Below are 72,089 nucleotides of genomic sequence, written 5' to 3'. Positions count from 1 at the left end.
CCTTCTGGTTATATGGAGATTTTTTTACTCAGTTTTATAGTCATGACACAAATGATTTCTTTAAAAAAATTTTTTTTTTAACATTTTTACTTATTTTTGAGAGACAGAACGCAAGTCGGGCAGGGGCAGAGAGAGAGGAAGACACAGAATCTGAAGCAGGCTCCAGGCTCTGAGCTGTCAGCACAGAGCCAGGAGCAGGTCTTGAACCCATGAACAGTGAGATCGCCACCTGAGCTGAAGTCGGACGCTTAACCGACTGAGCCACCCAGGCGCCCCCCCGCCTTCACCTTCTAAGCGAGGAGATCTCCACCTGCACAGCTGGGATAGATGCAGCACAGACCGACCACGGGAAGGGGAGTTGTTCCTCAGCTTTCAGGGTAGCAGTCATGCCACAGTCCTCATACCACATTTGCACCCAACACACGTTTTGGCTTTTAAAAAGCAGCTTCTGCATCCAAGATCGTCTTCAAATGGAGGGGCTTGTACGTTACAGTAAAGGCAATTCCATATCAACGGCTACAAGATCCAAAATGGTCACTGCTATTCTTCTTTGTGCCTATAATAAAGCTTCATTAGGAGCCTAATGAGAATTTAAGGACTTTTTTTCTTACGCTATTCTGAAGATCTAGAACTAATTAGACACCCAGAGTGCTTTTCCACAGAGCCTGGGGCAGAAGGGAGGGGTACAGGGAAGTTATCCATTCTTTCAATAAATGCTTACAAGGACCTGTTACAGGTTCTGCACTGAATGTTTAGAGGGTGGGGGCGAAAAACAGCAGAGTATGATCATGACCCTGCAGGACTTTATAATTTACTACACAATAAAAGACGGAGCTAGGATTCTAGGCTGGTCAGGGTGCTGGAATTCATATCCTGGTTAATACATTAATACATGCCATGTGACTCTGGGTGAGCGACTTGGCCTCTGCAAGCTTCCATTTCCTCATTGGTAAAATGGAATAATAACAGGACTGCCATCATAGTGTTGCTGCAAGAATTAAATGAGATAATGTATTTAAGAAATTGTATAGAATGTCTACCGTAGAGTGAGAGCTCGTTGCACGCTAGTTACTATTGTTGTAAGTAACCAGAAGCAGGTAAGAATCACATTAATCATGAGAACCATGAAGATAAAGTTCCTGAAGACAAAAGTATTTCGAATAGGAATATACTTTGAAGAAATCTGGCCCCCTAGAACTGGAAGTGTCATGAACCATTTGACAAGAATGAGCGCTGTAAGTCCTCCCCAGATAAGGATTCCTCTTCTCTTCAAGGGATCCAAACTCCGGCCCCACCTCTAGACCGGTACATGCTCTAACCCCACTGTGTCTTTGTGCCAGCCACTCCCTGAGCTCTGGAGCTGACTTCGTGGCACTGTTTCCTAGGGCCCTGTCCCTCCAAATGTAAAACCAATCTTCCTAAATCCTAATCTTCTCGACTCCAACTTCCCTGCTCCCCTGACCACAGGGCAGACAACGCCAGTTCTCCGCCATTCGCCCTGGATCCTCAGTTAGCCTTAACATTTTTCCTTAAAACTTGGGTTTTTCAGGGTCACCTGTGTGGCTCAGTCGGTTAAGTGTCCAGCTCTCGATTTTGGCTCGGGTCATGATCTTGCCATTCGTGGGATTGAACCCCGAGTTGGGCTCCCTGCTGAGCGTGGGGCCTGCGTGGGATTCTCTTCTCCCTCCCTCTCTGCCCCTCCCCTCCCCTGCTCTCTCTCTGTTTCCCTCTCTCCAAATACATAAATAAACATCAAAGAAAAAACGTTGTTTCTTTCACACAGATGTCTTTCCTGCCCTCTAGAAACAAGATCACACATGCGACCAAAAGTCTGGGCAACTAGTTTTCTCTCTTAGGCATATTTCCATGTCTCCTTTGCTGGCCTGGCAAGATCTGTGAGTGGGGGAAGGGCATTAAGAGTTTCTTGTAGGTGGGTTGGCCCTGCAGTCACGTACTCCACACCCCTATGCTTGCCCTTTAGAGCAAACGCAATCATTATTAGTCGGATGTCACTTTTTTGGAATGGAGGGGCCCATGAACTTTTCCCCTGGACCCGGATGTCAAGGACAGGCAGTGATGGTGCAGAGGAAATGACAGGCACTGCCAGAGGAGCCTGCCTCCAGCGGGGGCAGCAGCACGTCAGCCCTGGGCTCTCCCTGTACCGCTCCGGCCCCGGGATACACCTGGATATTGTAGAACAGCTCATCAGGCGAGGCAGAGCGTTAATGAAAACAGAGTGCATGGGAATGGCATCAAATCACTTGGTGCTTTGGGGTCTATTCTGGGGCTCGAGCAGATCTGATTGCGTAATAGACCCATTTGACATAATTGGCAGTGGGAGCTGGCAGTTTCTTTGCTTGTTTGAGACCTGCAGCAGCTGGCACGAGAGACAAAGGGGGCCGGCATCATCTGGAATGAATCTAGGCAAATGCACGGAAGGAGGAGCCGTTCCTCCCCCTTGGCCAGCGTTCTAGGCTCTGTGGTAACGTCCCCTGTCCTGACCCCCTAGGCGTACAACCTCTGTGGCCCCAAGGGCCTGACTGATATCTTCACGTGGAACCTGCAAAGATAAGGTTATAAAGCCTGTGTATCATGGCCAGATCTAGGGAAATGCAAAGGACGACATCCCACTTCTTCTCCATTTATTTTTTTAAAGAAGCCCTGAGACTCCTGTCAGAACAAGCTCAGCCCCTTGGTAGAAGTCAGATTTGTCATGGTCCACACTAATTTGAAACTTTGAGATTGAAATAGTTCCGTTGCATTAGAGTTAGGAGCACAGGCTTTGAAAGTATCACCCTACCCTTTACTCACTGCTGGTACGGGGGCGGGGGGGGACAGAGCAGGATGGCAATGGATGGCTCGATCGTCACCTCGCAAACCCACGGAGCAGCCTTAGCATCCAGCCTCCCCAGTGGACACAGTCTGCCGCATACAGGACCAGCTGGAGTCAGTGTTGCTAACTGATTGAACCTGCATCTAACAAGGCTTTAGACCTAAGCCCCAATTTATGGACAACTGAGGGGCTGGAGAAACAAGTTAAATGTCACCAAGAGGAAACAGATCCAGAATAAGGGATAGTCCACAGTCTCTTCAGCAAGAGACTGTGTGTCAGTGGCATGCAAAGGTGGGAGGGTTGCTTTAAATGAAAAGATTTGACATTTTAGACATAGAACAACCAAAAATACAAAACAAAACAAAAGGCTGTGGCCTCAGACATGTTACTGAACTTCCCCGAGCCTTACATCCTTGCCTGCAAGAAGAGAATAATGAGTTCTACTTCACAGGGCTGTTGGGCACCGACCTAGAGGGGAGAGCCCGAAACCAGCCGCCATACTGGGGCGCCTGGGTGGCTCAGTCGGTTAAGCGTCTGACTCTTGACTTTGGCTCAGGTCATGATCTCCTCGTTCGTGGGTTCGAGCCCCGCCTTGGGCTCTACGCTGATGATGCAGAGCCTGCTTAGGATTCTCTCTCTTCCTCTCCCTCTGCCCCTCCCCTGTTCATGCGATCAGATCACTCTCTCACTTTCTCCTCTCTCTCAAAATAAATAAATAAATGTTAAAAAAAAAAAAACCAAAAAACTAGCGTCAGTGGGTATCAACTTCAGATCCAGGTACACACTACATCCTCCCTATGGATGTCTACAAGTCTGATCATGGCAGGCCTTCCTGCTTACCACTGGTCAGCTCCTTTACGTAACACCACCTAACCTACCCTGTTGGAAATACCATCTCCCCAAATTCAAAGCCCCTCATATACTTGGTCTTCCTGAATTAAGGCCAGAAAAGTGGCTGGAGGCCTGCCAGCTTGGGAATATAGTAAGACATGCTTAGCAGAGACTGGTGGTGCCCAGCCCCATCCCCTAGGCCTTTGCCATTTTGGGCACGCTGCCAGCACTAATCACCCTGGGTCTTGGGGGCTTTCTCCGATGGGTAGAGCCTGCTCTGCCCTCAAGAGTGTGGCCAGCTGGAAGTGCCAGGAAATCGACATCTCTCTACCGTCTACCTGACAGTTCTCGGCCAGTGACAGGAGTGAACATATACATAGCCCCTCTGGTGGGTGTCTCTGAAGTATGTTCATTTCCCATGAACCCAGAGCACTAAGTTCTTCTCACTCACAGTAGAACAAGCTAGGGAACACCCCCCTTATTAGCTTTATTATTTTTTTAAATATAATTTATGGTCCAGTTGGCTAACAGACAGTGCATACAGTGTGCTCTTGGTTTGGGGGGTAGATTCCCATGATTCACCGCTTACATACAACACCCAGGGCTCATCCCAACAAGTGCCCTCCTCAATGCCCGTCACCCATTCTCCCCTCTCCCCTGCCCCCCCCCATCAACCCTCAGTTTGTTCTCTGTATATAAGAGGCTCTTATGGTTTGCCTCCCTCTCTCTGTTCGAAAGACCCCATGGTCTTCTGTTAAGTTTCTCAGGTTCCACATATGAGTGAAAGCATATGCTATCTGTCTTTCTCTGCCTGACTTATTTCACTCAGCATAATACCCTCCAGTTCCATCCACGTTGCTGCAAATGGAAGGATTCCATTCTTTCTTGTTGCCAAGTAGTATTCCATTATATATACAAACCACATCTTCTTTATCCATTCATCAGTTGATGGACATTTGGGCTCTTTCCATAATTTGGCTATTGTTGAAAGCGCTGCTATAAACATTGAGGTACATGTGCCCCTATGAATTAGCGCTCCTGTATCCTTTGGATAAATTCCTAGTAGTGGTTTTTTTCCTTTTCTGAATTACTTCCCCCACCCCCCACCCCGACACATACCCCCTGTTTTCTAGGAGCACATCCCAAAGAAACCACTTGTACTGGAAGCCTTGTCTAACACCACATAAATGTGTTTGGCTTTTACCCTACGGGCAGTGGGAAGCTGTTGAGTTACTCACCAAACTGCAGCTATTAGTAGTGTTCTAGAGATCCAAGTTCTGCCCCCCCTCCTTCCCTTTCATTCATCACTCCTGGATTTTGAATCCAGTAGGGGTCTTAAGTGCTGTGTCTCATTCATGTCAGATTCTTGCCATGTAGTGCCTGGTGCAGTCAGTGGGCTGCCTCCAGCTTCTCAGCAACAGCAGCCTCCCGGCCTTGCTTCCCCAGGAGCAACAGGCAAGGAAGTTGGAGATACCCCTAGAGACTTCGGTCACACAGAGGTTATGCATTGTAGCCACCGTGGCTGTGAACTGTTACGTAGTAATTAACTAGTGCTTTTTGCTTGGAGTCATCTGAGGTCTAAGTGTAAAATCCTACAGAGGGCGTCATGCTAGTTGTAGCAAGAAACATCTAGAAGGGACAAAGGTCTGAGGGAGCACCTGGCTGCCTATGAATCCAGTACCAGCGACATAACCTTCCACAGGAAAAATGAGAGAGCCCTGGAAAAGACCCGTGGGAAACTGTATATGCTAATAACGAGAATCCTAAGCCCCTGCCTTGCTTGGGCATGCTTGAGCTTTGCTGCCAAGATCCAGAACAAGCCCTAAGCCCTAAGATCAGGCAGCTTGCCAAAACTGTTAGCAAGGCTTTGCATACTGCTCTTAGAACTACTTTAGAAGGAGTATGGGTCCAAGTGGGTATTGGGATGGGAGATTCTTGGTAAATTTCTTCTCAGAAGAACCCTGTCAACTTCTGGGTTACATTTTTTCCTTCCCGAGAGAAGCAGATGGAGTAAACTAAGATTGAGCCTGTCGTTCTATTATTCTATTGTTCTAAGCAAGATACACCAAGATTTGTGTCCTTTACTAGGATACAAATTGGAGCAAGGAAGCGAATTTAAGGTTAGCAACTTCTTTGCCTATATCCGTTTGTTTAGTAACCACGCTGATTTGCTTTCTGTTTGCATTTTAGAAAGAAAGAAAGGAAAGAAAGGAAAAGGAAAGAAAAGCAGAAACTGCTCTATACGTTAAGACTGGATGTCATCACAGACACATAATTTCTGCCCTGAGGAAAGTAATACATGTCTGAGTGGCCAGGAGCTCAGCCACAGGTAACAGGAAGCTTGCTGTCCTCACCACACTTCCAAGTGACCTGAGCCAGATCAGGTTTCCTGGGCCACCTGGACAAATGAAGACTATCAGACAGAAGGCCAGAGCAGTGAGGGTGGTATTTCTCCTTTGGGTGGCATTGCATTTAATGGGAAAGAAATATAATATAGGAGGGTATGAAGGGAAAGGAAAATCTTTTGGGAAGGTCTCTTTATTTGGTTTCCTCTACATTTCCTCCCGAAGCAATTAAAAATAAATAAAATACAGACTTTGCCTGAACAAGGAGACATCCTTGACCTGTGCAGAACCCAGAGAAAATGCATTTTACAGCACATCAGTGACAATGGAGGTTTATGAACTTGGACGCTAGCAATGGTCTGACTAGCATTTAGTTCAGTTGATACCTGCCACTAGCTAATGCTTCACTCTGGACCACTTTGGCCGACCCTGAGCTTTGGGACGTCTGGCTTACCGTGCACACCTCTACCTTGTTTTTACGCCTTCTTGAAAGCTAAAAGCTCTCATTTTCACTTCTGGGCCCACAATTTAAATTTCTAAAGGGAAAAAAAAGACTCTAAAATGTTTTGGTTTTAGTAGACATTAGTAAGAAGAAGCCTTTTGCCTTAGGGGGTAAAAATGCAGGATCTGCAATTTAGACCCATAGCCTCAGTGACTGTTTAGACCAGAGAAGGTAGATTAAAGGTTAAACTTCAGTGTAAATTCTTGAGACAAACTGTGGACAATAGTTAAAATGTAACCTTATTTTAGCAAAAGAAGGGAGGGAGGGAAGGAAGAAAGAAGGAAGGTTTCCTAAAGACGTCTTTAAAAAGATCATTATAACCAAAGGCTGATGTTCTCCCAATGAGAGATAAAATATAGAAAAACTCCTTGACCTGAGTGAAATCCATTAGCAATCCATTTTAAGAAACTCATGTAGGCACTGGCTGTCTTCAGAGTAGCGGGTTTGTGATGTTAGGTTTTAGCATTTAGCATTCAATAATGCCCTTGCAGATTTAGGTAACGATATAAATTTGATCCAACTGATCTCATGTAATGGTTTATTTTTTTAAAAAGCTTCAAGTCACCCTTTTCCCATTTGTTTCACTTCAGCAACTTCCACCAAGTAATTCTGGCTGTACTGTCACCCTCATGCTCAATGTATGGATAAATAGAGAGGGAAATAATCACTAGGAGGAAAATTAAGGTTTGGGTCATACATCAACTCTGCTTAGTTGGCATCCAAACACATAATTCACATTGCTGAAAAGACTCCAGTGATTGCTTAGCCATTACAGATCAATTGCAGAAAAGCCTGTAACATTATTAGAAGCATAATTTAGGAATCCTATAAACATTTAGGATTTAAAACCCCACTTACTGAACAGCCAATGCATAGTAATTAACCCAGGTGTGAAATTAAATTCAACCCTAAGGAATAGTTATATATATGTGGTTTTAAATCCTGTTTGAAGCCTTTCTAAGGAAATTGCATGTGAAAGGATCAAAAGGCAGGGGAACCAAAGTGACTCCAAACCACCACCATCCTCTACCCTAAGGAAAATCACCTCACCATACATCATCTGCATAATATAAAACATCCAATGTATATATCCATAGCCCATTAAGAAACTCATTTGTCCAATATTAGGCTGTTTGAATTTTATAATGCACTACCCGGTAATATACACAGCCATTGAGCATTTGTATACTTTTCTATTTGTCTGTAGCTACTCAGAACCTACCACGACTGCACTCACCATTTCCTGTTTGATCACATAGCACCTGCTGAGCTCCCTGCAGAAACTATGCCTTTCTTTGGCCCAGTCTCCTTATCTCCAAGAGCCATCTAATCAAGGTGGAGGGTCAAGAGAGTGGGAATGACCCTTGGGAAGTCCATCAAAACTAAGACAAGAGTTATCAAATCACAATCCTATAAATCCAGCTAGGAAAAGTCTTCACACAAGAAAAAAAAATAGCTGTGGTCTTGCCAGCTCTGATTAGATATTATAGAGTAGATCTAGCTGTAAGGAAATGTAGAGATCACCTCACCCACTCTCTGATCCCAAGCTTCTACATAAAGCCCTCTGTCATTCAAATGTAAAACTTTCTACTATTAGAGAGCAGGAAAATCCACATATCTCCAATGAGTGTATATTGAGTTTCTGTAGAATTTAAATTCACTGCACAAGATCCCTTAAGCTTTGCACAAGAACAGTTAGGTGTAAAGCAAGAACAAAAGCAGAGATTTCTGGCCGTGAAAAGTAGCTTTGTAGCTTTATCTCCTTCCTTTGGATGTAAAGGCTGAGGAGGAAGGTTAAGAATAGGGCTAATGGGTGCTTGGCTCATGACTTGTCTTGAAGAAGGGAGTGTCTTGATAGAAGGCATTCAAAGAAAGGTCCAAGCACTCTGAGCTTCTGCGGCACGGGTATCACTTGGGAGCTCCGTGTACTGGTTGCCTACGGTGCTGCTCCAAGTTGGGGGCTTCAATCCCTCACTTGCAAGTGTAGCACACGTGGTGGGGCACCTGGGTGGCTCAGTCTGTTAAGCATCCGACTCTTGGTTTCAGCTCAGGTGATGATCTCACTGTCTCCTGAGTTCGAGCCCTGCAACAGTCTCCACGCTGACAGTGCGGAGCCTGCTTGGGATTCTCTCTCTCCCTCTCTCTCGCTGCCTCTCCCCAGCTTGCTCTCTCTGTCTCTCTCAAAATGAATAAACTTGAACAAAATTTTTTTAAGAGACTGATAAACTTACATTCTCATTTCATATTCACCATTCTATTACAAATAGCATCATGTTATCACCTTTACACACAGTAATACATATTCATAACCAGGCTAGAACTGGGGAGGGATCATTCTACACATCATTGATAGTCTGGGAGTCCACGTTTTGGTGGGTGAGAACCTTTCAGTGTTTTCCAGTCTTATGGTTAAGAAATTACATCTTACATATAACCCCATAGGTGAGATTAAATTCTGGTTTTCCTCTTTTAGTGAAATTATTTTTCACCATCATCCTTATCAAACTCCTTTCAGCCTATGAACATTTTTTTAATGATAGTCCTTAAGCACCACTGTTTTCCCAGGGGCCCAAGTAATGTATACTTTCCTCATTAGTCTCTTTTATACTTAGGTGTAAACTCCTTTAGACAGGAATATGTCTATTTTAATGGATGCCAATGGTAGTAAGGACTCTCCTATCACATGTAGATGTGTTGCAATACTTTCTCATGAGGAGGAGAATACTGGCTAATGTTAATTGAGAGCTTAATGTTATGTCAGATATTATTCTTAGGGCTCCACATGGAATCAATTGATAAATTCTTCATAAAGTATTATTAACCCCATCTTACAAATGAGGAAATTGAGGCACAGAATGGGTAAGTAATCCATGCAAGTTACAAAGCTTGAGAGCGGCCAGTAATAAAAAGAGAAACAAACACGGTATAAATCCACTTCTTCGACCTCATTTCCTCAACAAATATCCAACTTCCTTCACAAAGTCTCATATTCTCCACAGATACAGCCTCCTGAAATTAAATAATAATGAGGCTAAAGTTGAGGACAGCACCCTTCTCACTGGTCCATATTCATAAAGTCCACCATTTCCAGCATGATTTCTCGTTATCCATTCATTTGCCGTCCTTCTCCTTCCCTTAAAAATACTTAAACTGACTGTATCCAGAGATAAAGCTGATTCAAGTATTTCAATATTTGTAATTAAACTAGTCTCCAGTTGCCAGAGGTAAATTTGCTTGCAGGTACTGTTAATACATGATTCTTTCTTAGAGGTCTTTCTGCCACAGAGAAAATTGTGTGTAAAAAGCAAAGGGAGTAAGTAGGAAAAAATTAAGCTTGATTATCTTTTTAAATGAACTCTCTTGGCTAGTGAGATCCTCTAAATCCAAGGGAGCCCCTTAGCAAATAGATTTTGCAAAAGTAAAAAAATAAAAAATATATTTCTCTAAACTTCTCAATAGGGAAATAATGAAAACCTAAGAAATCTGTGATCATGAGCAATTAAACCTTGAAATTCAGTTTTGTTTCTAAATTGGAAAAATAAAATAAAAATCACCCACATAATTCCACCATTCAAAAATTACTACTTGACCTTTCAGCACATTTTCTTCCAGTCTTTTTTGCCCATTTTTAAAACATTGTCAACAAGCTATCTTTGAGGGGTGCCTGGGTGGTTCAGTCGGTTAACCACCAGACTCTTATTCTCAGCTCAGGTCATGATCTCACGGTTCATGGGATTGAGCCCCACGTCCATCTCTGTGCTGACACTGCAGAGCCTGCTTGGGATTCTCTCTCTCTCCCTCTTTCTCTGCCCCTCCCCCACTTTCAAAATAAATAAACAAACATAAAAAAAATTAAAATAAGCTGTCTTTGAGAACTTAAGGTTTATTTGAACCATTTATTCAAGAAGTTTATCCCTGGGTATTTACTCAAAGAAAGAGAAAACACTAATTTGGAAAGATACCTGCACCCTATGCGTATTGCAGCATTATTTACAAGCCAAGATATAGGAGCAGCCCAAGTGTCCATCAATAGATGAATGGATAAAGAAGATGCAGGGCACGCGCACACGCGCGCACACACACACACACACACACACACACACACTGGAATATTACTTAGGCATAAAAAAGAATAAGATTTAAGATCTTGGGGCACCTTGGTGACTCAGTTAAGCGTCCAACTTCGGCTCAGGTCATGATCTCACGGTTCATGAGTTCGAGCCCGCATCGGGCTCAGTGCTGACAGCTCAGAGCCTGGAGTCTGCTTCGGATTCTTTGTCTCCCTCTCTCTCTGCCCCTCCCACTCACACTCTCTCTCAAAAATAAATAAACATTAAAAAAAAGATCTTTCCATTTGCAACAACATGGATGGGGCTAGAGTTATTACGCTAAGTGAGATAAGTCAGAGAGAAAGACAAATGCCATATGATTTCACTTATATGTGGGACCTAAAAAACAGAACAAATTAACAAACAAACAAACAAAAATAGAACATAAATGCAGAGAACAAACTGGTGTTTGCTGGAGGAATGAGAGAAATAGGTGAAGGGGATTAAGAGGTACAAACTTCCAGATATAAAGTAAGTCATGGACAGATACCATATGTTTTCACTCTTATGTGGATCCTGAGAAACTTAACAGCAGACCAGGGGGCAGGGGAAGGGGGAAAAAGAAGTTACAGAGAGGGAAGGAGGCAAGCCATAAGAGACTCTTAAATATTGAGAACAAACTGAGGGTTGAAGGGGGGTGGGGGAGAGGGGAAAGTGGATGATGGGCATTGAGGAGGGCACCTGTTCGGATGAGCACTGGGTGTTGTATGGAAACCAATTTGACAATAAATTGTATAAAAAAATTTTTAAAAAAAGTAAGTCACAGAGATGAAAAGTACAGCATAGTGTGTATAGTCAATAATATTGTAATAACCTTGTATAGTGACAGATGGTAACTATTCTTATCATGATGAGCATAGTGTAATGTACAGAATTGTGAAGTCACTGTGTTGTCCACCTGAAACTAATATAAAATTGTATCTCAACTATATACTTCAAAAAAAGAAGAAGAAAAAGTTTGTCCCCTTGTCCCCAGGAAAGAAATTCTACTGTCTACCTGCCCTCCTGCAATATATTAATCAAAGGCAATTAATCAAAGGCAGTTCAAGTCATTGAAAGAAAAATAAAATTATTTTAGCCACTCTACTGTTACCTTTCCTATTTGGAAAACAAATTCTTCAGTTAAAACTAAAGGTTACCAAATAACGCTTAGCATGCATCCCCTCGTTTCTGAAGACGATTTAGCTATTCTCAGTTGGTAGCTCTTGACGGTATTGAAAGGTATGTGCAATGAAAGGGTCAAGTTTAATGGGGCGCCTGGGTGGCGCAGTCGGTTAAGCGTCCGACTTCAGCCAGGTCACGATCTCGCGGTCCGTGAGTTCGAGCCCCGCGTCGGGCTCTGGGCTGATGGCTCAGAGCGTGGAGCCTGTTTCCGATTCTGTGTCTCCCTCTCTCTCTGCCCCTCCCCCATTCATGCTCTGTCTCTCTCTGTCCCAAAAATAAATAAACGTTGAAAAAAAAAATTAAAAAAAAAAAAGAAAGGGGCAAGTTTAAGACTTCTTTAAACCTCTGCTCTCCACCCCTGTGAATGGCTTCCTGATGTTAGAGATTTGTGTAATGATCAACAGTGGTTTCATTTCTACTACTGAGTCTTTCAGAAAGTAGCAGACCCAAGTCAATGTTTAACTGGATTCTTTGGGTCTGAAATGGCAGAGTGGGAGTTGAAGGGACATCTCCGTGGAAACCAGGCTCCCAGGAAGTGGCCAGAGGGGTTACTGTGGGGTGAAATAAAGCTTAGAAATATGTCATGAAGTGCTTTGCGCAGCTGGGGTAAAATTCTGAAGTACCTTAATTAAAACAAGCCAAGTTAAAGGCCCCACACCACTTCCCTCGGGGTTGTTCTTTGAGTATCTTTACCGTGAAATGGGCCTGAGCCACTCTAAGCCTCACCCTAGAGTGACCAAAGTAGCACCTTTGCAAAACAAAGAGGAAGAACTCCCCTCTGCCAGCCCCGTGGACTTTGCATTCAGTCAGAATCTGGAAGAAAAGAGTTCGTATTTGTTCACAGGACTGCAGGACCAGAACAAAGCTCTGGAAGGTCAGCTGCCGCCTCTACGAGAGACCTGGTATGGAAGATACTCTGCAGGTAAACATAAGACCCATCATGAAATCTGTGTATTTGGGCCAAGGAGAGCTATTGACAGATGTACCTGGCTGTCTGTTTCTATAACAATATCAGAAAGTTTCTAAATTGCTGAAATGTAAGGGAACATCTTTCAACTCGAGGCTGAGTGTTTGTCAATTGTAAGTATTCTGGGTACATTAGAACGGGTGTGTAAACTGCACAGAGGGCTTCTTACCATTCTGCACTGGAAGGGAAAAAATCATTCTGTTTCAGCTTAGTTTATAGTGCTTTCGATGTTTATACCTAGCTTTGCCAGATGATTAAAATTATATAGATAAGATGTGATAAATTATGACAATCATATGTTTCAGTTAGATTCTAAATTCAAATCATTCTCTCCAGCCCCATTTAGTGCATCAGGCTTTGTTGTTTTGAAAGCAACCCTTTCGGAGTGAATTCATTCTAATGTGAAGTTGGAAACCACCCCAAACACAATTGATTTATTGCAATACAGATGAGAGGATGAGTCATCCCCTCCCAAGCCCACATTCTTCACGCAGAATATGCACTAAGTTCCGTCATTTGCAGAACTAAGAGAATTTTTCCCATTATGATTGGAAGCTCTGAGCCTGAAGTGGCTATAAATTATCCTGGGATATTTTAGAAGACACATAACATTTTTATGAAAATCGCAATGATAATTGAACAGAGATTCTCACTTGGGAAGAGAAATATAAATATATAATGTGTACATATGTGTATATCTATGTAATTTTTTTCTGTATTTATATTCTGGATCGATAACACAAATAAGTTCCCATTATTGGTCACCTTGGCCAGAAAGCCTGATATTCTCGTTCCGTATCTGGTACATCTCAACTGGACTGATTGTCACGGCTATTTTCTGTAGAACTGACAACTCTTGACTGGTTGCGTATGGCCTATTTTTATGTTCTCCAACTTCCTAAGCATGGGAGTGGGAATTTTCCTCTAGTTTCATTGAAGAATTCCTTTTTATCCAAACCTTGTACCCAGAGTTTTAAGATTCTGTTAACTGAATAGTGAAAACTAAGTCTAATGCATTAGAGTCCCACCTGGAAAATATTCTTATTTTTGAAATGACAAAATCACATTAAAAATAAATAACAAAGGGATGGTAAGCATCCTGATTGCCAATTTCAAAAGATCCATAGTCTAACCCCAGCTCCACTAAATACCAAATTGTATGACTTTGAGCAAATTACTGCATCAATTTCCTTCACCTATAAACCAAGGGTAAAAATAACTGCCTGACATAGCCTATGCCATTTGGGATGAATTGAATTAAATAATGAGGTGTTATCACTGAAATCATAGTATAAAAATAAGGAGTAGTCAGGCTGCTGAAAAAAAAAAAAAACTGTTGCCAGAAATACATCTTTTAATCAAAAATGCTATTTCTTGTCATTACTGTTGTTTCTGTCTTGTTCCATATGCTGGCATCTCTTGAAAGAGAATAAGGACGTGGAGAAGTTTTTAACATGGTCATTCAAATGTTGTAAGGATAGAAACACATAATTATGCAAGGATTTTTCTGTTTAGAATGCAAAGTGAAATTGTAGGATAGTCCACACAACAATCTAGAAATTAGAATGCTTCCAGATTTCTAAGAGGAAAAGACAAAACTTCATTCATGCAGCATTGGCCATGGTAGCAGTCCTAACACCCCAGGATAATTAAGCTAAAAAATAAAACCCATAATGGACCTCTTGAGTCCTAGCTCTGTTTCTAACAAGGCTTAACTCTGTAGCCTGTTTTGTGTCATCAGGAAAGACTATTTGTATATTGTATTATAGGGCAACTTGTGGGAATTTCTTTCCCTAGTTGGAGAGACTATTTAATTGGGAACATACAACACTAAACGTTGCATACTCCTATTATACACTCATAGTCCATTTTTATTACCCCTCTAATACCTATCCATCCACAATTCATCTCTTTCATCTGAAAGGAGAATTTATTTTCATTTCTTAAGGATATATTTTTTCTGATTTCCCAAATTTATTTTGTAGAGATTTCATGAAATGAAAACAAGTGAAAAAGTTTCTATTTTCCAGCCCAAATTCTATGGTTGAACAATATTTGTGGTCAACACATTGTTGATTTTTCAGATTTTCCTCTAAATATCAATCCAGGGAAGAAATGAGTAAAGCAGAAATTAAATCCTGGATATGGGCTAATATTTTATCACTTGCATCCATGTATGACCCTTGCTTTATGTGTTTCACCTCCACATTCAACATGTAGGTTGGACACATATAACTAAAAAGGTGCCAAAATGTATTAACAAAGTCTAATGATTAGCCCAATTTAATAGTAAATTTTTAAATGTTTTTTTTTTTTTCATTTCTCTCCTAATCTTTCAAGGGCCCAGGGCCATGTATTTTGATATCCCACTGGAACACGGAGAAACAAGTATTATTAAAAGGCATCCACCCCGAAGACTTCAAGTAAGATGAATTTAAAAGACCTCATAAGGAATTTCTTGGATTTAATGGTAACATCCCTTTTTAACTATAACCATAAAGAAGGGATATTGAAAATGACTAAGCTAATGAGAATGTTGTTAAAGAGAATGTCATCAACTGCAAAGACCATATTTCTTTAGGATTTCCTTTTGTAATGATTTCACTTTTAAGACCACCACCAAAAGAAGGAAATACAGTATCAAAGGCACAGGCATGATGGGATTCAAAAGACCTTTGCACTTTGCATTTGATGAGTTATAACAAACAATAGTAACAATAATAACAGCTAGTACTATTCTAATTACCACCTACTTCAAGTCAGATACACTCTGGGCAACTTGATCAATGTCCATCATTTAATCTTCACACCCTCTCTATGAGAAAGGAACTAGTACCTTTGCTTTGTAGGTGTGGTTTAGAGAATTAAGTAACTTGTCCAAGGACAGTGGAGCTCAGACATCAAACAGGTCTTCAAAGCCCATGCTCTTAACCAGCAGCATAGTTGATCTCTACAGACCTTCTATCCCTAATCTTTTATCGTTGTAAATGTTAACTGGTTGCTGAAATTGAGGACATTGGATTCCAAGGCAGCAAAGCAAGAGATTTAAATGCATTCACCTTAATAAAAATTTAATGAATTCTCTCTAGAGAAATAGAAATTCTAAGGACTCTCATCCTAGACGGGGAAAGAGATCTGAGTGGGTACCTGAAAATGAGCATCAGCTAAGAGAAGGGTTTGGGCTCTCCTGTGAGCAGGATCTATCACTGACATTTGGAAAAAAAGGAATTGGAACCAAATCCCACCTGATACACAATTCACCCAGACATCTGGACAAATCCCAGAGGTATTTGAGCTCATTTGCTGGGGATTATTTCTGTTTCAATTGGTTTTTATTTACCTGTCTTCTCCAGAAGCTCACAATCATTATTTGAAATGATTATACCTTTTGTTCACCAAAAGAGCATCTTTTCCTAAAATATTAGAAACCTCAAAACTTTTTAAAAGATAAATAAAATATAATTATATCAAATTGATATATAATTTTAAAACTTTTGGGCATATCTTTAACTAAACTGGACAATTTAAAAACTTTACCTTTTATTCCTAAATCAAATGTAACTTTTCAAAGAGGTGTGTTTAATATAATGTTCCTATGGAGCCAGTGAGCTGAATAACTCAAGTAGAAGATATTACCATAACCAGTGAAAAGTATATGTAGCCATTTGTAGTTCACAAAGTACTTTTTAGATCTATCAACCCTAAATCAGCTAAAGTTAGGCTTTGATTCTCAAGTCAGTCAAGCGCAAAAAGGAGAACTTTGGTGTTTCAGAACAAAAGAGGGTATCCCCACATCCTAACCAACCCCCTTAAAAATGAAAAAATCAAGAAAAATGAATTATTTTAGTGCAAAGACTATATCATGTTCAGTCTTATATCTTTAGTCTCTAACACTTAATATGTACTCCCAAAAAGCTTATGAATGAATGGATGAATGAATGAATGAATGGTGAATGAATAGATGAATGAATGACAATCTGACCCATTATCCCTGGTAGGAACAAAAATCAAAATGCCTTCTCCCTGCTATTGAAGACCCGCAACATCCTGTATTGTAAGTCTAATTGACTAGTTGCCAACGTGATGAATTATGAAGATATAGGAGTGTTTGTTGAACCCAAGAACTGGGAGGCACTTGGGCTTCAGGGAACAGCTTTGCCTTGGAACCTGAATGGCACAACTCTCTCTGTGTCTCCCCTGAGCTTTCCTTCATGCATTCTTTATTCTTCCTGCAGATCAACTTTCTTTGCTCCTCAAGATCACTTGGTGAAATATGGACAAACTTCAATTCCTGAATTTATATTTTTATAGTTCCAGTCAAATAGATTCGCCTGGCTCTTTAGGCTCCAATTTGAAATTCCTAGGAGAAAAATATCTTATTGATTCAGCTTTGTTCATGATTCTAGTTCTGTTCCAATAAGCTATGACCAGAGGATATGCTTATGCAGTAGAAATGTAGGCAGAGAAGCCCCACCCCCCCCCCCACCACCATAAATTCTGGAAGCAGCTCCCAGAGAAGAGGGAAATCACTGGGAACTTGGCAGACATTCCCAAAGATATCAACTATAATTATCTTCACAAATGAGGCTCAGCACATTCTCCACCACAAATGGGTTTTTGAGAGAATAATAAATGCTGGGTTCCCATGACATGCTAATTAATAGCCTAATGTCTGCCAAAGAAAATTCTAAAAGTATTTTTAATTATTAAACCAAATCTAATTGCATCCTAAATAATTTGAGTTGCACATTTGGCACTCTCCACTTCCTAGACATCTACTCCTCAAGTAAAGAGCAGGTCATGAACTAAAGTTCTCCAACTTGGAGCTGCTAAGTTCTGGGAGCCTCTGCCAGGGAACTCTGAATCCAACGTGCTCATCTTGTGTTGGAAGTTGATCACCACTGTCCCTCCTGGCCTGATTCACTTTCTCCTCTAACCATCTCTAGTCCAACCTAAGGTGGAGATGGTCAACTGCCCCCACCCCCAGGGCCCCAGGTAATGTGATTTCCTCAGATGACTCCCTCCCTCATCTCTCAAGATTTGCTTAAATCTTACCTTCCTAGAGGCTTATCATGATAACCTCTTGACAGTTGCAATCTTTACCCTGGCGATCCTGGGTCCCCTGATCCTCCGTGATCTTTTCTTTTCCCCAGAGTACCATCTAACACGCCAAGAAATTTACTTCTCTAATGTTCATTGTGTATTTTCTTCATCACCTCCCTGACAGTGCTAGAATATAGTCTTTCAGAGAGGCAGGGATTTTTGTCTGTTGTCTTCACTAATATATCTAAGTGTCTAGAACAGTACCTGGAACATAATAGGGCTCAATAAATATGAGTTGCATAAATGTTGAATGAATGAGGGCAAAGGGGAAAAGATGAGTATTAAGACTGCCGGGAAGAGACAAGGAAGCTGGTTCTGACCCAGACGGTTTCATTGTTTGTTATCAGTATTATATGATTTGCCACCAGTTTATTCCCTTTCCTTGTCTTTTCTCTTTGCCCATTTTCTATTATATGTTTCTTTGTGATATGTGTGTGTGTGTGTGTGTGTGTGTGTGTGTGTGTGTGTGTGTATATATATATATATATGCGCAGGTAATTGGCTGATATTACCTTATATGATTGTGGAGGCTGGCAAGGCAAGTCCAAAATCCACAGGGCAGGCCATCAGGGAGGTCAGGCTGCAAATGCAGGACATGAGCTTAAGCTGCTGTCCAAAAGTAGAATTTTCTCTTCTTCAGGGGAGCCTCAGCTTTACTTTTAAGACATTTCAACTGTCTGAATCAGGCCCACCCAGATTATCTAAAATAATCTTCCTTACTTAAAGTCAAATGATTATTGATCTTAATCACATCTCGAAAATAATTTCACAGCAACACCTAGATTAGTGTTTGAATAACTGGAGGCTGTAGCCGAGGCAAGTCCATGCTGACCATCAAAATACACTATGGGGGTTTTACCCTCCTATTATGAATAAGGTCTTCCCCCCACCCCATTTTCTTTTTTCTTTTCTTTTCCTTTCTTCTTCTTTTCTTTTCTTCTTTCTTTTCTTTTTTAGAGATGGGGGAGGGACTGAGAGAGAGGGAGAAAGAGAATCTCAAGCCAGCTACATGCTCACATGGAGCCCAACACAGGGCTCAATCTCATGACCTGAGATCATGACCTGAGCTGAAATCAAGAGTCAGATGCCCAACTGACTAAGCCACCCAGGCGCCCCTCTCCATTTAATTTTCTAAATGATTATTACTTGTGAATAAGAAAGCTTTTGAATTTTGCAGATTGAATTTTGTGTTCCACAACTTTATTGAAATGAATTCTAATTATCTATAGATTCTTTTAGATTTGCTATGTAGATGACATCTTCCATAAATAAGAATAGTTTTTTCTCTTTCCTCCCAATTCTTATTCCTTCTTTTGTTTTCTTGACTTTTGCTTTGGCTAGAGTTTTCCTCCGATATTGAATACCAGCAGTGACAATGGGCATCCTTCTCTTATCTATGACATTAATACATATGGTTCGAAAACTAAGTACATTTGCAATAGGGTTTTGATAGATGCTGGTCAGAGTCCCAAAAGGAATCAGATGCCATACTCAAATTAGAATAATTCAAGGAAATTTTCTTTATAAGTAACTGTTTATGAGGTTTGGATTAAGGGGACCACAAAGGATATTGCAATAACCACTAGTGGCCGCTGACGGATAACCATCTCTGAGCAAAGGGACTCAGAGTGAGACTCTTCTAGAACCTGGAAGGAGATAGTCAGGTAGAGGCAGGTGCTTTGAGAGAAACAGGAGGACACAACCAGCCCAACACGCCCTTGCAGGAAGGAAGCCAGGGGGAGAAATACACTGTTCTCTCTTCTCTCAGATCTCCTGCCAGGATGTCTCAGTGGCTAAACCCAGTGGGAAGCCTGAAGGCAGAAGAAACTGGTTACTCACAGGCAGAGAACAGGGGAGAGAAATGTGGCAAGTGGACCTAGAGAACCAAGTGGGAGCTATCTGGCACAACGCCATTTATTAAATTGTTGACATTCCCTTTATTCCTAGTGTGGTAAGAGTTTTTCTTCGGGCTCGGTGTGAAATTTTATTGATATTTCCCCCTTTATCTATTAAAATAATCATACGAATTTCCTTTTTAAACCAGCTGATACAATGTAGTACACTAACAAACTTTATGATGTTGAACCATGCTTATATTCCTGGCATAAATCCTGCTTGGCCACAAGATACATATACAAATACATGGCAGGATTGTCTATGCTTGAGCTTTTCACGTCTATTTTCATAAGAAAAAATTGTCCTATAATTTCCTATACTGTCTTTTATTAGTTTTGCTTCCAGGGTTGTAGTAGTTTTGTAAAATTCACTGATTATCTTTTTCTTTCTTCAGTTGTCTATAATATTTGATGTAACACAGTTATTATCTTAAAAGTTTGATGAAACAGGCCTGTGAAACCACCTTTAGCCGCCTGGACTTTTGGGGGAATGAGAAATTTTCCAACTAACTTAATTTCTTAGTTGTTTCAATTATCTTATTTCTTCCTGATTCAGTTTTGCTAATTTATATTTTTCCAGAGTATCATTAATTTATCCATTGAAGCTTTCAAATTTATTGTTATAAAGTCTTAGCTTCTTCATCTTCAACTTTTTTATGTTTATTTATTTATTTTTTTAATATATGAAATTTATTGTCAAATTGGTTTCCATACAACACCCAGTGCTCATCCCAAAAGGTGCCCTCCTCAATACCCATCACCCACCCTCCCCTCCCTCCCACCCCCCATCAACCCTCAGTTTGTTCTCAGTTTTTAAGAGTCTCTTATGCTTTGGCTCTCTCCCACTCTAACCTTTTTTTTTTTCCCTTCCCCTCCCCCATGGGTTTCTGTTGAGTTTCTCAGGATCCACATAAGAGTGAAAACATATGGTATCTGTCTTTCTCTGTATGGCTTACTTCACTTAGCATCACACTCTCCAGTTCCATCCACGTTGCTACAAAGGGCCATATTTCATTCTTTCTCATTGCCACGTAGTATTCCATTGTGTATATAAACCATAATTTCTTCAACGTTTATTTATTTTTGGGACAGAGAGAGGCAGAGCATGAACGGGGGAGGGGCAGAGAGAGAGGGAGACACAGAATCGGAAACAGGCTCCAGGCTCTGAGCCATCAGCCCAGAGCCCGACGCGGGGCTCGAACTCACGGACCGCGAGATCGTGACCTGGCTGAAGTCGGACGCTTAACCGACTGCGCCACCCAGGCGCCCCTAAACCATAATTTCTTTATCCATTCATCAGTTGATGGACATTTAGGCTCTTTCCACAATTTGGCTATTGTTGAGAGTGCTGCTATAAACATTAGGGTACAAGTGCCCCTGTGCATCAGTACTCCTGTATCCCTTGGATAAATTCCTAGCAGTGCTATTGCTGGGTCATAGGGTAGGTCTATTTTTAATTTTCTGAGGAACCTCCACACTGCTTTCCAGAGCGGCTGCACCAATTTGCATTCCCACCAACAGTGCAAGAGGGTTCCCGTTTCTCCACATCCTCTCCAGCATCTATAGTCTCCTGATTTGTTCATTTTGGCCACTCTGACTGGCGTGAGGTGATACCTGAGTGTGGTTTTGATTTGTATTTCCCTGATAAGGAGCGACGCTGAACATCTTTTCATGTGCCTGTTGGCCATCCGGATGTCTTCTTTAGATAAGTGTCTATTCATGTTTTCTGCCCATTTCTTCACTGGGTTATTTGTTTTTCGGGTGTGGAGTTTGGTGAGCTCTTTATAGATTTTGGATACTAGCCCTTTGTCCGATATGTCATTTGCAAATATCTTTTCCCATTCCGTTGGTTGCCTTTTAGTTTTGTTGGTTGTTTCCTTTGCTGTGCAGAAGCTTTTTATCTTCATAAGGTCCCAGTAATTCACTTTTGCTTTTAATTCCCTTGCCTTTGGGGATGTGTCGAGTAAGAGATTGCTACGGCTGAGGTCAGAGAGGTCTTTTCCTGCTTTCTCCTCTAGGGTTTTGATGGTTTCCTGTCTCACATTCAGGTCCTTTATCCATTTTGAGTTTATTTTTTTGAATGGTGTGAGAAAGTGGTCTTGTTTCAACCTTCTGCATGTTGCTATCCAGTTCTCCCAGCACCATTTGTTAAAGAGGCTGTCTTTTTTCCATTGGATGTTCTTTCCTGCTTTGTCAAAGATGAGTTGGCCATACGTTTGTGGGTCTAGTTCTGGGATTTCTATTCTATTCCATTGGTCTATGTGTCTGTTTTTGTGCCACTTCATCTTCAACTTCTAACAAACTTTTTCTGAGTATAGTTGACGCACAATGTAACATGAGTTTCATGGTGATTCCCCATCTCTACACTTAAGCTGTGTTCGCCCCAAGTGTAGCTACCATCAGTATAACTATACAATGTTATTATAACACTATTGACGATGTTCCCTAAGCTGTGCCTTTCATTCCTGTGACTTATTCGTTCCATAACTGGGAGCCTGTATCTCCCACTTCCCTTCACCCATTTCGCCCATTCCCTCCCCCTTTTTCCTCTGGCAACCACCAGTTTGTTCTCTGTACTTATAAGTCTATTTCTGCTTTTTGTTGATACACTTGTTTTGTTTTTTAGACTCCACATCTGAGTGAAATCATATGGTATTGTCTTTCTCAGTCTAATGTTATTTCACTTAACATTATACTCCCTAGGTCCATCCATGTTGTAGCAAATGGCAAGATTTCATCCTTTTTATGAATACGAAGATAATATTCTTCGTATTCAACTTTTTGGTAACGCTTGTAAAACTAATCTTCCAACTTACATTTTGATGCAGCTCTCTTAAACCAGGTAGAAAAGTAGAGAATAACTCAGCCTCTGATTTCAAGCTGTGATCTTTGCTCTAGTTTACCATCTTACATGGAGCATTTTTAGGTCCCCTTTAATTTGTAGAAATAACTCACAGCCATCAGGAGGCCTGAATGCCATATGGATCAGCTTCCTCTAAGTATGTATCTTTTTTTCTGGCCCATGGAGATATATATCTTGTATAAGGGCCAACCACATTTTTTTTTGTTTTTGGTTTTATGTTTTAATTTTCATTGCTAGATGTTTGGGACAAAGAAAGTTATTGAAATGTGGATTCGTTGCAATGCCTTGACCAGAAACTCTTCCTTGGGCTTATAATCTCTTACTCCAAGACTGTTCTGGACACCTTTACCTTCTTCCCAGAACCTTAAAGGGTATACATTCTTGAGTCATTGTGCCAAACAAATTTTGCAATTTCTTTGAGCTCCTGCCCATCTTTATCTTCCTGTTAGGACACAGAAGCAACCATCTCAGGTCAGTGCGTCACCAAGCTCAGTGACTTCTGCTTGATTTTTAATCTCCATTTCTGAATCTTTCAGCTGACATTTCACTTGATTTTCCTGACCATTTGTTTAATTTGAGAAGCCAAATAACCCAGAAACCTTTAGATAGATGACACATTTTTTTTATACCATAAGACTTAAAAAAAAAAAAAAGTGTCATTCTACCCTTCCAATTCTCCAGTAAGTCCTTCCCTTGTATTCTCTCAGATGATGAAGTGAGGCATCTTGCTTCCTAATCAGGGAAAAGGAACATTGATATGAACCCCAGAATTCTAGGGCAATTTCACTTGACTGGTTTCTTTAGAGAAGCCAATTTTCCAACAATATTTTCTGCATAGCTTCTCAGGCCAAGTGCAAATACTTAACGGAGGGATCCTACTTGTAATGTTCATTGCTGCCATCTAGTGCCCTTTGTGGAGGAATAGAGTGATTCTTAGTTTCTTTCCAAAGGTCAGGAAGAAAGCAATTGCCTAGAGAGGGTTCTTAAAGACACCTACTATTTAACCCTTATCGGAATTATGGGTTTAAATAAAATGAGTCTGAAAATAGAAGAATATAAATTTACACTTCCAAAGAAAAACCTGGCCCTAAGTATTTATGGATAAGTTATTTTAAATAGGTGAAAATATTTAAATAGCTGGTTTCTTCAGACTCACATTTTCAATAATGCTCCACACACAAATCCTTTGTGATCTACTCTGATGTAGCCCCTTTATTCACTTGAGGCAGTATGGAAGCCACTAGACCCCAACCTGGAAAATCATCAGAATCCCTTGGAGATACATTCCAAAGAAACAGTTGAGAAGCTGGACTTCATTGAAATTAAAACCTGCTCTGGGACACCTGGGTGGCTCAGTTTGTTGAGCATCTGACGTCAGCTCAGGTCATGATCTCTCAGTTTGTGAGTTCAAGCCCCACATTGGGCTCACTGCTGTCAGCATGGAACCCACTTTGGATCCTCTGTCCCCATCTCTGGGATCCTCCCCCACTTGTTCTCTCTCAAAAATAAATAAACATTAAAAAAAAATGTTCTGCTCTACAAAAGACAGTGTCAAGTGAATAAGAAGACAAGTGAGCATATGAAAATATGTTCAACGTCATGCGTCATCAGGAAAATACAAATTGAAACAACCATGAGATATCACCATACAGATATTAGAATCACAAAATCCAAACCACTGACGACACCAAAAGTTGGCAAGGATGTGGAGCAGCAGGAACTCTCACACACTGCTGGTGGAACGCAAAATGGCAGAGCCACTTTGGAAGTCAGTTTGGTGCTTTCTTATAAAACTAAACATACTCTTTCCATACAGTCTAGCAATCATGAGCTTTGGTATTTACCCAAATGAACTGAAAATTTATATCCACACAAAAGCCTGCACGTGGAGGTTTATGGTAGCTTTATTCATAATTTCCAAAATTTGGATATAACCAAGATGTCCTTCAGTAGATGAATGAATGAAGAAACCACGGCACATCCGTATGATGGAATATTATTCAGCACTAAAAAGAAATCAGCTCTCAAGCTATGAAAATACATGGACAAAACTTGAATGTGTGTTGCTAAGTGAAAAAGCCAATCTGAAAAGGCTGCATACTGTATGAGTCCAAGGATATTGACATTTCAGAAAAGGCAAAACAACAGAGGCTATAAAAAGATCAGTGGTTGCCAGGGGATAGGGAGAGGGAGGGAGGCATGAATGGGCAAAACGGGGATTTTTAGGGCGGTGAAACTATTCCGTAAGATACTACATTGGTAGATACACATGCCATTATACATTTGTGCAAACCCATAAAATGTACAACACCAGAGTGAACCCCCAAGTTAAACTATGGACTTTTAATGATAATGACATGTGAATGTAGGCTCATTAGTCATAACAGATGGTGAGGGATGTTGATAATGGAGGAGGTTGTACATATATGGGGATAGGGAGTATATGGGAATTCTCTGTACTTTCCACTCAGTTTTGCTATGAACCCTAAAAATTAAAGTTTATTATTTATATATTTATATAATATATATATTCATTCCCAGACCTGTTAAATTGCAATCCCCAGTGAACAGTCCAGGATTTTTTTTTTTTAATTCCAGGAGATTCTGATGATCAACCAGGTTTAGGAGCACATAGAAGAGGAGGGAGCTGGGGATTTGGAACTAGACAGACCTGAGTTTGAATTCTAGAGTTGCCACTTTCTTACTAGGCAACGTTGGACAAGTTATTAACCTCTCTATAATGGGTAATCATCATAATTACCCACAGTGTTCACAGGAGGATCGAACGAGCTGACATGGTGTGACCCTGGGTGTGATAGACACAGGGGCAGCTGTAAAGGCACATGGGCCTCATCACCAGGAAGAACCGGAACCTGAACCAAGTCCAGGGAGTGGAACAAACACTTCCTTGTTCTCTCCCCTTCATGCCCCAAATCCCCCTTCAGCCCTTGCTGATTCTTTTTCCCACAGGTACATGGATATCTCCCCTTGATCTCTGTTCCCCCCACGTTCTGATCTGATCAGCTGTTACTTCTTACACCAGCAGGTCCCATTTGCCCATCATCTTTATGTTCTGCAGAGAAGAGGGCCAGACAAACCTCTGTCTTACTAGTACTCATCACCTCTCATTACATTCTTGTGCAGTTGCTATGTTAAAAAATCTACTTTCTCACCTAAGGTGAGAGTGGAACAGAGAGCCACTTCCTACCACAAATGCAAATTGCCTGGCACATGTCTAACCTAAAGATGAGTTCTTTCCCTTTGTCTCTCCTCCCCATCTCCAAATCCTTCCCCTTGTCTTCTTCCTTGCCCGGTGAGCTTTGGGTTGCTCCAGCAGAAAGGAATGCAGGATGTTTCCCCTAGAACAGCTCAGGCCCAGGCCCAGAGACCAGGAAGTTGTTCTCCAGGGAAGTAGCTGGAGGTACAGGTCATGCTTCTCACGAGTGCTGGCTGCTCAGCATCCATTTCCCTGTCTCCCCCTTCTCTTTTTTCACTCTGATCACCTTGAAAGCCAAGCTGGCTTCCAGGTCTACCCCTTAATAATGCAACAAATCAGACTAAAAGGAAAAATAACTTCAGAATAAATTATCATTTGCCTATATTGTTGGACTAAGGTGGGAGTAGTGCTCACACTGTTTGTCTCAGTGTGGCGTCTTCCTCTTGAGCCATCTCTTCTCCGTGTCCTTGGCCACCTCATCCCCATCTACCAGCTTGTTAGTATTAGAGCTCCTCAAGTCTTGAGTCCTTGGCTCTGCTCTTCTCACTCTTACCCTCCTCCATGACTATGGCTCCAGTTATTCTCTACCCAGGGATAATTCCTGAACATGCATCTCCAGAACAGATGTCTCCTCTGAGTTCCATGCCTGTATATCTCATTATCTACTCAACACATACACTGGTACGCCTCAAACTGAATTTGTATCCTCCTGTTATATGCCATTCACACCTGGCCTTCCCCTAGGATTCCAATCTCACTGAATGATAACGCTATCCATCCCTTTGGATGCCATTTGGACTCTTCTCTCTCCCTCACCAACTAGAACAAATCTTGTTTGGTCAGTTTTAAATATTTGTGGAGCCCATCGATTTCCCTCCATGAACCCCCAACCCATTTCTGTGGTCCTCTTCAATGCTGTCCCCACATCTGTGACTTCTCTTCTCTAGTTTTCACACTGCAGCTAGAGTAATCATTTTTTAAAAAGCAAATGTAATCACACCACTACTTTGCTTCATACATGTCAATGACTGCCCACTGCTCTTAAGAAAACCAACATCTTACTTGACACATCTCCAAAGGCAGGGGAATTAAAAGCAAAAATGAACTATTGGGACGTCATGAAGATAAAAAGCTTCTGCACTGCAAAGGAAACAATCGACAAAACTAAAAGGCAACTGACGGAATGGGGAAAGATATTTGCAAATGGCATATGGGACAAAGGGCTAGTATCCAAAATCTATAAAGAACTCAGCAAACTCCATACCCGAAAAACAAATAACCCAGTGAAGAAATGGGAAGAAGACATGAATAGACACTTCTCTAAAGAAGACATCCAGATGGCCAACAGGCACATGAAAAGATGCTCAATGTCACTCCTCATCAGGGAAATACAAATCAAAACCACACTCAGATATCACCTCACACCAGCCAGAGTGGCTAAAATGAACAAATCAGGAGACTATAGATGCTGGAGGGGATGTGGAGAAACGGGAACCCTCTTGCATTGTTGGTGGGAATGCAAACTGGTGCAGCTACTCTGGAAAACAGTGTGGAGGTTCCTCAAAAAATTAAAAATAGATCTACCCTATGACCCAGCAATAGCACTGCTAGGAATTTACCCGAGGGATATAGGAGTGCTGATGCATAGGAGCACTTGTACCACAATGTTTATAGCAGCACTTTCAACAATAGCCAAATTATGGAAAGAGCCTAAATGTCCATCAACTGATGAACAGATAAAGAAGTTGTGGTTTAGATATGCAATAGAATACTACTTGACAATGAGAAAGAATAAAATGTGGCCTTTTGTAGCAACGTGGATGGAACTGGAGAGTGTTGTGCTAAGTGAAATAAGTCAGGCAGAGAAAGACAGATACCATATGTTTTCACTCTTATGTGGATCCTGAGAAACTTAACAGAAGACAATGGGGGAAGGGAAGGGGGAAAAAAAAGTTACAGAGAGGGAAGCAAACCATAAGAGACTCTTAAAAACTAAGGATAAACTGAGGGTTGATGGGGGGTAGGAGGGAGGAGAAAGTGGGTGATGGGCATTGAGAAGGGCACCTGTTGGGATGAGCACTGTGTGTTATATGGAAACCAATTTGACAATAAATTTCATATTAAAAAAAAGAAAGCTATTTAAGTAGTGAAGTTTATAGTACACCAACCGAATGGATAAAAATCTACATCATTTATAAATACCAAAGAAGAAGAAGAAGAAGAAGAAGAAGAAGAAGAAGAAGAAGAAGAAGACGACGACCAACATCTTTAGAATGCCCTATCAGGACCTACAAAACTTGGCCCCTGCCTACCTCTCCAGCCTCATTTGAGCCATTCCCCCCCGCCCCCCGACTCTGAACAGCAGTCAACTGACTTCTTGCAATTTCCTCAACAGATCATACACTCTTACCTCAGGGTTATCGTTTATGTTGTTCTCCCCACCTAGAACACCTTAGTTCCCTAAAATTTCCTAAGTGTCCAACTTCTGCTGAAAAATTCATCTTCAGGAAACTTTCTTGGACTGCCTCCTTACTCCTCTCCCCCTTGTATTAATTTTCTAGGGCTGCTGTAACAAAGTACAACAAATTGTGGGGCTTTAAATAATAGAAATGTATTATCTCACAATTCTGGATGTTAGAAGTCCAAGATCAAGGTGTTTTAAGGGTTGGTTCCTTCTGGGAGCTGAGAGGAAGAATCTGTTCCATGGCTCTCTCTTAACTTCTGGTGGTTTCCTGGCAATCTTTGTCACTCCTTGGCTTTTAGGAGTATCATCCCTATCTCTACCTTCACAGGTGTTCTCCCTGTGTGCATGTGGGTGTGCAACCAAATTTCCCTCTTGTAATGAGGACACCAGACATGTTGGATTAAGGGTCACCCTGCTCCTGTGACCTCATCTTAACTAATTATATCTGCAAGGACCCTATTTCCAAATAACATCACATTCTGACATATTGGGGGTTAAGACCTCAACATACAAACTGGGGTAGAGGGCACAATTCAACTCATAACAACTTCCGTTTCCAAGGTGGAGTCCTCTGGTTACATATTGTCATGGTTCTGCCCTGTAGACCTTTTCTACAAAGTACAGATCGCAGTTTGTAATTATCAATGAATAATCACACAAGCAAAATGTGTTTGTTCCCCCCATAGATTGTGAGCTCCGTAGGGACCATATTGCTTTTGTTGACCATTGCACCCCCATGCCTGGTACGCACTAGTTGTTCAGTATGTACTCACTGAGTAAACACATAAATTCTACAGCCTTCCAGGTCCCTGCCTGCATGTCAGTGTGGAGAGACCCACCTTTTGTCTCCTAGGCCTGCTCAGTCATTTCCCAATGTTCCAACTTCCAGAGCATTAAGTCATCGAGGCAAATAGGGTTGAAGGCAGATCCGTTGGTTCATCAGTTGCTTCCCAGTCTTAGTGATCCCTTGAAACTCCAATGTGATCTTCCCCATAAAGACAATCCCCTGCTAAGAAAAAAGAAAAAAAAGTGTCCAAGATTTGTAAGCCCATTGCACTTTCATGTAAATGTGCCTCAGGAGCACCAGTGATTATTATTGAGGAGGCTGAGGGAGGTTCTCTGGAGATCTTAAAAATAGGTTACTTCCCTAAGGACTGAAAGAGTTCAGCTGGGCAGTTAAGGAATGAATAAAAGAAATTCCTGGTGCCTCTTTCATTGTTAATACTCTAAGACCCTTGTTGTTTGATAACTTTGGACTTGCTCCCTCGATGCACACAGAAAAGGACTCTTAGTCTTTTAACTCCCTGACAAATATTCAGATCAATAAGTCACTGGCGTCGGTGAAAGAGAATAAAGAACCCAGATGAGTTGAAAACTCTTGCACAGATACAACTGTAATCCTGTTGAAATCGCCTTCCCTGTGTGCTCTCAGGAATAAGTGCTGCTTTTGCAAAGTGGTAAGATAGTTTAATGTCTGGCTTTTATGTTTCATCATCTCATGGCATGAGGAATGCTGAATACTCTAAATGTTGGACTTCTAGAAGCTTGAACCCATTGACCTGCCACAAGTAATTACTTCTGAAAGGCTCCTGAGCCAGCAAGAAGCCAGAACAACTCACAGAGCAAAGGTAAACGCAACGCTAACTGGAGGGGGTGAGTAACGGCGGGGGGGGGGGGGGGGGGGGGGAGGGGCAGGGATGGCCTGTCCTTTCATTTACTCCCTGCAAGAAGACCTCAAAGACAAATCAAACTATTAAGTCATTCAGAGTCAAGACTTCCAAAGCTATCCATTATCTCCCAGGCCTGCCTCCAACTGGCAAAGACTCTTGTCTGTGAGGTAAACTCTGGGCCCTTCTCCACTTCCTGGTGAAAACAGGAAGATGTAGATAAGAGAGAGGAATTTTTCTTGGACACTGCTAATTCTAGAAGTGTTCACATTTATGAAAAATCTAGTATGACTCTCCTTTTATTCGTCCCCTCAAGTTAAAGCTTTCCCTTCATTCTCAGTCTTTTGGTGGAAATCCTATCTACAAGGTGTCCCTAACTTATTTACCACAACCTCACCAAAAAACGAATCCTTGGAAAATGTCTTCTTTTTTTTTTTAATTTTTTTTTTAACGTTTATTTATTTTTGAGACAGAGAGAGACAGAGCATGAACAGGGGAGGGTCAGAGAGAGGGAGACACAGAATCTGAAACAGGCTCCAGGCTCTGAGCTGTCAGCACAGAGCCTGATGCGGGGCTCGAACTCACAGACTGTGGGATCATGACCTGAGCCGAAGTCGGCCGCTTAACCGACTGAGCCACCCAGGCGCCCCTTGGAAAATGTCTTCTAAAGAGCTTTTCCTTCTATAAGTTTGTCACTTTCTGCTGAGACAGCTCCCCTCGTGTAGACATGAAAACTGTGAGGTAGTAGATTTTCAACCCTTTCCACTCCTGATTCATTGTCAAGCCAGCAAGGTACTGCTGCACAGCTAGCTGATGTGGTCAAAGATGCCCAGGTGCATTTAGACCCTCAAGGTCATGTTTGTGCTGCTGACAGCACTGTAGAGATGGCCCCCTCGTGAGGCTCGCTACAGCCAACATAGTCACTGTCCACAGGGCAGCGTAAAAGATAGCACGGAGCACATCTGGCTCCCTTTCCTGGCCACAGCAAGGAATGAACAAGGGTGTATTCACCCCTGGTTGCCCTCAGTAACTGCACTGTCCCACTGGGGTTTACGATGCACCACGGGAGATCACCAAAGTCACAAATGATCAACTTCCTAATATTCCAGGGCTTACGATGGTATATGAGGGTACAGTCTATGGAAATGCGTTCCACTTAGCCATTTGGTGGCTCCCCTCTAATTTCACGTCCAGACAATTAGTCAACAGCAGAAGAGGCATTTTGAAGAAAGAGGCCAGTTTTATCAAACCAGAACACGTTTCTGGGGAGATAGGAATAAGTGAGATGTGGAAAGATATTTCCATTTCAGATTTGCAAAACTCTACAGGAAGCTTAAAAACTGTATTAGACACAGAGCAAAGCTTTAGTCACTGAGGGCCACCCGGAAAGGACTCAGTGAAGAACTACAATGATCCCCCTTTGACATAATAAGAGATCTCTATGGATTATAACTGATGACTAAGATCTCGCTCTGTTCCAAAAAGAATTGCAAGTTGTGGATTGCAGAGTCCGTAACAAATTGCCCAGTTGTAATGAGTGCGGCATCTTTCACAGCAGGAACTGGAAAAGACAATGCCAACTCCAGGATACATTCCCGGGAAAAGACAATATTTACATAAGATGAGAATGTTGGAAATGAACCGGAACAGACAAGAGGTAAGTATGAGGAGAGAGAAGAAGAGTGCCATATTTAGCACATTTACTCCACATAATCACTGCCCTCGCACATGAATGTAGTTTAGCATTCATCCCCAGTCTTTACTTAGCATTTTAAATTTGGTCATTGGCACCGAAGCTTCCACTACTGGAGCTGGGAAGAATCAGCAAGATCCCTTCTGCTACCGACTGTTGAGTCTTTTCTCTGTTTTCAGTCACAAGGACATATCTGTGCCCCAAGTCTGTTTTTTTCTTCCTTTCCTATATATTTTTTTTCATAAATTGCTCCTATGATGTTCTGGCTCCAGCAGGAAAATGAGGTTAGATCATTTTTCTTGATTTAGTAAAATAGAGGGGGAGGTGAGTTGGTCTTTATTTTGATACCTAGGCATCCCTCCATAATTCACACCATAGAATTATCTTACCAGAATGATCTCTTAGAACACACCCTTTTACAGTAATGTCTCCTGTAAGTGTCATATTCCAAATTCCTTACTCGAGTGTTTAAGCCTAAAGTCACTGTCTTCTGCAATTCTAAATACATCACTTGCCTGCCAACAAATGTTTTTACAAAGCTCCTCTTAAACCATAGCTTTTTGAGACTGTGGGCATATATTCTCCCCTTTCCTAATGAGCCTGTCCTATGCAAAGAGAAAGCTTCCATACCATCTAATAGGAAAAAAAAGTGTGTTCTGATTAGGGGACCACAGTTAAGCACTCAACTTGCAAAGTGACTGATCTGTTGACCTGTTCTGGTGACAGTAGCTCAGGGGGAGAACACTAATCGATTACAGTGGATCATTTTCAGGCCCAAGCAGAGTTGAAAAAAAGTCTTCACAGGGAGGCAAGGATTAATAAGCAAAAACCGAGGGACCATAAAGCCAAGAAAATCCTTCAAAGCATCCCAAGAAATGATGACAGGGACCTTCCAACCTTTTTGCCAGATGAAACCTTGAACAGAAGTCCAGGTGAGTCATGACTTTTTTTTTTTTTTTAGCAAAATAAAATATTTCCAGTGTTTTTACGAACTATAGAAATGATCCCTGATAGTCTTTTTTCCAGTGTTTTTTTTTTTAATTTTTTTTAACATTTATTTATTTTTGAGACAGAGAGAGACAGAGCATGAACGGGGGAGGGGCAGAGAGAGAGGGAGACACAGAATCGGAAACAGGCTCCAGGCTCCGAGCCATCAGCCCAGAGCCTGACGCGGGGCTCGAACTCACGGACCGCGAGATCGTGACCTGAGCCGAAGTCGGACGCTTAACCGACTGAGCCACCCAGGCGCCCCTTTTTTCCCGTGTTCTTAAAGCTTCATCAAATAAACTTCCAGGGAGGGGCTGGGTATATATATAGCAAGTAGCCTTGGGTTTCTGCTGATATGTGCTTCCTAGAATGTAGTGATCACACGATCACGTGATTTGGGGTGGCTGGGAGGAAAAGACAGAAGCTTCAGAACTGCAGTAAGATGTCTCTTTTTAGAGGCTAACTGTGCTTTACAGGCATCCTTGCAATCCTTGCTCCAACCTTGGGAGGGAAAAGGCAAAAGAGCCTCATCTTGTGATTAAAGAGAATGGACCACGTGGCCATATGCAGACACCCTCCCCCACCCCACTCTTCCCCCTGCAGCCCTCCCAGGCTCATTCAGAATGTCTAAAACTGAAGCCACCATCACTGCTCACCCCAGGCTTGCTCCGGGGGCATCTGCTGTCTCAGTGGGTGAAACCTCCCTCCACACTCTGGGCCACTCGAGCCAGAGACCTGGGGTCTTTCCAGCCCTTCAGCTCCCACTCCCAGCAGCTGGTCAGTCACAAAGTCCTGTCGATGTCACCTGGCACCAAACTCTTACCTCTCTCACATTCCCAAGGCCACCCTTAGGTCATGTGTCACACCAGCCTCCTGACTGTGTTCCTCCCCCAAGTCTTCCCCTTCTTCCATTCACCCCGCTACCCTGATGCTTCTCTGTATGGTCCTCAGGCAACCAGCACCGGCATCACCCGGGGAGTTGTTGGGCCCCAGCCAGAGTGACCAAATCAGAAAATGTAGGGGCGGAGGCCAGCAGTCTGGGTTTTTTTTTTTTTTTTTTTAAAGTTCTATACAACTATTTTTTTTTTAATTTTTTTTTTCATTGTTTATTTATTTTTGGGACAGAGAGAGACAGAGCATGAACGGGGGAGGGGCAGAGAGAGAGGGAGACACAGAATCGGAAACAGGCTCCAGGCTCTGAGCCATCAGCCCAGAGCCCGACGCGGGGCTCGAACTCACGGACCGCGAGATCGTGACCTGGCTGAAGTCGGACGCTTAACCGACTGCGCCACCCAGGCGCCCCCAGTCTGGGTTTTTAACCCCACCCTAGGTGATTCTGATACTCCTAAGGTTTAAGACCCGCTGCTTTACTTGGTAATCAAAGTATTAGCCACAGACCAGCAACATCTGCATCACCCGGGAGTTTATTAGAAATGCAGAGCCCCAGGCCCCACTCTGGACCTACCGAATCAGGATGTGCATTTTATCAAGATTCCAAGGTGATTCTCATGCACAATAAAATTTTAGAAGCGCCACACCAATAGCAAAGTAATCTTATCAAATGCACATCTGACCATATCATTCTCTTGCTTAAAAAAAAAAAAAAAATCCTCAGTGAAAATCCATCAGCCTGAAGACAAAGGAAAAAAAAATCCGTCAGCCTGAGGACAAAGACTTAACCCTTCACCCTGGCACTCTAAGACTTCAAGATCTACTTGCTGCCTACCTTTCTGGCTTTCTCTGCTGCCATTCTTGGGCCCAACTTTGCTTCCAGCCAGGCCAGACCGCTCAGTGATTTCCAACAGATAACCGTGTTCGTAGTCTCTGTGCTGTGTTGTCCCACCAATTAGAATCCCGTTAAGTTTGCCTGTCCATAGTCCCCCAGGGCAAACCCACCCTTTGAATATATAATATTTTCCACATAGCAAGACTGACCACTGAGAGATCTACAGAAATGCTGGCCATGTCTCTGGAGGTCCTGAGCTTCTCGGATGCAAAGTTGCCAGCTGAAAGAGACACTGCTCCTGCTCAAAGGAATAGGATGCTTAATCAATAAGTTCATTAAATAAGAAAAGGCTAAATAATTGAAAATCTCCTTGGGGAATCTATTTAACCTATACTCCCAGTGCCAGAATGAAATATGCTATGTAGGCACATAGGTAAACAACTGCGACAATTTAAAAAACATTGACCAAACAATCCAAAAAAGCGTCTCAGCTAAAGTTAGATACTTAGAGTCATGGCTTGAGGGCAAGCCAAGAAAAACCAACATTGGTAAAATCTTTGGAAGATGTCCCAGATCTGGAGGGGTCCAGGAAGGACTGTGGAGAAGAGGGGTTCTCTGCATTCTGCTGCTTTTTAAAGCGGATTCATTTTGTTCTAATTAAGGTTTGTTGAGTGCTTACCATGAACCAGACACTGTCCTCGACGTGCAACATGAATTATTGCTCTCAATCCTCACGCAGCCTGTATAGAAGGAGTTACTATTCAGCCTCATTAGACAGAGCCAGGATTCCAGGCCAGGTCTTTGTCCCTCCAGAAAGTTCACTCCACCCACCCCCAGCCCCTCATATATCTTCAAGGGGACTCCAGGGACTTGGAGCTCTGTCCAGGACAACCTTGGCAAAGCCTACAAATGTAAGAGTGTCACTTTTCAACCTTATCTTTCAAGAGCAGGCTGCCCGTCTGCAAAGCCTACAGATTTCACCACCATACTAGGCACATGCGTGAGCTGTGATTCCTTTTTACTTATTCCCAGGGAGCATCTTTGCTTTCTCTGTCTTCTGAAAGCACTTCATCTGCTTTCTCTTAAAAGGGAAGCAAAGTCAAGATCACAGATTTACAGGAGCTTTCTGAATGCTAGTCCAGTTCAGGTAATTAAGATCCTGCTGTACCCATCTCCTCTCATTTAATGCTGTATTTGCCCCTTCATGTTCCCTCTTTGGGAAGGTGGGATGAGAGTTTTAGGTCTCTTATAGGATAAAGTTCTGTCTTTGTTTTCTGCTGCCCGTTTAAAATAAAAATTTACAGGGGTCCTTCAGTGGCTCTGTCGGTTAAGCATCCAACTCTTGGTTTTGCCTCAGGTCATGATCTCACAGTTTGTGGGTTCGAGCCCCGCGTCAGGCTCTGTGCTGACAGTGCTGAAGCCCGCCTGAGATTCTTTCTCTCTCCTCTCTTTCTGCCCTGACCCTTGTGCTTTCTCTCTCTCTCTCTCTAAATAAATAAACTTAAAAAAAATAAAATTTTACATATATTTTACATTTACATACTTTAAATACATTATATATTTACATAATGAATGACATATGCCGTAATTATATAATAATTACATATAACTTATACAAAAATTACTTATAACTCATATGATGGCCCACTTGTTCATAACTTACACAAAGTGAACACTGCTTTCTGAGTGCACAATTTTATGACTTTTACCATGTTTATGTGGCTCCTGCCCTTTCCAGAAGCCATGATATAGTATAGTAGGTAGAAAAAGCAGTGAACCTGAGGGCTGCCTGGGTGACTCAGTCAGTTAAACATCAGACTCTTGATTTAGGCTCAGGTCATGATCTCATGGTTTGTGAGATCCAGCCCCATGTCAGGCTGTTTGCCGACACTACAGAGCCTGCTTGGGATTCTGTCTCTCCCTCTCTCTCTGCCCCTCCCCTGCTCTCTCTCTCAAAATAAATAAACATTTTTAAAAAAAAAATAAAGAAAAGGCAGTGAACTTGAAATCAAAGTTCTTTATTTGAGCCCCCAAAAATATGTTTCTAAATGTAAACTCCATGGGAACAGGGGCTTCTTTTTGTCTCTAGAACGCAGTACCCAGTAGGCTCTCAATAAATATTGGCTATATTTATATAGCTATATAGCTTTATTCTGTATATATAGAGAGAGAGATTATTGCTCAACTGCAATTATTTAACCTCTTTGCACCTCAGTTTTCACGTCTGTAAAATAGGAATAAGGTCTTGTCTACCACATAGGGTTTATGTCAAAATTAATCCAATATGTGTAAAAGCATATATGCAATGTAAAGTGCCAAACACATGCATGAGAATACAGACAACTGAAGAAAGATGGAACTGATGTCTCATAGTGAAAATAACTGTATGCTTAAGGGGAAGTATCACCTTAAATATATTATTGTCACCGTCTCAATTCTGGTCTTATCTGGCCATCTGCTCTATTATCTACTTAGTATTTTTCTTTAAAGTATCCTGGGGGTGGGTGTTTTATTATTTTTTTTAATTTATTTTTGAGAGAGAGAGACAGAGTGCGAGCAGGGGAGGGGCAGGGAGAGTGGGAGACACGAAATCCGAAGCAGATTCCAGGCTCTGAGCTGTCGGCACAGAATGCGATGCAGGGCTCGAACCCATGAACCGCAAGGTCATGACTTAAGCTGAAGTTGGACGCTTAGCCAACTGAGCCAACAAGGCACCCGGTGTGTTTTTTAAATTTAGCCTGTGAATGAAATAGCTGTGAAATTATGGATTTGATATAATGGTGATGCATTTTGCTAAGACATATATATATATTATAAAATGCATAACCATCAAACTTTTTTAAGGTTTATTTATTTTTGAGAGAGTACGTGAAAACAGGAGAGGGACAGAGAGAGAGGGAGACAGGGGATCTGAAGTGGGCTCTGAGCTGACAGCAGAGAGCCTGATGCAGGGCTCGAACTCGCAAACCATGAGACCATGACCTGAGCCAAAGTTGTATGCTTAACTGACTGGGCCACCTGTGTACCCCACCATCAAATATTTTTGATGCTTTATATAATCCTCTTACTGTGGAAAAATCACTCCCTTTTCGCCCCAATGACCTCTGTTGCTTTCCTCTCTTCCCAAATTAATTTTGAAGTTGGATACACTTTTTCCTCTGCTCTGCTCAACCAAAACCCATTTAGGTTTTTAAACATCGTATTTTTCTTTTCTTTTTTGTTAAGTCCAGCAACGCCGGAGAATCAAGCAGGGATTTATAAAAATCTAACAAGTAAAAAGAATCCGGCTCAGAAGTTCTCAAACTTTAATGCTATGTACACAGAACTATGTATATAATAATTTATGAATGATTTAAGAGATTTTCAAGGATAAACTTGAACATGTGAATTTGGCCTCACACTCTACTTTAGGCCTGCATTATCATAACATCAAGAGTGGTGTGGGACTTGAGCTATTATTAATATTGCATTAGATTCCACCATTAACAAACATTCTCTTCCTGTTCCAAAGTTCCTGCCTCTAGTCAGCAGAAAATCTCTGTTCCCAGTCTCAATGGTGCCTCTAGCAGTGCTTGGCTCATTTGCAGAGCAGAGATGATTACACCCCCTGGCCCCAATGAATGAAATCTTCCCCAGGTCCCAGTTACCAGTACTTCTCACCACCCAACATTCTCTGATTGGCTTACTTGTTCACTCATCTATTCACAGACCCGCTTCCTGGCTTTGGTGCCTATGCAATAGTCCAGACAACAAACAAACAATGACAGTACATCCGGGAGACCTCACAACCTGAAAGTCAGAAGGTTTCCATGAGGAACTGATATTTGAGCTGAGACAGGAAGTAGCTGGACAAAGGGGACAGGAATCCATATCTGTGTGAGGACCAAGGTGCTGGAACATTCAGAACTGTTCATGATTATAGCACGCGCAAAAGCTCTCGACTGGGAAGAGAGATTCAGGTAGTGATCGGTGATGGCTCTGAGGCATAGGCAGGGCCCAGAGCACCAAGGTCTTGCAAGTTGTGTCAAATAGGGACTTTGAACTTGAGCTTAAGATCCACAGGAAGGCATTGAAAGGTCAGGGGAGCCACACAAGCAGGCTTACATTTTCAAGCATCATTCTGTCTACCCTGTGGAGGATGCATGGGAAGAGAGTGCAAGCGGATGTGGGGAGACAAGTGATAAGGACATAGCAGAAATGCAAGTGAGAGATGGTGATTGGACCAGGAAAGTAGGGTAACAGGAGAAAAGGAGCTGAATGTGAGATATTCAGGAGATACGAGGGGCAGAACCTGGTGGTGAATCAGATGTGCGTGTGTGGAGAGAGCAAGAAGGCCAGGAGGATTCTTGGGTTTCTCTTGAAGAACTGGGCAGACGATGGGGGAAAACTGGGGCCATTTGCTGGATTAGGGTAACTGGGAGAAAAAGTGAGTTTGGAAGAGAAAGAGAAGGTGAGTCTGACATGTTGCCAGGAGACATAAAAATCGAGGCATCCAGTTGTAGCTCAGGAGAGAGATTGGGGCCAAAGACATAATTTAACTGTCATTTTCTGTCACTACTATATGTATAGGCAATAACAATAATTATAATAACATTCAAGGGGGGATCAGGGTAGTCCCTTACTGAGGCAGAAAGGAAACTAATGACTCACAAAGCACAAATCCTCACACTGAGATGCTTGATTTTCTCATATAACAGTTCGTAACATCAGTTATCAAGGGCTTAAATGAAATATGCCATAAGGTTTGAGAAACAATTATCCTTAAGATGAAATCCAAAAGTTATGGCTGGTTCAACTAGATGGAGGGGACATTCTGGGTTTTGACCTAGGATGATTTTCCTAGCTCAGAAGTGGCCACTGCTTTGGTTTACTTAAAAGCCTCCTTCCTTGAATAAAGCCCCTGTTGTTCTGAAATGCACTTTAAAAGGGTAGAGCTTAAATAAAAATCTATGTACATATGTACGTAAAATCCTATACCAAATAAATTAAATATGTTCTAAAAAGTATAGAAAGTGAAATGAAATGCATGACCCTTTGAGCTCCCTAGTTCTATAGGTCTGGGGCACAGCCCAAGCATTTGTGTTTCTAAAAGACTCCATAGGTGACTCTAATATGAGGTGAGAGTGGATGTCAAGGTCAGAAAGTGTATATCATGTGCCTGGCACATAGTAGATGTTCAATAAGTAGCACAAGGCAACAATGCCTGTGCAATACTCTTGCCAAAAATGTGTAACCTTAATTTAATCACAAGGAAATGTATAAACCCAAATTTAGGGCCATTCTACAAAACATTTGATCTGGATTCTTTAAAATGCCACTGTTGGGGAAAAGAAGAAGACAATGAAGGGGGGATGGAGGAAGAGGAAGGGGAGGATCAAGACTGAGAATGAGGGAGAGAGAGGAGGAGGAGGAGGAGAGAAGGAGGGAGGAGACAGAGAAAAAGGAAAAGAAACAAAAAGGGAAGTGTCTTGAATTAAAGAGACAAGAAAATAAAATGCAATACATAATCCTAGATTGGATCCTGGATCTAAAAAAATAAAACACAAACACACAAACAAGAAGCAATTATAAAGACCATTACTGGGACAACCATGAATATTAGAATGTAGACCATATATTAGAAAACAATAATATATCAATGTTAAATTTCCTAAGTAATTTCCTAATAGTTATATTGCAGCTATGTAGGAAAAGTGCCCTTGCTGTGAGATTTGTGGTGATGTATTTGGGGGGATGTAATTGCAACTAATTCTCAAATAGCTCAGCTGAAAACGTGTACATATGTTCATGCATGTGTATAAAATGAAAGCAATATTGTGACAAAACGTTATCAATGAGTTGGGGCATATAAGAAGGTATTATATTATTCTTGTGACTTTCAGAAGATTAAAAAAAAGTTTTTTGAGAGAGAGCGCATGAGCCAGAGAAAGGGGCAAGAAGGGGTGGTGAGAAAGAGAGAGAGAAAGAGAATCCCAAGCAAGCTCCATGGCCAGCACGGAGCCTGATGTGGGGCTCAAGCTCATGACCATGAAATCATGACCTGAGCTGAAATCAAGAGTTGGACACTCAACTAACCCAAGCTCTCCCAAATATATATATTTATAAGAACATCAAGCAAATTATTATGTGTTCATAAAAATCTAGGCACTTAATAAACAAATAAATCATTGTTGGGGGAAAATTCAATGAACTTTAAATTTTCTGTAGGAAATTCACAGAATGAAGATTTGGGGGAACATCAAGCAAGGAATGACTGTCGTCCCCGGAAAATTGGCAAAATGGAAATGTGGCTCCGTGAACAAGAGGCCCGGGGACAGCTTCTCTGGGACAGTTCTAGTTCTGACTCAGATGAGTTAAGGAAAAGCGAGAAGAAACCACAAGCACTGGTCAGGACCAGGACAGAGAGAATCCCACTTTTTGACGAGTTTTTTGATCGAGAATAAAAATGCTATTCACTGACCTAGACATTGTGTGCATTGTAAGTTCGCTTTCCTGTAAAAATTCTTCAGGTTGGTTATATGAATTATTTGGAGGAAACCAATCACTATCTCTTCATTTGGAGTCTTACGGTCAACAGATTTGTCATGTATCATTAACTATGCTGCATAACAGCCTCAAAACTTAGGGCATTTGATTGTCCCTCTTTTCTGTGTCTTGCTGGGCTCAGCTAGGTGGTTCTTCTGCTGGCCTCTTGTGGGATCTTTGATGTAGCTGAAGTCAGAAGGCAGCTGGACTGGAGTCATCTGGATGTTCAACCAGGGCTGTGAAGCAGTGGGACCCCACCCCTACCCCATGTAGTCTTAGAGCCTCTTTATGTGGTTGCTCTGAGTGGTGTCTCCATCAGGGTAGTGAATTTACTTTTATATGAGCACAGGACTCCCCACGGCAAACGTTCCAAGAGGAGGAAGCAGACCTGCCCAGCCTCTTAAAGCCTCAGAGTGGAATGGGCTCCCCATCACTCTTACCACATCCTATTGGTTAAAGCAAGTCACAAGCCCAGATCACATCTGCAAAAGAAGTGGGGTCTGTGGGGTTCATCTTTGAGACTCGCCACCACACCACACTTTTAAAAAGCAAATTAGATCTTATAAAACAAACGGATGGGAAAGTAAAATGGATACAAATGAGTTTTTAAACCAAAGTCACAGTAATGCTACATTAGACAGTAAGCTCACTGAAGTATTCTTGCGAGTTAGCAACTTGTTATAACAGAGAGGCTACAGGAAAGAGGTGGAATAATGCCAATTGCAGAAGGTCATTGCGAATAAAAGCTCAAAAGTAAATGAAGATCTCTTAGATTACGATGTACATCTTAGGACTCTTTAAAACTAAAAGGAATCTTAGAAATGTTCAGCTCAAAAGTTACTATTAACAAAAATTCAATTTTTAGGCAATTTTAAAAGCTTCTTTTGTGTAATATTAGGCTCCACTTTTAGCATAATCTAAAAATAGTTTTAAGCCATCCAGAAGCTTCTAAGAATTTAGTGAAACTTTAAAACAAAGCAAAATAAAAACATGCTTTTAAGCCTTCACTGGGAAACTTCTAAAAAGAAAATAGGGAAACACCACCCAAATTTGACACCCAGTACATTCAGAGCAGTCACTAAGAAGCTAAGAAGTCTGCATGTCAGGGGACAAACATTCGTGTTCTTGCAAGGACAGAAGGCAATTAGGTCACCCCTGGGCATTTCTGCTCCCACCCCCTACTTTTCTTTTTGCATATTTCCTGCAAAAGAATACATAAATTGTTTGACCAGCCAGTCTTCTTGAAAAAGTAAGATCTCTGAGAGGAGAGACAAGTCCAACCTCTTCATAATGTCCTCACACATTATGGTGCATCTGGAAGGCTTCAAACAGATGCTGATGATAATGGGGATTAAGCATATCCTCATCGCTCTGGGCTGTGGCTTGAGACTGGACAATACCCCTTCCAGAAGCTCCCTCGACTGAGAGCTACATCAGGACATGGACCATGTCTCTTCCCTGTGGCATCCCCACTTCCTAGCAGGACATCTGGCACAGGGTTTATTATTAAATGTTTGTTGAATTCATTAATTTCTGTGTTGAGTTAACTAGGCAATTAGAAAGGTACTGGTTTCTCTCCAGCTATGCAGTTGTTCATCCTCATTTCCATCATTTCCCAAGACTCCTAGAAATACGAGGTTGATTATGCAGTAAAAAGAAGGGAATTTTTGTTTCAAAGGCTTCTGGAATTTATACATTTAAATGGAGGGCATAAATTAAGCACTGCCTTGGGTTATTGGAGCTAGACACATATGCCAGTGAGGATGTCGAAGTTCAAAATATTTTTCGGGACTCTATCAGGGCAATGCTTTCTCTGTTTGAGTTTATTTGCCCACTCCATGTGGAACTCCCCCTCATTTAATTATAAAGTCAAGAATTTGAAATTATAGTAATAACTACTAATGTGCACGGACTGCTTATTGTGTGTCGAATACTCTTGGGGGAAATGCTTTATATATTGAGTCCTCACAACAACTTTGTGGGTCAGAATTAATACCATCCCTATTTTATAGATGAGGAAACGGAGGCACAGAGAGGTTAAGTAACTTGCCAGAGTCACCCAGCAGAACTTCCTTTTGGAGGAGACTGTTGCTGACCAGAAGGGACCTGATGGGATCCAGGAGCACCCTTCTCCACTCCTTAATTTTACCTCAAACTCACCAGCGGCAACATGTGGCATTTGACATTTTTTTTCTAGTACGTGGTGGATTTTTTGGTTTTGGGGGGCTTTTTGTGTTTGTTTTTGAGAGGGATAATACCGCACTGGGAAGGGCCAGAGCTTTGTGGGATTATTTTTTAGCAAGGAAGAATTTCCTTGGAGGCTGATAGCTTCACTCTGGGCACAGGGCAAGATAAGAACACCTGAGGAATAGCTCAGGAGGGAAAGTTTCCAGGAATAGGTAGAGGGGCCCACAAAGGCAGATGAGAGAGCCAAGACAAGCTTACCTTCCTCACCGTTTGGTCCGGGAGCAGGATCGTGAGCAACCCCACCGGAAGCCCCATCCAGGATGGGATTCCGTTAATCAAGACACTAACAACAATTAGGATCTACGGGCCCACCTTTTCCTTTACCTGGGTTGGGGTAGAACTCGGGCATTGGGTTGGTGCTTCCTTTCAAAGCTCCCAGGTGAGGCTAAGGTACAGCTAAGGTTGAAAACCACAGCTTTAGCAGTATAAACACTATTTTACCAAATATATCAACTTTTGCCTTTAAAAGCAACAACTTCTGAGTTAATTTTTCAAAGGTAAGGACATGAAGCCTGGAGCTCCACAAACAGTAAGAGAATGTTCGTTTTGTTGGTAATTGTCTCAGAACACCAGCCCTTTACTTAATCTTGAATTTGTTTGGGGGCAATGTAGGGCCATCAGTAAACACAGCTGTTGCTGGTGAAAACCATAAAATTCAGGCTGGAGGCAAAGTTGTCAATTTTCTTCGACTGAAAATCTCCTGCTTTGGAAGGAAAAAGGGCTTGTCTGTGGCCACATGCATGGTTTCTCCTGTGAAAATAATATTTTCTTTCTTGCTCTGAATTTTTTGTGAGAAGAGAAATGTCCTTTTTTGGTACCCTTTTGAAAATGTGCTTTTTAAATTTTTTTCTTTCAATTAGGAGGCCATTTTTCCTGTCTATCTATTTGGATGGTAGTTCTGAGTTACTCTGCTGGGTTTAACTAAAGGTGACTCTTGCATTGTAAATGCAGATACCATTGGATCTCAGAGCCTTTAAAAACAGAAAACAAAACACTGGTTCTCTAAGCCACTCCTTTTCTTTCCAAGACGGCATACCTATCATCAAATCATAATTAATATCAACTATTTTCTGCCTCGAATGAACAACAAAAGCCTATTTCCACACATTACCACAAAATGTCACGAATTTAGAATACTGTAGGGAAGACTGGGAGAAGGTAGGCTAAGAGGTAGGTTAGGAAAGGTCAGAGCACTAAAAATGTGAATTACATCTCATTTTTAAAGAAACATTTTTTTACTCAGGTGCGGAATAAGCAAAAACATTTGAAAACTAAGATAATAGTTAAGGTTTTTTTTTTTTAATTTTATTTAAATCCAAGTCAGTTACTATAGATGCCGGCAAGGATGAGGAGAAATGGGAACCCTCTCGCACTGTTGGTGGGAATGCAAACTGGTGCAGCCACTCTGGAAAACAGTGTGGAGATTCCTCAAAAAATTAAAAATAGGCCTACCCTATGACCCAGCAATAGCACTGCTAGGAATTTACCCAAGGGATACAGGAGGGCTGATGCACAGGGGCATTTGTACCCCAATGTTTATAACAGCACTTTCAACAATAGCCAAATTATGGAAAGAGCCTAAATGTCCATCAACTGATGAATGGATAAAGAAGATGTGGTTTATATACACAATGGAATACTACATGGCAATGAGAAAGAATGAAATGTGGCCTTTTGTAGCAACATGGATGGAACTGGAGAGTGTTATGCTAAGTGAAGTAAGTCAGGCAGAGAAAAACAGATACCATATGTTTCCACTCTTATGTGGATCCTGAGAAACTTAACAGAAGACCATGGGGGAGGTGAAGGGGGGAAAAAAAGTTACAGAGAGGGAAGGAGGCAAACCATAAGAGACTCTTAAAAACTGAGAATAAACTGAGGGTTGATGGGGGTGGGAGGGAGGGGAAAGTGGGTGAGGGGCATTGAGGAGGGCACCTGTTGGGATGAGCACTGGGCATTGTATGGAAACCAATTTGACAATAAATTTTATATTAAAAAAATAATAAATAAATCCAAGTCAGTTAATATATAGTGTAATAATAATTGCAGGAAGAGTTTATTTTTATTTTATTTTATTTTGAGAGAGAGAGAGGGCGCAAGTGAGCGAGGGGCAGAGAAAGAGGGAGAGAGAGAGAAGTGGGGCTCACCCAAAGCAGGGCTCAAAGTCACAAGCCATGAGATCATGACCTGAGCTGAAGTCAGGTGCTTAACAACTGAGCCACCCAGGTCCCCAGGAAGGGTTTATTGTTAAATGTATAATTCTTAATAACTCTGCAACTCATTCGTACTTTCATTCATTTAACCATGCATTCAACAAATGGATTTTGAATATCTACTACATGCCAAGCACCAGTCCAGATGCTGAAAATACAAGCCATAAACAAATAAATTTCCCAGTGGGTTATGTGACAGTGGGAAGCAGATAGTGGAACACGTGATACAATTTTGGGTCATATTAAGCATTGTGAAGAACAATGAAGCAAGTAGGAGGATGGCATGAATAGAGTGGACTGTTTCAAGGAGGCACTCAGGGAGAGATGCTCTGAATGAAGAGAGGGTATAAGCCATGAGAAGAGCTGGGGAAGAGCAAGTACAAAGGCCCTGAGGTGAGAATGAGCTTGTAATGCTCACGAGCCAACAGGAAGGCCAGAATGGCAGAGGGAGCAAAGGGGACACTGACAGGGATGACATCAGTCAGAAAGGTCATCAGGGCCCAGATGAAGGGGAGCCCAGAGGACCACAATATGATGATGAGCTCTATGTGTAACAGAATTTCAAAGACAGAAGGGCCTGGTCCTAATCTAGACCAACATCTCCAATATGATCGTGAACAGAGGCACACAGACTCACTAAAGTCACATGGCCATAGCTGACTGACCTGGGGCTGACTCTTGACCCAACTGAACTGGTCAGAGAGGACGTCAGGCTATGCTTGTGGCAGGAACCTCTGCGAGCAAGTTCAGGAGCAAAGGATAGTAGTGTTCTGCCCTGTGGGCCAGAGTACAGGAACATTGCTGTAGTCAACAGAGACTGAGGGAAAGGGACCCGTCAAGGCCCCATAACACATGTGTTCCTTATTCCCAACCCTCCTGAGACCCTGTTGCCTTCCGCTCTTCATTCTGAGACTGTATCCTTCTAGTAAATTCCATCTTCTGATAGGCCAGGTCCAGTTGATTTTTTATTTCTTAAAACCAAAGAATCCAGGGGTGCCTGGGTGGCTCAGCCCATTAAGCGTCCGACTTTGGCTCAGGTCATGATCTCGCGGTCCGTGAGTTCAAGCCCCGCGTCGGGCTCTGTGCTGACAGCTCAGAGCCTGGAGCCTGTTTCAGATTCTGTGTCTCCCTCTCTCTCTGACCCTTCCCTGTTCATGCTCTGTCTCTCTCTGTCTCAAAAATAAATTAAAAAAAATAAAAAACAACAACAAAGGATCCAACTAATAGGTACCTTAAACAACACCTCTTTGCCTTACCGCGTAACACTGTGGTGTGCTAGAATTTGCTACAGTGGCCAGTTTCAGCTCCCAAGAGGAACTACAAGGATCTCTTTCCAAATCCATGTTCAGTGATGCCATGTCAGCCATAGAGGGAGTATTTACATCGTAAAAATTGGCATATGTTACAAATCAGGGCTTTTTTTCAGAGAGCTGGATGTTAAGTATTTATCAGCACACCTGTCTAGAGGTGAAGACCAACAGGGTCTAGAGTCAGAGCCCACAACCCAACTCTGCCACTTGTTGTCTTGGGTAAGCTATTTATTTTTTTTTATTTATTTATTTATTTTTTTTTTTTAATTTTTTTTTTCAACGTTTATTTATTTTTGGGACAGAGGGAGACAGAGCATGAACGGGGGAGGGGCAGAGAGAGAGGGATACACAGAATCGGAAACAGGCTCCAGGCTCTGAGCCATCAGCCCAGAGCCTGACGCGGGGCTCGAACTCACGGACCGCGAGATCGTGACCTGGCTGAAGTCGGACGCTTAACCGACTGCGCCACCCAGGCGCCCCTTGGGTAAGCTATTTAAACTCTCTGGCCACAGTTTAATCATTGTAAAGTGGAAATAATGATAGTGACGGAGAAATAAGATAATACATACACGATGCTTGGAACAGTACCTGACACATAATAATAACTGCTTAGTACATGTTAGTTAACTAGCAGTATTATTCCCATTGAAATTAGAAACAAAATTAGAATTTCTGCGGTTCTAGAAATCTTGTCTGTTCGCCAAGACACGAAATAGAAGCCAGAAGTACATAACTATGAAACCGTGAAAGCAAATGTATCATGATTCACAGATGATGTGATTATATGCCACTATCCAAAGGAATCAAGGACAGGCCTTGCTGATGACCTTGTCCTCGTGAGGGGTGGGGAATATCTTAACAGTGCTGCCCTTTGTCCTCTCTGGCTTTGGCTCAAAGATACTCATCTTGAAGATATTGGGCACTGACCTCCCTGTCCCTAGCACTCATCCAAACCTCACTGGCCAATGTTACTTCCCGCTGTACTCTTAGCACTGGCCTTGCCTCGTGTGCAAGTTCCACAGTTCTGTCCTGCCTACTTGGGTCCCAGCTCAGTTTGGATGTTGTTACTCACCCTCAAAGAATCAACTCTATTTTCTATGCAGTCCCTGAGGTGGGCTGTCCATCCCACAACCTATGCAGAGTCCCAGTGGCTCTCAATTCTCATCTCCCTCCTATCCCTTTTTGGAGGCCTTGGAAAATTTTCAGATATTCTCTCTGTAACCTGCAGGAGTCAAGGCTTAGGGAATGCAGCTGGGAAGGCCCCGTCTGCAGGAACATGCTTTGTTGCCATTATTCCTCTGCTGCAGCCCCCAGATGTTGCTACAAAGAAGGTCCATAATTTTTTTAAGAGGACCTTCCCCCCCGCCCCTAAAAAGAATATGTTTCTATACACCCTTCAGACAGAGACAAAGCTTTTATGCTTTTAGGTCAACAAATCTTCCTAAGGGCAGGAATAATAGCCAAAATACTTAACTATACTCAGAGGACAGGTAGCAATCAATCAGTATGGTTCCAGCCTGGTTATCTAAACAGGACTTATGGAGCTAGAATCTACCTATGATCTCTACAGTATCCCTCAATGATCATGTTAAATGTAAATGGTCAACAACACAATTTAAAAACAGATGGCCAGATTGAATTAGAGAGCAAGAACCAACTCTGTGTTATCTACAAGAAGCCAGCTTTAAATATAATGTCACAAGTAGCTTAAAAGTAAAAGAATGAACAAGGGGTACCATGTCAACACTCATCAAAAGAAATCTGGAATGGTCATATTAATATTAGATGATGTAGGGGGAGGAGCCCAGGTGGCAGAACAGCATGGAAGTTTTTTGTGTGTCTCGCGTCCATGAAATACAACCAGACCAACACTAAACCATCCTACACACCTAGAAAACCGATTGGAGGATTAACACAACAATCTGCACAACCTGAACACAGAATTCAGCAGGTATGTGGCACAGAGAGGTGAACTTGGGGAGAAAGAAGCCGGCGGCGGGCAGGGAGCCACTTTTGCAGGCAGAGAGAAGACGGAGACTGGGGCGGGGGGAGAATACAGGAAAAGCACCCCTCCCCAAAAGCAGCTGGAGAGAAAGTGGAAAATTGGAAACAGCCACAGGGACTAAACTAAAAAGGGAGAAAGGAGAAAAGAGAGTGTTTAAATTCCATTAAGACTGTAAACAAGGGGAGCGCAAAGTCTGCAACTCCACAGCTCGATACCTGACAGTGCTCTGGTGGGAAGGGCGAATCCCCAGGAACAGGGTGGAGTCCAGGAGGTTCTCGGGCCACACGGGGAAAAGCGGTTCCACTGCTGGAAGGACACTTGGTAGAGACTATTGAAGCCACCTGGTCCCAGCAGACCCCGGAAAACAGCCACATTCACTGGTGCTGGAACAAGGTCGTCAAGGGTGAAGCCTGGTGCCAGGTGTGTGTTGTAATTTTCCATAATCCCTGAAATGCTGCTGCTACACTATCTCTCAAACTTTTTCTGGGGCAGGCTGGCACCTGGCCGCAGTCTCGGGGCACTGGCAACAGCAGGGTCCAGCAAGCGTTCCTGGGTGCAGCTGGCATTCGGCCATTGCTCAGTGAGACCCTCCCTCAGAGGGGTGGAATGGGTCAAAGCTGCAGTCCTTCATAAATAAGGGGCTGGGGAAAACAGGCACATCTGAGACAAAACTTGGGCGAGAGGTACAGCCTGGGGCTTGGTCACCGACAGTGAAGGAGCAGGGAGCGGACGAAAGCTAAAGACAGAGGACAGGTGCGCCATTGCTGATCGGGGAGAACAGAGTTCTGATACTAGAGACTGGGTATCTGAGACGCCATTTTCACCGCTCCCGCGAACGCAGATACGCACGTACGAGCACGGCAACAAACCACCCCAGTAGGCTAGCAGCGCTACCCAGTGGAGAACGGAGCCATTACACTGAACCCCGCCCAATTGTGCCAACCTCGCTCTTCAAGAACACAAGTCTCACCACCTAGTTAGTTTATGGACTATAAAGCACTACATAGTCTGACTTCCAGGGTAAAACGAAGTAATTTCAGTCCTATTTCAATCTGTTAGCAGGTCCATCTATTCAATTTTCTTTCTTTTTTTCTCTTTTACACTATTTTTCTTTTTCTTGAATACAGAAAGAAAAAATTCATTTTTGTTTTCAATTTTTATTAAAAATATTTTTCTTTGGGGCACCTGGGTGGCTCGGTTAAGTGTCTGACTTCAGCTCAGGTCATGATCTCACAGTCCATGAGCTCAAGTCCCACGTTGGGCTCTGTGCTGACAGCTCAGAGCCTGGAGCCTGCTTCGGATTCTGTGTCTCCCTCCCTCTCTGACCCTCCCCCATTCATGCTCTGTCTCTCTCTGTCTCAAAAATATATAAACATTAAAAAAAATAAATAAAAATTAAATAAAAATAAAAATATTTTTCTTTAATTTTTTTACTATATTTTTACTTTTGTGGAAATGTTTTCAAATTCCATCTTCCATCATTTTATTTTAGTCCACTTCAGTGTATTCACCTTTTCAAATTTTCAAACGATTTCCTTTTTTTAAAACTTTTCTTTTTTCACTTTTTCATTTCTTTTCTTTTTCTTGAATGCAGAAAGAGAAAAAATTCATTTTATTTTTAATTTTTATTAAAAATATTTTCCTTTAATTTTTTTCTACTATATGCTTTACTTTTGTGTAATTTTTTTTCAAATTCTATTTTACTCCCATCATCTCATTTTAGTCTACTTCAGTGTATTCATTTTTTCAAATTCTCAAACGATTTTCTTCCCCCCCACCTTTTTTTCTCTAATCTGTCAAACCACTTTCAACACCCAGACCAAAACAAACCTAGGATCTAGCATCATTTATTAGATTTTGTGTGTGTTTTTAATTTTTTAATTTTAATATTTTTAATTTTATTTTAATTTCAATTTTTCTACCTCATTAATTCCTTTTCTCCCTTCAAAATGACAAAACAAAGGAATTCACCCCAAAAGAAAGAGCACAAAGAAACGACAGCCAGGGATTTAACCAACACAGATACAAGCAAGATGTCTGAGCCAGAATTTAGAATCACGATAATAAGAATACTAGCTGGAGTTGAAAATAGATTAGAATCCCTTTCCGCAGAGATAAAAGAAGTAAAAAATAGCCAGAATGAAATTAAAAATGCTATAACTGAGCTACAATCACGGATGGATGCAGCGGTGGCAAGGATGGATGAGGCAGAACAGAGAATCAGCGATATAGAGGATAAACTTATAGAGAATAAAGAGGCAGAAAAAAAGAGGGAGATTATGGCAAAAGAGCACAATTTAAGAATTAGAGAAATCAGTGACTCATTGAAAACAAACAACATCAGAATCATAGGGGTCCCAGAAGAGGAAGAGAAATAGGGGTAGAAGGATTATATGAGCAAATCATAGCAGAAAACTTTCCTAACCTGGGGAAAGACACAGACATCAACATCCAGGAAGCACAGAGGACCCCCAGTGGATTCAACAAAAACCGACCATCAACAAGGCATATCACAATCAAATTCATAAAATACTCAGGCAAGGAGAGAATCATGAAAGCAGCAAGGGAAAAAAAGTCCCTAACCTACAAGGGAAGACAGATCAGGTTTGCAGCAGACCTATCCACAGAAACTTGGCGGGCCAGAAAGGAGTGGCAGGATATATTCAGTGTGCTGAATCAGAAAAATGTGCAGCCAAGAATTCTTTATCCAGCAAGGCTGTCGTTCAAAATAGAAGAAGAAATAAAAAGTTTCCCAGACAAACAAAGTTAAAGGAGTTTGTGACACTAAACCAGCCCTGCAAGAAATTTTAAGGGGGACTCTCTGAGGGGAGAAAAGATGAAAAAAAAAAAATATATATATATATACACATATATATTTGATATATATACATATATATACATATACATGTGTGTATATATTTGATATATATACATATATATACATATATGTGTGTGTGTATATATATATATATATATATATACACACACACACAAAAGCCACAAAGATTAGAAAGGACCAGAGAGCACCACCAGAAACTCCAACTCTACAAGCAACATAATGGCAATAAATTCATATCTTTCAGTACTCACTCTAAACGTCAATGGACTCAATGCTCCAATCAAAAGACATAGGGTAACAGAATGGATAAGAAAACAAGATCCATCTATGTGCTGTTTACAAGAGACCCACTTTAGACCTAAAGACACCTTCAGATTGAAAATAAGGGGATGGAGAACCATCTATCTTGTTAATGGTCAACAAAAGAAAGCCAGAATAGCCATGCTTATATCAGACAATCTAGACTTTAAAATAAAGACTGTATCAAGAGATGCAGAAGGGCATTTTATCATAATCAAGGGGTCTATCCACCAAGAAGACCTAACAATTGTAAACATTTATGCGCCAAATGTGAGAGCACCCAGATATATAAATCAATTAAACAAAAACATAAAGAAATTCATCGACAGTAATACCATAATAGTAGGAGACTTGAACATCCACTCACAACAATGAACAGGTCATCTAATCAAAAAATCAACAAGGAAACAATGGCTTTGAATGACACACGGGACCAGATGGACTTAACAGATATATTCAGAACATTTCATCCTAAAGCAGCAGAATATACATTCTTCTCCAGTGCACATGGAACGTTCTCAAGAATAGATCATATACTGGGACACAAATCAGCCCTAAGTAAGTACAGAAAGATCGAGATCACACCGTGCATATTTTCAGACCACAACGCTATGAAACTCGAAATCAACCACAAGAAAAATTTTGGAAAGGTAACAAATACTTGGAGACTAAAGAACATCCTACTAAAGAATGAATGGGCTAACCAAGCAGTTAAAGAGGAAATTAAAAAGTATATGGAAGTCACTGAAAATGATAACACCACAACCCAAAACCTCTGGGACGCAGCAAAGGCAGTCATAAGAGGAAAGTATATAGCAATCCAGGCCTTCCTAAAGAAGGAAGAAAGATCTCAGATACACAACCTCACCTCATGCCTTAAGGAGCTGGAAAAAAAACAGCAAATAAAACCCAAAACCAACAGAAGACAGGAAATAATAAAGATGAGAGCAGACATTAATGCTATCAAAACCAAAAGAAAAACAGAACAGATCAACGAAATCAGAAGCTACTTCTTTGAAAGAATTAACAAAAATGATAAACCACTAGCCAGTTTGATCAAGAAGAAAAAGGAAAGGACCCAAATAAATAAAATCAAGAATGAAAGAGGAGAAATCACAACCAACACAAGAGAAATAAAAACAATAATAAGAAAATATTATGACCAGTTATATGCCAATAAAATGAGTAATCTGGAAGAAATGGACAAATTTCTAGAAACATATACACTACCAAAACTGAAACAGAAAGAAATAGAAAATTTGAACAGACCCATAACCAGTAAGGAAATCAAATTTGTAATAAAAAATCTGCCAAAAAACAGGAGTCCAGGGCCATATGGCTTTCCAGGGGAATTCTACCAAACATTTAAGGAAGAGTTAACACCAATTCTCTTGAAGCTGTTCCAAAAAATAGAAATGAAAGGAAAACTTCCAAACTCTTTCTATGAAGCCAGCATTATCTTGATTCCAAAACCAGACAGAGACCCCACTAAAAAGGAGACCTATAGACCAATTTCCCTGACGAACATGGATGCAAAACTCAACAAAGTATTAGCCAACCAGATCCAACAATACATTAAAAAAAATTATTCACCACGAGCAAGTGGGATTTATACCTGGGATGCAGGGCTGGTTCAATATCTGCAAAACAATTAACGTTATTCATCACATCAATAAAAGAAAGGACAAGAACCATATGATCCTCTCAAATAGATGCAGAGAAAGCATTTGACAAAATACAGCATCCCTTCTTGATAAAAACCCTCAAGAAAGTAGGGATAGAAGGATCATACCTCGAGACCATAAAAGCCATATATGAATGACCCAACGCTAATATCATCCTCAATGGGGAAAAACTGAGAGCTTTCCCCCCAAGGTCAGGAACAAGACAGGGATGTCCACTTTCGCACTGTTATTCAACATAGTATTGGAAGTCTTAGCCTCTGCAATCAGACAACACAAAGAAATAAAATCCAAATCGGCCAGGAGGAGGTCAAACTTTCACTTTTCGCAGATGACATAATACTCTATATGGAAAGCCCAAAAGATTCCACCAAAAAACTGCTAGAATTGCTTCATGAATTCAGCAAAGTTGCAGGATATAAAATCAACACACAGAAATTGGTTGCATTCCTATATACCAACAATGAAGCGACAAAAAGAGAAATCAAGGAATCGATCCCATTTACAGTTGCACAAAAAACCATAAAATACCAAGAAATAAATCTAACCAAAGAGGTGAAAAATCTATACACTGAAAACTTTAGAAAGCTTATTAAAGAAATTGAAGAAGACACAAAAAAATGAAAAAAGATTCTATGCTCCTCGATAGGAAGAACAAATATTGTTAAAATGTCGATACTACCTAAAGCAATCTACACATTCAATGCAATCCCTATCAAAATAACTCCAGCATTCTTCACACAGCTAGAACAAATAATCCTAAAATTTGTATGGAACCAGAAAGGACCCTGAATAGCCAAAGTGATCTTGAAAAAGAAAACCAAAGCAGAAAGCATCACAATCCCAGACTTCAAGCTATACTACAAAGCTGTAACCATAAAGACAGCATGGTACTGGCACAAAAACAGACACTCAGGTCAATGGAACAGAATAGAGAACCAGGAATGGACTCACAAACGTATGGCCAGCTAATCTTTGACAAAGCAGGAACGAATATCCAATGGAAGAAAGACAGTCTCTTCAGCAAGTAGTGCTGGGAAAACTGGACAGCAACATGCAGAAGAATGAACCTGGACCACTTTCTTACACCAGACACAAAAATAAACTCAAAATGGATGAAACACCTCAATATAAGACAGGAAGCCATCAAAATCCTCGAGGAGAAAGCAGGCAAAAACCTCTTTGATCTTGCCTGCAGCAACTTCTTACTCAACACGTCTCCGGAGGCAAGGGAAACAAAAGCAAAAATGAACTACTGGGACCTCATCAAAATAAAAAGCTTCTGAACAGCGAAGGAAACAATCAGCAAAACTGAAAGGCAACACACAGAATGGGAGAAGATATTTGCAAACAACATATCAGATAAAGGGTTAGTATCCAAAATCTATAAAGAACTTATCAAACTCAACACCCAAGAAACAAGCAATCCAGTGAAGAAATGGGCAAAAGACATGATTAGACACTTCTCCAAAGAACACATCCAGATGGCCAACTGACACATGAAAAAATGCTCAACATCACTCATCAGGGTAATACAAATAAAAACCACAATGAGATACCACCTTACACCTGTCAGGATGGCTAACATTAACAACTCAGCCAACAACAGATGTTGGCGAGGATGCGGAGAAAGGGGATCTCTTTTGCATTGCTGGTAGGAATGCAAGCTGGTGCAGCCACTCTGGAAAACAGTATGGAGGTTCCTCAAAAAACTAAAAATAGAACTACCCTACGACCCAGCAATTGCACTACTAGGTATTTATCCACGGGATACAGGTGTGCTGTTTCAAAGGGACACATACACCCCCACGTTTATAGCAGCACTATCAACAATAGCCAAAGTATGGAAAGAGCCCAAATGTCCATCAATGGATGAATGGATAAAGAAGATGTGGTATATATATACACACAATGGAGCATTACTCAGCAATCAAAAAAGAATGAAATCTTGCCATTTGCAACTACGTGGATGGAACTGGAGGGTATTATGGGAATATTATGGGAATATTATGGGAATATTATGGGAATATTATGGGAATATTATGGGAACTGGAGGGTATTATGGGTATTAAGGGAGGTAATGCTAAGTGAAATTAGTCAGAGAAAGACAAATATCATATGACTTCATTCATATGAGGACTTTAAGATAAAAAACAGATGAACATAAGGGAAGGGAAGCAAAAATAATATAAAAACAGGGAGGGGGACAAAACATAAAAGACTCTTAAATATGGAGAACAAACTGGGGGTTACTGGAAGGGGTGTGGGAGGGGGGATGGGCTAAATGGGTAAGGGCCACTAAGGAATCTACTCCTGAAATCATTGTTGCACTATATGCTAACTAATTTGGATGTAAATTTAAAAAAATAAAAAATAAAACAAGTTAAAAAAATATTAGACAATGTAGACTTTAGAGTATATAACAGACATCATGACTATTAGCATCCAAAGTTACATATCCTTTAAGTTTAGCAAGAACGGAAATAAAATATCATATTGCATGCTCCCCCCCAGCATGAAAATCAAATCCCCAAAAGGAATCTAATGGGCATGCTGCATCACATCCCCACATTTGGGAAGGCAGGTCCAAGTGATTGAAAGCCTTGCAGAACTACATGGAGTTGGGATGGGCATTTTCCCCCAAGAAGGGATTCAAGAACACTGAATAAAAGCAGCACATGTCCATGACAAATGGATGTTTCTGGACTGGCTATGTCCCTAACACATCACGCAAGTATAAAGCATAGCAATGGCGCCATCCCATCCAAGAACAACATGCCAGTGATGGAGGAGATAGTGGGAGTTCTGAAACAGCCTTTTACTAGGAAATGACTCTCTGAGAGAATGGATAAAGAAATAATTTCTCTTCAGAATTTATCAGCACAAACTCTAAATTTGGAGATTCTAGGAACCAGAAAAGATGTTATCATTGAATCCAGGTTTTCAGGAAGGAAACACAATGTTATTTTACAATGTCCTGTTTTTTGTACCCCAATGGACTTACACAAATGTTCCTGTCATCCTTCAACATTTCCCAAAAATAATTTCCTCCAAAAATATAATCCAAACCTTATCCCACCATGTAAATTTGGGAACTCTCTCCATCGACGTCTGGTTTATAAGACATTGAAAGGCTTCTTGAGGGCAGGTAAGACTTAGGATCAAGTGAAACACCTAAAATTACAGACTCTAAATGAAGGGGAATTTAGGGACCTTCTATTCCACCGTCTCTCCCACAGGGGTTGAGATAACCGAGCACTCATAGTGACCTTCAGGAGAGATTGGTTGACCAACTGATTATGATACATACTGATTTAGCTTCTTTGGTAAATGTCTTAATAACTATTTGGAAAGAGACTTATTTTTCACTCAGTGTGTTTTGCAATATAACACAGACACACACAGGCACACACACACAAACCAGCCACCACACATCCCACCCTCCAAAAAAGAAGCAAGAACCCCCAATATTTCTGTAGTCTGTGATCTACTCATTACTGGCCTTCTTCAGTCTAAGGGTTGTAGAAGTTTGCCACCTACTGACTTTTTGCTGAAGTACCTTGTTCTCCTTGAAATGTTGCAATCATAATTCAATGTTAGAGACATGCATTGAGGTCTGTGGTTTTTTGTAACTATTTCCCAATAAAGCGTGAAGAGGTTTTTTTTTTTTTAATTTTCTTAAAATAAAATCCTGTAGGAAAGAGAACCAAAAGCTCAAAGATCTCACACAGATATGAAGTGTTCAGTGCTAATGTTCATTTGAAGGCCCTCTGCTGGTCATCCTTATTGTATGTACTCCTTAGTTGGGAAAAGGAAGGAATGAAGGAAAGAAGGAAGGAAGGAAGGAAGGAAGGAAGGAAGGAAGGAAGGAAGGAAGGAAGGAAGGAGAGAAGGAAGGAAGGAAAGAAAGAAGGAAGGAAGAGGAAAGGAATGTAATCACAAAAAGTTGAGGACAGTGAGATTGTTTTCTAACGTCTTTCAGTCCTCTTTCCCACTCCAGCATTTCTTTCCTTGCTTGTTTTCTTTCCTGGGAAAATGGGTATTCCTTATTACCCTTTCTGGAAAATAGGTCAGTGGATTTGGCCCTGACCTTCTGTCTTGTACTGAGTTGGCTTCCGTTTTTTCCATTATTCTTTGCAAAGTCCATATTATCTAGCTTATGGCTTCTTTCCTGACTTAGTATTTTCAGAGTTATTCCTAATATAGGCTATGTAATACATACCAAGTGTTTAAAATAATATCTAATTACCAATAAGCTTGGAGCTCTTAGAGGTAGACACATAAAGCCATCCCAAGTATTACACAGTGATGTCCTACAGACCAGGCAGTGAACGTGTCAGGACAAGATGCACCACCCACCAAATTCTGAGGGCAGAGTCTATCCCACTACTTATTTTCTCTTCCCCATTCCCATTTTTTATTTTTCTCCCCATCTCTCTTTCCTCTTCAGAATCTGTTGGGCTACACTGCATCTCTTCCCTTTATCCTGCAGGCTGAGATCTTCCCTGGAAATACTGGAAAATAAAATATCTGTCTATTTGTCTACAGGTATGGGAAAGCCAAACCACAGAAGTTTTGAAATTCCTTGTGGACATCTGATTCTATGGTAATCAATCAATTCACTACAGATCTGGTTTAAAACATACCAATATAAACACAAATGAATTGCAAGTTTTTTTTTCAATAAGTGAAAACTAGTTAATAAGGACTGACCTATAATAACCATAACTTGTAAAGGGGTATGATTGTAATGATAATAAAACTTATCATTAGCAAATCAACATGGCGGTCCAAAGACAAGGAATAGGGAGATCACAGCAAATATAGACAATTAAAAGTATTGCCAGAGTTAGAAACCTTTGAAATGTGGATGACAGTCTTTGCCACAGTTTCTTAATCTAAATGTCAAGAGAGTAACAGAAATCCTTGATGATATACAGATGCATCAAATCCTGAGCAGAAACTCATGGTTTCTGGTCAGAGATTTAAGGTTAATCTAAGCCTTGTAAATACTTTTAAATATTATGGAATAGAACTTCTTCTCAATGAGTACCTACTACGTTGCTGCCCTATTGCTGCATAACAAACCACTTCAAAATTCAGTGGCTTCAAATAATTATTTATTGCTCAGATTTTGCAGTTTGGACGAGGCTTGGTAGGACAGCTTACTTCTCTACGTTTGACATCAGTTGGGGGCACTTCTGGCATTGGAGGATTCACATCCAAGACAGCTCACTCACATGGCAGGTAAATTGTTGGCTATAAGCTGGGAACTGTCAGCCCAGGGCTTCAGTTCTTTTCCATAGGAGTCTCTCCATGGGCTGCTTAGGCTTCCTTATGACATGGCAACTGATTCCAAGAAGGAAATGGAAACTGTCAGTCCTCTTAAAGGCTGGTCTTGAAATTGGCAGTGTGACTTCTGTCATGTTTGGTTGGTCAAAGCAGTCAGATTCAAGACTCAGGCTCAAGAGGATGGGGAATACATTTTTCTTTCTTTTCTTTTTACATTTTTCATATGTATAAATTCAGCCTTGGAAATATTAAGTAACTTACTAATATTATGTGAATGTAGAGAAGCTAGAAAAGAGAACTGAGGGAAATTTTCCTTTTCCTTTACCACCCAAGACCATTTGCCACTTCTGCTTCATGCAGAGTCCCTGGAAAAGAGAAGAGAAACAAGGGGGGACAGGAACAGAAGGCATAAGGGAGAACTGCAGACATTGTCAAGAGAGTTGTTTCTCCAAACATCACACTTAAATGCAAGCTCTATGGGGGTAAGGACTGCTGTCTGGTTTGTTCACTACTATAGACCCCACACTAGCCTAGGACAGGTGCTTCACAAATATCTGTTGAATGAATGAATGAATGAATAGGCGGTATGAAAAGACCACCTCAAGTTCTAATCCAATGAGCAGACTAGGTAGAGGATTTGGAATTGTCTAAATATTTTATATAAGCAAAAATAAAATTAAATCAAAAATTAAAAAGCATCATCTAAATATTGAAAACAAATAAACCCAAGTATATCAAATTGGTGGCATGACCACACAGAGAATCACTATTTCAAATAACTCTGAAACACAGCATTTTAACTCCATATCATGAGTGGGATATACGATAAAAGCCTAAAGGTAAAAGAACCGTAAAGAAAATAAATCGTATCAGTTATCATACTGATAGTGATAGTATTTGAAATTATCATGTGTTTGTTAGACACTAAAGCACGTAAATAATAATGAACCAAGATTTTCAGCATGACAGCTAAATATAAAATCAAAGAAGTTCGGTAAAACTCTATACTTACAAATTTGAATTGGAAATTTCAATATGAATGCATATTTTTTTCTTTAAAAAAAAAATATACTTCCCAGCTCTAGCCCCTAAAAGGGCCTGAAAACAGTAACAGTCTAGTAGCTTTGAGTACCACCTCCACCCAAATTGTGTCCTCTAAAGACTACACACTACCGAAAGAAGTCAGGACTGCTTGGAGAAACGACTGATTCCAGGAAACAGCAAGAATGTGTAAGATGATCCCGGGCCACTTCGTTGTGCAAGAAAGTGAAGAAATTATCAAGTACCACTGCAATCATATTTAAGGGTTACCGTTTGCCGGGGTGGCTCAGTCAGTTGAGCGTCTGACTTTGGCTCAGGTCACGATCTCACGGTTCATGGGTTTGTGGGTTCGAGCCCCGTGTCCGGCTCTGTGTTGGCAGCTCAGAGCCTGGAGCCTGCTTCACATTCTGTGACTCCCTCTCTCTCCGCTCCTCCCCTGCTCACATACTGTCTCTGTCTCAAAAATAAATAAAGACTTAAAAAAGTTTTTTTTTAAATAAATAAAGGTTACAGTGGCCATCAGAAGGGGCTCCAAATGGCCAAAGATGGATCAATTTGAGTCAAGAGAGGAACTGCAATGAATTACAGATGTGAAATATAAAAAAAAAATCTATTCATTTATAATAAGTAAAATAATAACTCAAAAGACAAACAACTATAGTTATCACTTTGGAGATTTCCTTTTTTTAAAATTAATTAATTTATTTTTGAGAGAGAGCATGAGCAGGGGAAGGGCAGAGAGAGAGGGAGAGACAGAATCCCAAGCAGGCTCCATGCTGTCAGTGCAGAGTCTGATGTGAGCCTTGATCTCACAAACTGTGAGATCATGACCTGAGCTGAAACCAAGAGTCAAACACTCAAACCGAGTGAGCCACCCAGACGCCCCATCACTTTGGAGGTTTCGACCACACCAACTCATGATTCTTAAAACTAGTAAATAACAGGAAGGAACTAGCAATTAATCCTGCCTTTCCTGTATAAATTGGATTTCAGCATAACCAAATAGCATGAAAGAAAATTCTTCTTGGTAGAAATATTCCTACTAAATAAATGCAAACAGAATGGTAGAATTAGATGGACACCACTTTGCAACCCCTAATAAAAGAATGAATCTAAGCAGTGAAAATCGAAGAATACTAAATCTGAAGGTGAAAAGCTGCTGGAAGTTTCGCAATGGAGAGATCAGACTGACACACCCTGAACCCATTGACAAATCTTTTTCTTTTTTTAATGAAGGGTATATCAAGAGCTGTGAAGGGTCTGAGATTTTACCCCATTTGCAAGATAACAAATTAACCTGCCAAATTTCATGGAAGCTGATTAAATGTATAGACTCTGGGTTAAAGACTGTGATGTGTAATTTTATGTGTTGACTGGACCATGGGGTACCTAGATATTTGCTTTAAACATTATTTTTGGGTGTGTCTGTGAGGTTGCTTCTGGATAAGACTAACATTTGAATCTGTAGACGGACTAAAGGTTGATTGCCCTCCGCAGTGTGGGTGGGCCTCATCTGCTCCACCCTGAGTCCTGAATAGAACAAAAGGCTGAGCAAGAAAAAATGCTTTCTGTATTCAAGCTCAGCTGCCACAATTGGTCTTCTCCCACCTTCAGACTTGGATTCCGACTGAAACTTATTACTATCAGCTTTCCTGCTTCTCAGGCCTTTGGACTCAGACTGGAACTTATACCTCCTGGGTTTCCCAGCTGCATGACTACAGATCTTGGCCTTGTCAGCCTCTGTAATCATATGAGCCAATTCCTTACAGTAAATAAGTCTCTCTGTCTCTCTCCATCTCTGTCTGTCTCTGTCTCTGTCTGTCTCTCTCTCTCTCTCTCTCTCTCTCGTGTGTGTGTGTGTGTGTGTGTGTGTGTTTCTCTGGAGAATCCAGTCTAATACCAAGGACTATCAATTACAGCAATAAGCAGTGGCTATTTTTAGTATCATCATTTTTAAACTGGTTCCCTGAGCCCCAGTTCTAATACAGCAACACAAAAAGGATCAGATGACCTTGTATATTTAGTGGGTTGTTTTACAGGACGGGAATCCCAAGTTTAGGGAATTCTGATATTTCATACTGTACAGCAAGCTTGTCTGTCCTTTGCTCCAGCAACAGACACTATCTCTTTCTTCTAAGACCGTTCATAGGTAAACATCCTTGAAAAGATAATATAGACAAAAAGCAGTTAAACTTCTTTCTTGCAAAACATGGAGAAACGCAAGAGCCCCACGGAGAATTGTCTACCAACAGTCTAATCTGTGGATCAATCTTCACATCACTAAAAATGGGGCGTCTGATGTCTCCTGATGTGATGCAATAAGAAGTACACAGCACCACCCAGGAGTCATCCTTGCCAAAGAGGAAGTATCTGGATCTCACCAAGTCTGGAGATCTCACTGCTAGCTTGAAAATAATAAAAGGACAGGTAGAACAAAGGAATAAAAGATCAAGTTGGGGGAGGAAGCGATGAGCCAAATCTAGAATATAGGAAATTGTATGCAATCAATGACCCAGTTCGTTCAACAAATCAGCGGAATTTTCGAAGATGGGAGGAGAAGGACAGACTCAAGAGAGGCACCTGGGTGGCTCAGTTGGTTAAACATCCAACTCTTGATCTCAGCTCGGGTCATGATCTCATGGTTTGTGGGTTCAAGCCCAATGTCAGCCTGCTTGGGATTCTGTCTCTGTACCTCCCCCACTTGCTCTCTCTCTCTCTCTCTCTCTCTCTCAAAAGAAATTAATAAACTTAAAAAGAGAGAGAGAGAGAGAGACTTCAGAAACAATGCAATGTGTGGATCTTGTTTGATCCTAGCCTAAATGAATCAACTGTAGTATAGTTTTTAGAAAATGGAGAAGATATGAGCGTGGATGGGGAATCAAATATTATTAAAACTACATGAAAGAATTTTTATTGTTAAGAGTTATGTTTTAAAAAATCCTTGTGTGTAAAGCTAATTACTGAACTATTTGTGGATAAAATGATATGATGTCAGCATTTGCTTTAAATTACCTTACCACCACCATCACCAACAACAAAAGTGGAAAGAGAAAGATGAAACAAGACGCTATTAACTGTTAAAGCTGGTGATAGTACATGAAAGTTAATAATACTGTATTCACCTATTTAATTTTGAAATTTTCTGTTGAAAAGTTTAAGAAATAAAACTGTGGAAGAATGAAAAAAGCAAAAACAAAAGTGAGAGAAGTGAGTTACAAGCATAAAAGGTGGGGGGGGGGGGCTGGCAGAATTGCTTTAACTTAGACTTTAGTGGAACATCTCAGTTATTTGGAAGCCTGCCCTTCAATTTTTTGACTTGAAATAACTTCCATTTTTCCTTTTCAATGTGAAATAGTTCATACCTTTTGTCCAATGAGAAGATAGAATTCCTATGGTCAAACAAACAAACAAACAAACGAAAAAACCTTAAGTGAGGAAGAAGAATGGAGGTAGGGAGAAACAGAGGAGGGAAGGGAGAGGGAGAGACTGATACAGATGTATCCCCTTTTCTCGTGGATTTTATAGTCTAACAGAGGAAACATCCATTAATGCAATAGTTACATCTATGAGTGTTTAATTATGATTGGAGGTAAATGCTATGAAGTTATAGAGGATATTTCTATACGAATGAACAGCACAAGAACTTGTGAGGCAAAAACACCCTCCCTAAGGAGTAACCCTGATGGTTCTGAGATCTGACGAATAAGCAGACGTTACATAGACAAAAGGGTTAGGGGAAAGCTGTTTAGGACAGTCAAGAGAGAAGGTGTTGACCTAGGATGCAGGGAGGAGAATACATTGAAGGGGGCACCAGAGTATACAAAGGAGGGAGACCCTAGGAGATCCCTGCAGTGGCCCCACCAGAAATACTGGTGGTTTATGCTAGAATAGTGGCAATGGAGATAGAGAGAAGTGGACCCATTGGGCAGATATTTAGAGAGTAAAATTAATCCATCTCGGTGATGGATTAGATATGATGATGGGTATGGAAGTTTCATGTTATACTCAGTATTATTTCTGTGGTATCCACCCAAAGCACTGACTTTTAGGGGTGGCTGTGCTAGTGCATCACTGGATGGGTTGAGTTGTATGGTGCCAGGAAAAGGGACTGAATTGGTCCCCAAAAAGGACTGATCCAAGTATTTTACATGAAATCTGGAAGACTATTAGGAGAGAGCTGGGGCTACTGTCTAGCCCATGCACCACACTCACACATATTCACACCCACTGCCACACTCTGAGGAAAGAGGAATCACTTGAGGTCAGGAGATCTGGCTTGAGTTCTGGCTCTGGCTCTTAGAAGCTGGAAGACATTGGTCTATTCAAGTTTCTGGGTCATGAACTCAGGTGCTGCCACTGAGGTCTATGGACCATGGGATCCTTGACCCATGTAATGGGCACTGGGCTGGAATCTTGAGACGAAGAAGCTGGGGGAGGTGGGAGGCATCCAAAGTAGCAGTTTAGATCTGGAAATGATGAGTTCCACAGTAATCCTTGGAGAGCAGGCTGGTCTTTTCTTATGAAATCACACAGTGGCCCTTTTTATTGTACAAATGTAGAGAAAGAACCCTCTATGAAATATTTCCACTTCAGAAGAGGATCTTTGCTTTCACTTTGCATAATCAAGGCCTGGTTCCCACTCCACCCATGAGAGGGAAAGACCCAGGATTGTCTAGCAGGCTAGAGTCTACTGTTTTCTCTAACAATTGTAGATCTGGAGAGAGGGGAGAAGTGTGCTGTGTAACAGCTCCCAGCTCTTACTGCTAGGCTTACTTTCATCCATGAATAACATCCCTTGGAAAGAAAAACAAAATCAAAATACAAGAGGTTCCCCAGTATAGTGTTTCTTGCACAAAGCACTGGATTTAAAGACAAAAGACCAAGGGGCACCTGGTGGCTCAGTTGGCTAGGCGTCAGACTTCAGCTCAGGTCATGATCTCACAGTTGGTGGTTTGGAGCCCCGCGTTGGGCTCCGTGCTGACAGCTCAGAGCCTGGAGCCTGCTTCGGATTCTGTGTCTCCCTCTCTCTCTGACCCTCCCCCACTTGTGCTCTGTCTCTCTCTGTCTCTCAAAAATAAATAAAAATGTTAAAAAAAAGAAAAGGCAAAAGACCAAGAGTCAAAACTCTTCATGTCCACTTACTAGCTGTGTGATCATGTACAAATTTCATATTCTCTGCATCTCCCTTTCCTCATCTGTGGAACTATGATAATAAAGTCCCCTCCTCACCAGGTAATTATGGTGATTGGATGCAACACTCTGTGAAGAGACTCAGCATAAATGATTAAAGAGGGGTTGATTGATAGTTGCTTTCTTTCTGCTGAAGAGTATAATTTTTTCAGTCATGTGTCCTTGTTCTACAGGGAAAACCAAAGAAAGGAAATACACTTTAAGTAGGATCATGCGGCATGTGTACTCAGTCTGTCTCCAGTCACTTCTGAGTCTTAAAGAACACTAACCAGCCAAACCCAAACATCTGAAAGCCTGGCCCTTCAAGTTGGCATGCTGGAGGACAGCCTGCTGCAACTCTGCTTGGTCAGTCAAGGTTCTGGCTTTATGCCACCCTGGTTGGACACGCTAGCACAGCCTTGACACATGGATGGTGATGAACAAGCATTACATTTGTCCTGCAGTTGTAGGTGCTGGAAACCAAGGTTCATCCCACTGATACACTTGTTGACTGTGAAAGCTTTGCTGAGTCCTAATGAAAGAAGACTTTAACTGCCTCCATTTTCACGCCTCCAAACTTTCTAATTGATTAAGTTCTTTCCAGCTTATCTCTTAACGGGCAAAAGACTCCTCAGGCAGGGCATCTCTTGATGGGAACAAAACTACCCTCTCAGGCAGTAAGGACTCTCCTGAACCAGGAAGACCCCATGTGACTGACCCCAAGACAATGATCTACTTGAATTTTACTGCCCACCTGCATGTAGCTTTTTCCCACATTTTCCTTATATAAATCTGGAAGTACTTTTGGCCCCTTGAAGACAGTCTTTGAGACGCTAGTCTGTGGTCTTCCCGATGTTGGCCTCACTGAAATAAATTCCTTTCTTGTTTCACCGCCACTAGTCTCCCTGCCTTTGGCTTTTGTCCACGGTGAGTGGCAGAATCTGATCTTTTGGGGTCCCCAGAGCCGGGTGCTCTGGCAAAGCTGAACTTTGGCTACACTAATGAACAATTCTACCTTGCTTATGACTAGGAGTGATCAACTACAGATTCTAAACTGGAACTCTCCTGGATTTGAGTGAAAACATGTTAATCCAGTATTTCTCAAGGTGTGGTCCCTGGGCCACCTGCTCCTGAAACTTCCAGGGGTCTCATTAAAATGGAGGCGATCCCCAGAGCTACTAAATCAGAATCTCTAGGCATGGGCTCAGGGATCAGCATGTTAACCTTCACCACAGAAGTTTGGATGCTCGTTAAAATTTGAGGACCGGTTAAACAAACCCTTTCAAACTACTGAGGCTTAAAGGGCTATATGTAATAGATAATACTTCAAGCCAGAACAGTGTTTAAGTATACTGAAGTGCTGAATTCCAAAATATTGGTTATAATTTTAAAACGGAGTGCAATCTGAGGGGTGCCTGGGTGGCTCAGTCAGTTAAGTGTCCAACATCAGCTCAGGTCATGACCTCACAACTCTTGAGTTTGAGCCCCGCGTCAGTCTCTGTGCTGACAGCTCAGAGCCTGGAGGCTGCTTCAGATTCTGTGTGTGTCTGTCTCCCCTGCTCACGCTCAGTCTCTCTCTCTCTCAAAAATAAATAAACGTTAAAAAAATGGAGTGAAATATGAAATGTGTAAACTGGTGGCAAAATCTGATTTTTGATATTTTACTACATTAACCAAACACATTTATTGTACTAAAATGGGCAGGTCTGTCCATAAGGTAATAAAAACGACTTACTAATGGCTTCAATAGAGTGTTACATCAGTCTCTGATAATTAGAAGAAGCACAGTAGATAACCACTTGCCACGTGTAACAAGTGAATGTGAACCTTTCTTTTAGGCTTTTCCTTGTCTGCTGGAACTTAGAATTGGATTTAAGTAGGAAAAACACTTTACATTCTACTGAGTAGCAGAATCTCCACTTCAAGCTTCATTAAAGAGAACACATGCCATCTCTTCCTCTTCCATATCCCTTAGTTAAGATATAAATTTGGTCAGTGGGGCTGGAGCCAAAGAGGCAGGCTGTGTGGTTAGGACATTGGTTACACATAAGAGAACTGACCGTTGGAATTGAAGGAATCAGCAGAAATTCATGGTTTTTAACATATACACATAGATGGAGAGATGAATGGATGGATGGCTGGATAGATAGATAGATAGATATGGATGTGTATATGTGTGAGTGTGTCATATTTCCTAGTCTGCTGAGAAGACCTAAAAGCCATGACATTCCAGTACTAATGATCACCATGGTCATGGTTTCTAAATTACATTCTCCACTAAAAGAAACCAGGACACTTTAAAGAAATGACTGATTTCAGGGCTGCTGCAGGGAAATAGCAGATGAGCCTAGAATGTGGTGTTGTGCCAGAAAGTAAAGAAGTGCTCAGAGAATGTTGGGGGCATGTCAAAAGGACATAGGAGCCAGCCTGAGGCGCTAATAATGAGAGCAACAGGTAATAACACACTGAATAAAACAGAAATCCATGAGTCCATGCAGATAAAAATTAACTTATAAATAAATGAAAGGAATTGAATTATAAGGACTCTAAATAATAAATATAGAGGGAATATTGGAATTAGAAAATCACCACTTGGCAATTATAATGGTACTAATTTATTTAATTCTGAATCACCAATGGGTGCTAAAACTAATGAGTGAAAATTTGACGAAAAACATAATATTTAGATAATCCCAAAGCATCTGCCCACAAAACACTTATTCATTGCTTTTTAATAAATAGTAATAGTTATTCATTTTATAATAAAATAACCAGGAAGATAACCAAGGGACAAAAGGGAGCAGCTACAGTAATGGGACAAACACTATGTGCCTCCTGATATTATACACTGAGAGGAACACACATCACTTCGGTAGTATTCCTGCCAGAAATGTATAATCTGAATCCAATCATAAGGAAACACCAAAAAGAAAAAAAATTGAGAAACATTTCACAGAGTAAATTTTTAAAACTGTCAATGTCACAAAAGATAAGGAAAGACAGGAAAGACTAGGGAACTGTTCTAGATTGAGGGAAACTAAAAGAAATGACAACTAAATATGACACATGATCCTAGATTGGATCCTGGACTATTAAGGATCTTACTGGGTCATTATTGGGACAGTCAGCAAATTTTGAGTGAGGTCTGTGGATTAGATGATAGCATTGTTCAACATTAATTTCTTGTGGTTATATAAAAGAGAGCATTTATTTTTAGGAATTATACATTGAAGTATTAAGGGGCAATAACTCAAATGGTTTAGGAAAAATTAGGAATATCCATGAAAGAGGAAATGATAAAGCAAAAGTGGTAAAATGTTAAGGTAGAGGAGGCAAAATTTGTCAATGTCTTGACATGTTCTTTCTCTAAGGCTTGCATATTAAACTGACAAAAGACAGATTAACAGGAGAAAAAGATTTATTCATGTACACATGGGAGCCAGTAAAAGAAGTAGCTGGCTTCTTAAATGGTTTAAGGTAAAGGCCTATAGAGTAAAAGCTTGGTTGGTGAATATAATTCATTCCAGAAACATGCTTGTAATCCAAAGCACTTGTATATCACAGTGAATTTCCCCATAAGAAATAAGGGGAACTCAGATGATTTGTTCCACAACCCAAAAATATTCATATAAAAATGATTATAATACTGGAATATAATATAAAATAATAAAGAAAATACGAAATATAAAGAAAGGTAAATTAACCTGCACTTACCTTGAAAACCATCATGACTGGTGTGAGGGAGACCAGAGAGGAGCGTTATTGTGTAGAATGACTTTCACTATCACTACCGTACTCACTGCTATCTATTGGCTCAATGGAATTTTGTTCTGCATGGGGGCCATTGTATACATGCATATGGATGTTGACTACAGTACATTATTAATAAACTTGTCAGATCACAACCAACACTGCAGATATACAAACAATAATAAGAATATTATGAGCAATTATATGCCAATAAATTGGGCAATCTGGAAGAAATGGACAAATTCCTAGAAATATATAAACTACCAAAACGGAAACAGGAAGAAATAGAAAATTTGAACAGACCATAACCAGTAAAGAAATTTAATTAGTAATTTTAAAAAATCTCCTAAAAAAACAAAAGGCCAGGGCTGAATGGCTTTCCAGGGAAATTCTACCAAATATTTAAAGAAGACTTAACACCTATTCTTTTGAAGCTGTTCCAAAAAATAGAAATGGAAGGAAAACTTCCAAACTCATTCTCTGAGGCCAGCATTATGTTGATTCCAAAACCAGACAGAGACCCCCACTAAAAAGGAGAACTCTAGACCAATGTCCCTGATGAACATGGATACAAAAATTCTCAACAAGATACTAGCCAACCAGATCCAACAATACATTAAAAGAATAATTCACCACAATCTAGTGGGATTTATACCTGGGAGGTAGGGCTCGTTCAATATCCACAAATCAATCAATGTGAAACATTAATAAAAGAAAGTGTAAGAATCACATGATCCTCTAAATATATGCAGAGAAAGCATTTGACAAAACACAGCATCCTTTCTTGATAAAAACCCTCAAGAAAGTAGGGACAGAAGGATCATACCTCGGGATCCCCGGGTGGTTCAGTTGGTTAAGTATCTGACTTCAGCTCATGTCATGATCTCACAGCTCCTGGTTTCAAGCTCCACATCTGGCTCTGGGCTGACAGCTCAGAGCCTGGAGCCTGCTTCATATTCTGAGTCTCCCTCCTTCTGCCCCTCCCTTCTCACGCTCTCTCTCTCTCTCTCTCTCAAAAATAAATAAAAACATTTAAAAAAAAAAGAAAGAAAGAAAGATCATACTTCAAGATCATAAAAGCTATATACGAAAGACCCACCACTAATACCATCCTCAATGGGGAAAAACTGAGAGCTTTCCCCCCAAGGTCATGAACATGAGGGATGTCCATTCTCACCACTGTTATTCAACATAGTATGGAAGTCCTAGCCTCAGCAATCAGATAACACAAAGAAATAAAAGACATCCAAATTGGCAAAGAGGAAGTCAAACTTTCACTCTTTGCAGATGACATGATACTCTATATGGAAAACCCAAAAGATCCCACCAAAAACTGCTAGAACTGATCCATGCATCCAGCAAAGTTGCGGGATATAAAAATCAATGCACAGAAATCGGTTGCATTTCTATACACCAATAATGAAGCAGCAGAAAGAGAAATCAAGGGATCAATCTCATTTACAATTGCACCCCAAACCATAAAATACCTAAGATTAAACCTAACCAAAGAGGTGAAAAATCTATACCCTGAACACTATAGAAAGCCTTTGAAAGAAACTGAATAAGACACATAAAAATGGAAAAAATATTCCATGCTCACGGATTGGAAGAACAAATATTGTTAAAATGTCGATACTACCCAAAGCAATCTACACATTCAATGCAATCCCTATCAAAATAACACCAGCATTCTTCACAGAGCTAGAACAAACAATCCTAAAATTTGTATGGAACCAGAAAAGACTCTGAATAGCCAAAGCAATCTTGAAAAAGAAAACCAAAGCAGAAAGCATCACAATCCCAGACTTCAAGCTATACTACAAAGCTGTAACCATAAAGACAGCATGGTACTGGCACAAAAACAGACACTCAGAGCAATGGAACAGAATAGAGAACTCAGTAATGGACCCACAAACGTATGGCCAGCTAATCTTTGACAAAGCAGGAAAGAATATCCAATGGAAGAAAGACAGTCTCTTCAGCAAGTGGTGCTGGGAAAACTGGACAGTGACATATAGAAGAATGAACCTGGACCACTTTCTTACACCAGACACAAAAATAAACTCAAAATGGATGAAACACCTCAATGTAAGACAGGAAGCCATCAAAATCCTCGAGGTTCTGAAAGCAGGTAAAAACCTCTTTGATCTTGGCCACAGTAACTTCTTACTCAACATGTCTCTGGAGGCAAGGGAAACAAAAGCAAAAATGAACTATTGGGACCTCATCAAAATAAAAAGCTCCTGCACAGTGAAGGAAACAATCAGCAAAACTAAAAGGCAACACACAGAATGGGAGAAGATATTTGCAAACGACGCGTCAGATAAAGGGTTAGTATCCAAAATCTATAAAGAACTTATCAAACTCAACACCCAAGAAACAAATAATCCAGTGAAGAAATGGGCAAAAGACATGAATAGACACTTCTCCAAGAAGGACATCCAGATGGCCAACTGACACATGAAAAAATGCTCCACATCACTCATCATCAGGGAAATAAATACAAATCAAAACCACAATGAGATACCACCTTACACCTGTCAGAATGGCTCACATTAACAACTCAGCCAACAACAGATGTTGGCGAGGATGCGGAGAAAGGGGATCTCTTTTGCATTGTTGGTGGGAATGCAAGCTGGTGCAGCCACTCTGGAAAACAGTATGGAGGTTCCTCAAAAAACTAAAAATAGAACTACCCTACGACCCAGCAATTGCACTACTAGGCATTTATTCACAGGATACAGGTGTGCTGTTTCAAAGGGACACATACACCCCCACGTTTATAGCAGCACTATCAACAATAGACAAAGTATGGAAAGAGCCCAAATGTCCATCAGTGGATGAATGGATAAAGAAGATGTGGTATATATATACATACAATGGAGCATTACTCAGCAATCAAAAAAGAATGAAATCTTGCCATTTGCAACTACGTGGATGGAACTGGAGGGTATTATGCTAAGTGAAATTAGTCAGTCAGAGAAGGACAAATATCATATGACTTCACTCATATGAAGACTTTAAGGTAAAAAACAGATGAACATAAGGGAAGGGAAGCAAAAATAATATAAGAACAGGGAGGGGGACAAAACATAAAAGACTCTTAAATATGGAGAACAAACTGAGGGTTACTGGAGGGAGTGTGGGAGGGGGGATGGGCTAAATGGGTAAGGGCCACTAAGGAATCTACTCCTGAAATCATTGTTGCACTGTATGATAAGTAACTTGAATATAAATTTAAAAAGATAAATTAAATAAAGAAAAAAGAAAAGCAAAGCAAAGAACTGTCCATTGGTGCATTGAAGTGACAAAAAATACACTAGTGCCAGTTGTGGGCACCTTCCAATGTT

The 72,089-nt window shown here is 41.1% G+C and overlaps 1 protein-coding gene across 3 annotated transcripts; it reads left to right on the top strand.

Annotated features, from left to right (window-relative positions):
* The first annotated feature begins 12,398 nt into the window (after positions 1-12,398).
* Positions 12,399-40,831, top strand: CCDC198 (coiled-coil domain containing 198). 3 transcript variants are annotated; one of them, XR_003969567.1, is made up of 7 exons: positions 12,399-12,706; positions 15,092-15,174; positions 29,835-29,921; positions 31,516-31,617; positions 32,426-32,585; positions 38,075-38,254; positions 40,574-40,628. XR_003969567.1 is itself a non-coding variant. In XM_030319197.1 (6 exons), exons 1-6 carry the CDS (start codon positions 12,484-12,486, stop codon positions 40,807-40,809), a joined length of 888 nt encoding a protein of 295 aa, XP_030175057.1. In that variant the 5' UTR covers positions 12,399-12,483; the 3' UTR covers positions 40,810-40,831. The 3 variants fall into 3 exon arrangements, 2 of the variants coding, with proteins under 2 accessions (XP_030175057.1, XP_030175055.1); XM_030319197.1 differs by lacking the exon at positions 38,075-38,254 and having other exon boundaries at positions 31,519-31,617; positions 40,574-40,831; XM_030319195.1 differs by lacking the exon at positions 38,075-38,254 and having other exon boundaries at positions 40,574-40,831.
* The last annotated feature ends 31,258 nt before the right edge of the window (positions 40,832-72,089 follow it).

The sequence above is a fragment of the Lynx canadensis genome, chromosome B3 (genome assembly GCF_007474595.2).
Source record: "Lynx canadensis isolate LIC74 chromosome B3, mLynCan4.pri.v2, whole genome shotgun sequence".
Lineage (NCBI taxonomy): Eukaryota > Metazoa > Chordata > Mammalia > Carnivora > Felidae > Lynx > Lynx canadensis.
Note: the sequence above shows the minus strand (reverse complement) of the source record. Positions and strands in the feature narration are given on the sequence as shown.

What these genes read in the sequence shown, in the direction of transcription:
- CCDC198 (XM_030319195.1), top strand. Translation starts at nt 12,484, where the DNA reads ATGGGCCTGAGCCACTCTAAGCCTCACCCTAGAGTGACCAAAGTAGCA. An exon ending in ATCCACCCCGAAGACTTCAA is followed by an intron (nt 15,175 to 29,834) that starts GTAAGATGAATT and finishes TTGGACTTCTAG; the next exon opens with AAGCTTGAACCCATTGACCT. An exon ending in AACCTTGAACAGAAGTCCAG is followed by an intron (nt 32,586 to 40,573) that starts GTGAGTCATGAC and finishes AATTTTCTGTAG; the next exon opens with GAAATTCACAGAATGAAGAT.